Source organism: Cornus florida, unplaced genomic scaffold, assembly GCF_030987335.1.
Source record: "Cornus florida cultivar Cherokee Brave unplaced genomic scaffold, ASM3098733v1 CherokeeBrave_3.0.0_Hap2_Chr07, whole genome shotgun sequence".
Classification (NCBI taxonomy): Eukaryota; Viridiplantae; Streptophyta; class Magnoliopsida; order Cornales; family Cornaceae; genus Cornus; species Cornus florida.
This window is the reverse complement of record NW_026775577.1, coordinates 1,445,061-1,514,290: the sequence shown is the minus strand read 5'-3', so window position 1 is coordinate 1,514,290 and position 69,230 is coordinate 1,445,061. Positions and strand designations below refer to the sequence as shown.

The window sequence follows — 69,230 nt, the reverse complement described above, 5'->3', positions numbered from 1 at the left end:
ACTAATTTCACGTTCCTTCGAAGAGCTCACACCTCACACCGTTCAATCGATTTGCCATATTTTGTTTCAGTTTCTTCGACGCCTCAAAATTACTTTCAAGCTCCTCCAATGAGTTGCAGCCTTCAAATTCTTCTTTTTGCCACCAAAAACCACTCAATTCGTCTTCTGAATGTTTGGCTTTCCTTTTTTTGACTTTTCTCTCTTATTCTTTCACTTTACGAAATTGTGAACTTATTTGTGATGTTGTCTGTGGTGGGCGGAGAATGCATCAATAATAACATCATTTACCAATAAAAATTTGGATTTAATAGGGAGATGACATGATAAAGATTATCAATATTGACATATAATTATACGGAGATGACATGATAATGATTATCAATATTGACATATAATTATTAAAGAATCAGTGGTTGAGCGGTATCAAATTCTTATTTTTTTAAATGAGGTTAGAGAGGTTCGAGTCCCAATTGAGACATAATCATATATTTGCCAACTCAACGCGGTGTCCCATGGTTTTTGCTATAATCGTGCTTGCGTTGCCAACTCAACGCGGAGTCCCATAATCATATATTTGTCAACTCAACGCGGAGTCCCAGGTTTTTGCTATAATCGTGCTTGCTTATTCTGAAAAAAAAAAGTTGAAATATAACACCTAATTTCTTGCATAAATTTATTTATATAGTATTAAACAAATACATATGTCCTCCGTTCTAATTTAAGTATCGTTCATGGGGATAATTAATTTTTAAAGGACATGTGGGACATGCATTGTCTCCTTAAAAAATTACTAACTTACCCTTTTAAGTTTTAAATATTCAACTTTCAAATTTGTAATCTCAAAAAACATATATGAAAAGATGTGATATGTGTATTTGAAAAAAGAAAGTTGACTATTATTTTGGGACAGACAAAAAAGAAAAGCATGGAGTTTATTTTGGAACAGAGAGTATATACAAATTTCTTTTTAGTTTTTTATACCTATTATTTTCTTCTATTTTTATTAAATACCTTTTAAAATTGCCCGCACATAGGCCCTCCTACTTAATTTTCTAGCTCGATCTCTGTCAAAGCCTGTAATAGTTAGATATGATATAATTGTCAAAAAAAAAAAATAATTTTAAAAAATACATAATAATTATATCCAACCGTCCTAGTGTGGATAATTTTTTTACTTATCTATGAGTCGATCATTTGTGTTATATATATATATACATATATATATGATGGTCAATCCTTAAGACTAGAATATTTCGGTCCAAGCTGTGACTAAATTGTACTCTATCCTCCACCAAATTGAGTCGTGTGGTTCATTTATCGAGTAGGGCCTAGAAAAATTGTATAGTAGTATCAAGTTGCGGACATGCATGGCACATTTGGTGAGGTAACAAGGCTAACAAGTTTCAAAAGAAATTGTGCACGCATTACTTTATCCTAAAAAGATATGAAAAGTCAACTTTCCAAAATTTCTAGTCGTAATTTATGACCATGGTGTGGATAAAATTGCACACGTACAGCCCTCAAGTTTGAACTTAATATAAAATAAAAATAATAAAAAAAAAAAATTTCCAGTTGGATTCATTCACAACTTGACAACAAATCAAAAACTGAGTTTGAGTTTTATACTTATTCAACTGGACACTTGTTCTCTAACTCAAAAGATAAAGTTATAACATTTGGGAGGACATAGAATTTGAATTTTGCACTTTAAAATGTAAATACTACGTGCATATATAGAAGCATATGCTTATTGTATTATCTGTGGAATTTTCTTCAGAGATTGCAGATAATAAGCAACCTGTGACACTGAGTTTTAGTTGGTGTTTGCTTCTCTTTTTGAACAAGGTCATTGTCTCAGTTAAAGATTTCGTCAAAACTGTTAGAATATATTCTAATCAATAAAAAAAAGTCACCTTCAATCTCTTTCTCTCTCTCTACAAACACACACATTAAACACACAGTGAAGAGGAGAAAAAAGTTCCCTTTAAATACATGTACAAGTCTCACCATTCCTTTTGGATTAGATTTTGAACTCTAAAACATTTTTCTTGCAGTTGTATCACCTTACTTATCTTAGCTGTTGACTCGAACAACTTCAATACGAACTTAAATACGAACTTAACGTGACAATAAATCAAAGATTGAATTTGAGTTTAATAATACTAAACTGGACACTTATCTTCTAACTCAAAAGATTAAGGTGTGAACAACTACTCAAACGAGAACATTTGGGTAGCACATAGAATTTGAATTTTCTACTTTAAAACGTAAATACTCCGTACAGATAGAAGCATGTGCATATTATAATATCTGTGGACTTTTCTTCAAAGATTGCAGAATATAAGCAACCTGTGACACTGTGTTTTAGTCGTTGTTTGCTTCTCTTTTTGAACAAGGTCATTGTCTCCATTAAAGACTTCATAAAATTAAAAAAACAAAGTCACCTTCAATCTCTTTCTCTATCTACAAACACACACACTAAACACACAGTGAAGAGGAGAAAAAAGTTCCCTTTAAATAGATGAACAAGTCTCATCATTTATTGAGTTCACGTTCTCTCTGCCTATTTGGTCCCCTGTTTTGTTTTCCCCTGTTTCTCTCTCGTACTCTGCTCTGAACAGCCATGAAAAGTCATCAAGCTCCAGCTGATCAGAACCATGCCCCTAACACTGTAAGTCTCTCTCTCTCCACTCACGAGTGCAAAACAGATTTTCTCATGTTATGTTTGGTTCTTGAGAATATAGAGGGAAAAAGAAAATCTTGGGTATACCAGAGAAACTATGCAAGAAATTAAAAACATATTTTAGATTAAGTTTTGACTAGTGTACCCTACAAATACAATCAAGTCCTGTCCTCTTTCAATATAGTATATGGCATCCTCGATTCTAAGATGCAAATGAATACACACACACAAACACAAACTCAAAAACACAGTACATGTTTTTTTTATTCAGACTATATAACGAATTTACGATTTGTTTGATCGGAAATTAATATATGGATTCTTGGTAGGTATGGTAGGTAAACTGTGTGTACTACTCTCATCCAAGTGGTTGAATCTATAATCAGTCTCGTATGTTTTGAAAATAATACCATTCCAATAATACAAAAGCTTATACTTGATTCATTGTCAGTGAAAATTTAGTATCACATATGGAAATGAAATTTGAGTGATGTGTTCTACTTGACAGCTTGTTTCCTTTATATTGAATCATTGATGGTGAAATTGTTTTTAATATACACCTTACATCAATTCCAAACAGTAACCACTTCAATTATCAGAGTAGACATGATTTAATTCCATATCTGATATACTGTTACAAGCAGCCAATTGATTGGTTGACAAATCCCAAATTCTACAAAAAAAAAAAATAATAAGCAAAGCTCTACAAGGTTGCCAAAATCACCCTTTGATTTTCAAGATATTTTAATATGGAAACTTGGTACCAAAATTTTATAAAAATAGAATTTTTATTTTTATTTTTGTAAAAAAAAAAAAATTCTGTGACCATTAAAGTGGACTTGATTGGGAGGTTCAGATGTTCTAGTATTTGGTATGATTCACCATTAATAGAATGTCATGCACCCAATTTTATAATATATGGTCTGGTTTACGACAAAAAAGTTAAACTTCTGGTTTAACTGCAGAAAGAAAATTGTGCAATTTGATTATGTTGTTTTCATATATTTTTTTTCTATAGTTATTTTGTAATGAATTTGATGAAAGAATTGTGTTATGGCCAATCACAGGTTGACCGACGGACAGCAAAGGAGAAGGCAATCGACGATTGGCTTCCCATCACTTCTTCAAGGAATGCAAAATGGTGGTACTCGGCTTTCCACAATGTCACTGCCATGGTTGGAGCTGGGGTCCTAGGCCTGCCTTATGCAATGGCAGAGCTCGGATGGTATGCACAAATCCAAAACAATACATTTTGATTCTACATTATTAGTTTTTTTAGTGGCATTTTTCCATTTTCAGTGGAATATCTATTATAAAGCTATATAATTCAATCACCATTCATATAACTAAGTTCATGGCTGTGTTAGTTTGATTTTTAAAATGCAGTGCTATTTTCACTAACTTTTAGACCCTCCTCCCATTTTCTATTTTATTTCTTTGAAGAATTTCAAGTTGTTCTACACGGTGTTTACATCTTTTTTAATAGATTTGTTCTTCAAATTATATGAAAATCAAACATTTCAGCATAAATTTTTATTTTCCCAATAATTTGATTGACTAATTGTACTCTTGTCCGTGGAGAAAATTTTGATGATGTCAGTTTGACCCAAATAAATTTCTTATATGTTTTTCGAATTTCAGGGGTCCTGGTGTGGCTATAATGGTTGTATCATGGATTGTAACGTTATACACTTTATGGCAAATGGTTGAGATGCATGAAATGGTTCCTGGGAAGCGTTTCGACAGATACCATGAACTGGGACAGCAGGCATTTGGCGAAAAACTCGGTCTCTGGATTGTGGTGCCCCAACAGCTGCTTGTTGAAGTCAGTGTGAACATAATCTATATGGTCACCGGGGGACAGTCACTGAAGAAATTCCACGACATAGTGTGTCCTGAATGCAAAAGTATCAAACAAACTTACTTCATAATGATCTTTGCCTCTGTCCATTTCGTGCTCTCCCATCTTCCCAACTTCAATTCCATCTCTGGTGTGTCTTTGGCCGCGGCAGTCATGTCCTTGAGGTACGGTACCATGCTTCTCCTATACCAAGTCATCGCGTTGTTTGCCATTTTGTTTAAATGAGAAAACAAAGGGAAAATACGGGTGTTAGAAATCTTTGAACTATGATCAGGGGCGGAGCCAGGATTGCAATCGGGCTGTGAACTAATGTACAGTATTAGTACTAAATTTTTTTTTTTTTTTTGGAAGCCCTTCAGTAGCTCCGCCCCTGACTATGATTCACATGGTGTAGACACTACTAGCTGCAGCTATCTAATGGCAACTAATGTTAAAATGCTGCAAGACAAGAGCTTCAGAGGAACGAAAAATAATACATTTTTAGCATTTCAAAGCATGTTAAATTGTTTGAAAAGCATAACGTGTTTGATGTTATTGTTGTCATACAGTTACTCTACTATTGCTTGGAGTGCTTCTGTTCACAAGGGTGTGCAAGAAGATGTGCAGTATGGCTACAAAGCTAAGAGCACATCAGGAACAGTTTTTAACTTCTTCGCTGCCTTGGGTGAAGTAGCATTTGCCTATGCCGGACACAACGTGGTCCTGGAGATTCAAGCAACGATCCCTTCCACACCCGAGAAGCCTTCCAAGGGACCGATGTGGAGAGGAGTCCTCGTAGCATACATAGTTGTGGCATTGTGCTACTTCCCTGTGGCATTTATTGGGTACTGGATGTTTGGGAATTCAGTTGAGGACAATATCCTCATCACATTAGAGAGACCAGTATGGCTAATTGCAACAGCTAACATGTTTGTCGTCATTCATGTGATCGGAAGCTATCAGGTTCAAGTCAAAACTTGTTTTCAAACACATTTATTCCATATTTCTTCTCGTCAGTAGTTTGTAATGTTCTTCATTGTGTTAATGTAGATTTATGCAATGCCGGTATTTGATATGATAGAAACTGTGCTGGTAAAGAAATTGAAATTCACGCCAAGTTTCATGCTTCGATTTATTACACGAAATGTATACGTTGGTAAGTGAATTCAATCCCTCTCCAATCACTTCGGCATTATTTACACCAAATATGTGGTTTAAAGTATACATTTTCTTTGCTTGCAGCATTCACAATGTTTCTTGGCATGACCTTTCCTTTCTTCGGAGCTCTTCTTTCATTCTTTGGAGGATTTGTATTTGCCCCAACAACATACTTTGTAAGTTGCTCATTTGTTTCCTTATACTATTAGTTTTCCTTACTCTGATTTACAGATTAAAAATCCTCTTGCACGAAACAGTAGACTTGTCCCCAACGGTTAGTGATGCATGTTATGAAATATCACAACAACATTTTGGTAACTTGCATCACTAACTGGAGGCATGGTTCGTAGTGTCGGTCACGGTCGTGGTGTAACGGATTTGGACAAAGTCAGTGTAAACTGACTGATACGGATCGCGTATCGAATTTGAAAAAAATTCGCGTATCCGATACATCACATATCGAATGATACGGCAAGGCAAACCATGACGGGAGGGTATAGGACACCGTTTTACAGGAGAAGATATTAGTCCCTAATTCACTGGACTACTACTCGTGCATTTCATACAATTTGCTAATCTATTGTTTTTATGCTTCTTCAGCTCCCTTGCGTGATATGGCTTATCATCCATAAACCGAGGAAGTACAGCTTATCTTGGTTTACTAACTGGGTACGTATGTGCAATTTGGAGGCTCTGTTTGGTTGTCATAAGATATTTACGAAGAAAAAAAAAAATAAAATTTAACAAAATAATTTACTCATTAATTTTTGACAAATTATTTTACATATTCTACCCAATGGACTTGATTTCAATCTCGTCGACCTATACCTTTGTGGAACATCAAAAAATAAAATTAAAGAAAATATTTTACCTGAAAAAGAAAAATATATTTTAAGAAAAATATTTTACGTTGTAACAAACGGGCCGAAATGTCGAATATTTGTTATTGTTTATCATTTGCCTTGAATTTAAAACTCATTTGATTTTCATGACTGTAGACCTGCATTGTGCTGGGGGTTATTTTGATGGTTCTAGCACCTATTGGAGGGCTAAGACGGATCATAATTGAAGCCAATACCTATGAATTCTACTCTTAAGCATCATCCTTCGACACCAAGAGAATGTGGTTTTTTACAACTACTCAAAGAAAAATTGAACAAGTTCAAGATGATACTGATGGCGGCATTTGCAATATAGTTGGATGGTTTTCACCTAGTAATCTGTGAAACCTACCTCAATGGTATTTTTTAGAATATACTGTAGAAATAATGTGGGCTTGGAACTGTGAAACGAAAAGATGAAATGATACGAAATGAAATTCGAGTTACACCGTTTTATTAGAAAATGATTGAATACTCTTTGCATTATTTTGTATGATGAGGTTGTTTCTTTAAGCTCAATCTAATTTTATTCTAACAATGTTAGTGCCCACCATGTGCATGAATTTTGCAATACTACTTGGGAATACTACAAGTGCATATGGAAGCATATGCATACTGTATTATTTGTAGGTTTTTCTTTCGAGATGGAAAATATAAAATCGCGGAGAAAATGAATACGTGAGTATTAGAAAATCTTTTTTCTGCAGTTTCATCCTAAATTACACAATCCTTCTCAACAAATGTTGCTTTTACGTTTTGAGCTCACTCCTACTCCATACACACTTTTGTTCAAATTCTCAATACTTGAGATTTAGTTCTGCCGCTCTCGAATTCGCTCTCGCTTCCGCCTTATGTGACTTAAGTTTTATCTAGTAGATGAAGTTAATTACTATTTTTTATTAATGGTGAATTTCATAATTATAATGGTGTTAAACAAGAGAATTTCACACCATTATGGCAATGAAATTTAGCACGAAGGAGGAATCTCAAAAACAAAAACTCAGACAGGTGAATTTTGAGAGACGCATAGGCAAGAGGAGACTTCAAAGTTACACATTTCTTTTTACCTAATACATTTCTTTTCACCTTTTTCGTCCTCTGATGATACTCTTATGTGTTTCACAACAAATGTCTCGTCTTAAGAACCTAACTTTTTAAGCGTGTAGTTTTTTATTATAATGATAGAGAATGAATGTCCAAGGTAGGTTCATATATTTTAATTGCTTTTATAATTTTAAGGGAAGCGGGGTATAATTAAGAATATAAATAAATAAATTCATTGAATTTTTTTTTTTGGTCTTAGTTGGTACTTACACACACATGTATCTTCTGAGATTTGAATCCCTAACCTCTTCTTGGGAAGTAAGAGGCTGATACTGTTATGTCACTGCCCCGTTGGTTGATTAAAATTTGAAGTGACACAATTATTTTGGGACAAACGAAAAAAAAAAAAAAAAAAAAAAAAAATTGAACATTTTTTTATTCAGATGTAAGAAGATTTAGTTACAATGCCTAATAATTGTAATTTGAAAATACAAATTTCACAAAAATTGGAGTACTAATATTCAAAAGTACTAATTATCTGTAACATTCCACGGTAGAAAATATGGACAAGGATCATTTCTTGCGCTGGATAGGTCCTGCACCAAATCCAACCACTCATCACTAGTGGGCCTCACGGTGAGGCCCACTAGTGATGAGTGGTTGGATTTGGTGCAGGACCTATCCAGCGCAAGAGAGAATCCTTGTCCAGAAAATATATATACCGACTGACATCACATGCAACATAATTTTAGCACCTTATTTCATTTAGACCAACTCAAGTCCATGACCGAAATTAGCTAATAGAAAGGAAAGGATTGAGATCATACAATGTTACACAATGTCTCTTCTCCATCTACCAACAGACCTACATCACATAATGACTCCATTGTCTCATGGTCCTGTTCTTTCTAAGCTTCACATCAGCTCAATCAAGCCCCTGCAGAACCTCTTGTGGTGATATTCCAATCAACTACCCTTTCGGCATTGATGATGGCTGTGGCAGCCTATACTATTGCCACATCTACGTCTGCTCCAACTCGGGAGCTTAGGACCCCTTCCGGGAGATACCCTGTTCGGAGTGTAAGTTACTCAGGTCCTCCACATTCTAGTCAGATCAATCAAGCCCCTGCAGAACCTCTTGCCAGAATGTGCTCCTGCTTTGGGTGGTAGTTCTTCTTACTACTACCCCAACGCAACTGAATCTTTGAGTTATTAAGGTTGATTTTGATACTCCGGTGACCACGTGCTGCCTTCAGTGCCAGGACACCTCAAAGGGAGGTGAGACATATGGATTTGACACACACACACACACACAAATTCTTGTGTCTGTGCAAGGAAATGTTCAAGGCTCTAATTTGTCTCACGTAAACACCTTTTGTTACACCATATTATAATTTCTTCAATTTTTAATCACTAAGTTTCACAACTCTCAGTGTCATGCCTAACTAAATCAAAACTAAATGCCAATCATTTTTTTTTATAAGTAAAAGGTATTAGAAGACGTTCAAAAGGAGAACGCGTCCCAAGCTATACAAAAAACTAAAACTACGATCTCAAGGAACCCAAACAGTCCACAATATCCTCAATGGAGGAAAAATCTCTCCCCCAACCCCAACAAATGCCAATCATGAAATCAGAAAAGGGTATACAAAAGTACCCAAAACTATTTATATTTAATTTACTTGTTTTCTTGTGCAGATCCAAAAATTTCTCGGCATGGTAAAAATATTGGAGTTGTTTCAGGTGGAATATTGCATTAATATATCACAAATTTAGTGAAATCAAGCATCTCTTTAATTGATGCAACTGCCTGCCTGCCATTTAAGTGTGATCAGTACTCACGAGATAGAAGACAAGAAAATAAAATCATATAGATTTCATTAAAATGCATCATGCATGCCATACAAGGAAACAAAACTCTCTCTCTAGACCCCATCAAATCAAACAAAACTACAAGCATTTCTTGATTTGTAGTAGATTTACAAAAACCCTGAACTAAAAATTAAAGATTTGTTAGGGTTTAGTTAAATAGCACGGAGATTTGAATGAAACAGGAGACATTGATCTCTCTTTCAGAGTGGTAAGAAGCAAGAAGAAATAGAGGAGAGTCACAGAAACAGAAGATAAAGTGTACCATGGACGATTCCAGCGATGAGAACGGCTGTTCTTCCTTGTTGGCAGTGCAGTGTTTATGAGGGACGAGTGATCAGAGGAGAAGCGAGTGAGCATTGAACTGATATGATAAAGAGGATAACGGCAGTGTCACCAAAATAGCGCAAGGATGTGCATATTATTGCAACAATTCTGTTATTTTGGTTGAAGTGCACAGTAAAAATAAGATCAACCAAAGTACACAGTAAAAACCTGGAGATTCCATAGCATAGCAGCATCAACAATATATCAACAATTTTTAAAAATAAAAACATCTATCTATCTGGGCAAGAGACATACCTACCACTTTGTATAAATTAAACTTTCATATGAAAGAAACATCGCACAATTGTAAGTACTCAAATCACAAAAACTATTCCACAAGCACTTCGTGAAAATATCAAATTTCTCAGGAGAAACAATTTCATGCATCACAGGCAGATCCAGCAGTCTCTTAACAGAACTTGATATCACCATTTTGCTCCATAACAATAGAGCATTCAAATAGAGCCTTAACTAACTAATTTGCTCACAAAAATATGTTATAAGCAGAGTTGAGGGGGTTAGTAAAACGACACAAAAAAGAGGAGGAGGAGAAGAAGAAGCTCTGAATTCTTCTCCCAATCAATGTTATCCAACCTGTGCCACAATTCATGAGTATCAATAATTCACATGAATTTTTACATTGTAAACCATGCTTCACGAACATAAAAAGAATTAGCCACATGTAGATGAATAGACTGCAAGAAAGAAGAGAAAATAAACTATCAGATTTGATGAATCAACAATAGATAAGATTTGAGGCATCTGGTCTTCTACACCATCGAGGCCAAGGGGTTGGTTCCCAATGCCCTAAAACTCTCTTTCAAAATACAATAAGACTTGGGATTTTCTAAAAGGTTTTCAAAAACTCTATCTCAAACATAAAATTCATTGATAGTACACCAGCATACTACCACCATAAACCAAATACTAACCGTTACAAGAGCCTAGTATGTCATCATACCATCACCAGAAACCAAATATATCCAACTAAAGAAGGTATAACCAGCCAATTAGAGGAACTAAATTTCAACTTTATAAGGGTAAGAAGATAAACATCACGGCCACTATAGAAATTGCTAATAAATGTAAAATGACACAATAGAAGATGTGTGAGAAAGCTTTACCCTCCACATGTTAACAAAATTAGTAGCAAGAAAAATTACACAAGCTAACAAAATTAGTAGTTATATATATATAACTACCATCAAACTTGAAGTCATTATAATGGTTCCACTATCAATTAAAAAGTGTACTGAAGCAAAAAAGATCTAGCAGCTGAGAGTACCATCAAGAAACCCATCATATCAAAGATGTTATTAACTCAAATAACAGGACATAATACATGTCTATGACATACTGAAAGGGAAAAAGAAAACAACAGAAAAATAAAAACTCATATTGCATCGATCAATGAAGATATTTAGCTGATTAATTACTGCTTCTATCAAATGCATTACATTTTTTGGGCTCAAATTAGAAAACTAATTGATTTTTATTTGTGAAAATCAGACGGTTAAATTATATTATCAACAAACTTTTATAAAGCCAATAGAGGATATTAAACAAATCATCACCAATAAAAAAAGAACCTGCCCGGATAAGTTGGCAAACACCAAACAAGCATGGCTACATTCCCCAAGAATTAAAAAATAATAATAATAAAATAAATAAATAAAATAAAATAAAATAATCATCTGTCTCCAAATAGAAGACAACCAACTTAGTTTTTCAAAGAAAACAGAACAAATTCATGGGCTATTTATAAAAGCCAGATTCATTTCTGGTTGACTGGAATTTCCAGTTTTGTTTTGCACTTCTTATTTGAGCTAAATCTCCTCTAAAGTTTTGCCTTCCAAAAGGGTATCAGAGAAATGTAAGAACTAGACAATTAGATAAGGCAAAAGGAAATGGTTGAACGTTAAACAAGGTAATAACTAATAAGTGGCATGAAGGCCATACATCCCCATCGAGTCAAAGGAAGAGCAGAACAATGAGGGGGTGAATAGCACACTGGTCTTGGACTATCATTTAAGTTAATTAATTTACTATAATGCCAGATATGTAGAGGTAAGTCTTTTAACCAAATAGAGGTGCTAATTGTACTATGTCAGGGGCACATGGCCCATAAGTAGGGGTCAAACGAGTGACCAATTCATATCTTAATAAAAGCAAGATTCTATTCCATTAGCCGAGTGAAAGAAGCAATCTCCATGCCTCATCACGTTCCAAGCTCAACTAAACAAGAGCTCTGTCCATTTTAGTTAGCTCAGTACACAAGCATAATTTAATAAACATTTTCAACCTCATTAAGTAAGCGGGCCAAACTTGAATAATCCTTGCTTTACTCATTACTCACGAACATGTTGATAAACAGATAATCATGAGAAGACTCTTTAAGATTAGTGAACATCGCTCATTTATTGAGCTCGAGATTGGCTAGCAAGCAAAACACGCCAGCCTTAACCTTGACAAGAATGATCCAAGCCAAAAGGAAAACTAGCTATGATTTCCTGCAAAATATAATCAGCTAGTGACTTCTAAATGCTTGGTATGACATCCAGCAAGCAACTTGACCTCAAGAAGCTGCTCTTGACAACTTAATTCATATAATATAATATGGCTCAAAAGATAAGCAATAATGGATAACAAATACTTTCGGCAGAACATCTAAAGACATATCAAGCCCAAATGCTCCAAGAGTTCAAAAGCATCATGAGCGTCAGCATACAATTTAGGTACTATAGGCAAAGTAAAAGTAACAAAAAAACAGGGAAAGAGTTCAGTATGCCACTTCCACTCTTTCAAGTGTTCTCCACCTTGTCTGGCTTCCTCATTTTGATTGTCCACCCTCATCACAGACTTGAAAGAATTCCTTCCACATCAGACACAAAAAGATATCAATATCTCGGCCTTGACCTTTTTTCTGCTCTTCTTTTCATTCTTTCTTTTTTCATGCATTTTTTTTTCTTACTTGTTTCTTCAAGCAAAACAGGTGACTCCTTAAAAGCGACTAAAACTAGGCTTTCAATATAATCCTCTGCATAAAATGAGTAACCATATCCTGTAAAAGGAAAATACTCTTCATCCAACTCATGAGAAACAAATTGTTTGACTTTGGGATCATAAGCTGTCAGACTCCAACCTGTTGCAAGTAGAAGTTCACCTTTCCATGTAATCCCAGCTACACTTTTGATCAAGGGTGTATCCATATCAATATTGAACTGTTTTGTCCAAGACTCTGATATGCCATACTCCTTCATCACCCATATGCAACAATTAAAATTGCTACTAGTAGTCTGGACATGAATCAGAGAAAGTGATTCTTGAAACTTAGCAACAAGAGAACTACTACCAGGTGAACCGAATCCGCTGCCATCAGGCACCACGATCTCGCTAAATACCTCATTACCCATGTGGAATGACACGATCACCCACCCTTCAGCAAGCCAATGTACAGCCCCGTTCAGACAAGCCTGGGGAGCCAGATCGGAGATGGTATATTGAAGACCCAAATGGCTGATGTTCCGCCATCTGCCTGTTCTCAGACTGAAAATGTCAACCTGCGGAAGAGTTCGATCACCCGGATACACAATCCTGACAACCTTGTAGTCATCAGTCACTGGGTCGAAGCCGAATCCCATGGTTTGCCTAATTAAACCCTGTAATAATGATGACAAACGTGCTGGCGGAAGACGCATCAACTTCTGAATCGTTGGATTCCATAGATAAACCCCGATGGCAGAGCCACAATCATTATTGCAATGGACGATGCATAGGAGCCCATTGCAGCTACCGATTATCTCAAAACAACTGCCTGAAGCCTTCACTGGAAACTCAAACTCTGCATATTTATCGAACACTTCATTTAGTAGTAAGTAACGTTCTTTAAGATGACAGTAAGAGGAGCCTCCGAGTATTAGTAGAAGGTGGTTGTTGTTTACAAGAGATGATCGATTGAGGTGTGTGGTGATGAAACTAGGGTTTGTGATCAAATAGTACCATGATTTGCAGACACAAGCGCACCGGCCGAGGGTTTTGATCGGTAGTCTAGTGAGGACGTCGATCAACACATCAGGAGATAATAAGTCGAACAACGCATCATTTGGTAAGTAATCTGACATTTTCTTGCAATTCGTCGCTTGAAACAAGCTTTGAACAAACAAAACCCTAGTTTTTTTTTTCTTTTTTTTTTTGGTTTTGGGGGAGAACAACGAGGAAGACGGGTTTAATAAGTTGGGTGGTTCGGTGCAAATAACGATACTGTAATGGTTACTGATTCGACTCAAATGCGAGTTTTGAAAAAATAAAATTTTAAAATTAAAGGTTAAAATCTGTGCCATTGAATTAAAATGGTAAAGGTTAAAAATTTAAAAGGTGAAAGATGCATATCAAGGAAAAAGTCGGTATGTACCTTAGAGAAATATTGTGGTACGAGACTAACGTCTCAATATTTTTTTTAAAGTAAAAAAATAAAAAAGAAATAAATAATGACATGTTAGAAAGAAAAAAGTTGGGATATAAATGCTTCTAAGCAGGGCCAACGTTGTATTCCAAATTGGCAACGTGGCTCAACAAGAGCCAAACAATATTCCCAGACAGGAGGATTGTAGTTGGAAATTGACAATTTTATTTTTATTTTATAAACAAAGTTTTTTATTTATTTATTTATTTTTATATAACTAAAACACTTTTTGTGTAAAATATACCCTGCTTGATGTGTAAATTTTTTTTATCTATCTCCAATCGTCTCTTAAGATATACTGTCACGACAATAATGTGTAAAATTGTTTATGTATTTTACACAATTTTTTTATACAGTCACGTCAACATATTTCATTCTCTTTTCCATTGCATTAAAAATTATGTGGAGTCTAAACATAACACTGATGGGTTGTTATTGGTGAATATATTTTTACACAAAAGGTATAAAACAACCGATAAAACTAAAAATAAATAATTCAAAGTATAAATCTCTTATGATATATCAATTTTACCAATAATAATAATCATAATAAAATATATAGAGATGCTCTTAATTTGAGGGAGAAGAACTTACATTCAGCATTTACATGAGCAAAGATTGCTTACTTAGTTAATTTGCTGTTCAACGAAACAAAAGAAATACTCCGTATATATTTTTGTTTGATACATTAATTATTTCCATGCAGGCTGCTACCTTCTTAGTCAGTTGAATTGGGAAAACTTTTTATTAATTTAATTATTAAAATTTATAAATTACACTAAGACAAATATTACAGTAACTAAACATTTAAAATTTATTACAATGACATCTAATTTTTTATAAGTTTTTTTGTGATGAAATTGATTGTATTTACTGGATGACCAATTGGCTGCCTGCCTAAAGCAATGTCATAACTAGGATGTCTACCATAAAAAATTAAAAAAAAAAAAACTATATAATTCAGCTCCGAAACACCATTCTACATTATAATAAATTATGACTTAAGATGCCCTGTTAGTTTGTTTAGTATCATTTTTCTATTCCATAATAATAAAAGTTTTAGTATTAATTATATATATTAATACAAACGAGGGTAATTCAATAATTTACACTCCTAAATACACCTAAACGGGGCAGCTACCCACTCTCACAAGACAAACTACCATTTCTGAACACCGTGGCCTCCAAAGAAATTCGAACTCCTGACCTTCAAGATGTGAGGTGAGAGTCTTTGCCGTTAAACTTTTCCTTTACGTTCAAATCGAAAATTACTTGGTTGGAAGTTGGTGCGAGACTTCCCTCCACTTTGTGGCAATGGCTATATGTTTCGGTGATTTTCGCCTAGCAATCTATGAAACCTTGGATAGTAGTTTTCAGATTTCATAGATATTGCCAGTTTATGGGAAAGAAATGTGGCCTTGGAATTGTCTAACAAAACACCTTGAAGGCCTCAATTGTTTTTTTTTTTTTTTTTTTTTTTTTCATGATTGTTTGGTTTTATTTTGTTCTTTTATTTTTCGTTTCTAATTGGTGAAATACAAGTGCCTTCTGAATCTTCCAGAAATTACTTGTGTTGAGAAGATCATGTTCGGAAATTATCAAAACAATCAGATGATTCTAAATTTATCAATAGCTGCAATTTTTGAAAAAAATTGTGATGTTACTACACTCTTTTTTCATTTTGCAAAATTTAAATTTTATGATTGATGAGAACAATACAAAACCTAACAAATAATTCATAGCACTACAATTTTAGTAAATCCATATTTACAGCACACCCCTCGTTAAGATTGACTTGTATGATGTTGATATCGATGAATTTTTATAGTACTTAACGGCACCGGTGATGATCATTAGAGCTAAAATTAATAAATCTGATATCAATTAACATTAATGAATTACTTCATATAAATATGACCATTTGGGAAGTGTTATGACATTAATATTTAAGTTTGGACCCATATTATGTTTGGGAAAATTGATATTACTTTGAAATAGTTCATAACATATAGATTTTTTTGGTCAAAAATGGTCAAAACTCATATAACTAAATTGGTGATATTGTGTGCTTTGGTATTGTAACGGAGGAACTAAAGCAAATTTGTGAATTTTTCAAAACAAATTTTTGTTATTAAACATGGCTTCAATTTTTTTACCCAAAACACTTGTGCTACAAAACTGTTCGTAATGTTGTTTTGGCATTGATAAAAAATATAACGCCTAAAACACATTGCATGCCAAACGAACGCTAAGTGTTATATATATGCGTAAGTGTTTTTTATATATATATATATATATATATATATATATATATATATGCATGTATGTCACAATTCTATTATATTGAAACAGCAAAATTCATATAAAATATATATAGTTACATTTGCTGGCTTGCTCACCATTTTGACCTTGTCACCATGTATGATGTTCTCAAGGAAAGAAAGATGAAGACAGCTGCAAATTTACACATTTGTTTCATTTGTTTAATTATTTGCAGATTCCATTCGGCAAAATGGCTAAAAAAAAATATACTTTCTCACTATCTCTCCAAACTGCTCTCTTTGTATATATCTATATGGACACTAACGATACTTCCTAAGTGCAGATTAGATTACTTATTGTGTTTTTAGTTTGCTAAACATTCCTTCACATTATTTGCTTGTGTTTTTAGTTCTCTCTTCTTGTCTGCTACACATTCCTCTGCTTCTTCTGCATACTAACTTTGCTGCGCGTAGCCATGGGAGCTGACGCTCCAACTCACGAGAATGCTCCAACCACCACCGAGGTAAATCTCTCTCTCAAAGAAATGAAATTAGGGTTTTTAGGGCCTGGTCAATTTATAACTCCGAAAAGAGTTCTCACGAACTAAGAAAACAGAGAATTGTTTTAAGAGAACTATAAAAAAAAAAAATAGGTATTATTATAGCTGGGTTTTCATAAAACTGAATCAACTTTTGTACAGATTTCTGATTTTCAGTTCTTTTTTCAGAATGACAAACCAAATGTACCCTTATTTTCTGATTAATATTTCTATGAATTCTCTTGCATGTTAAAATTAAGCTTTTGAATATAACAATTTATCTGTGATGTTCTCTGTTGCAGTCAGAACCCCTCAAGTCATCATTGCAGGTACCAACTAAAACATTATTTGTTGTGCATTAACCACATATGAAGTATAAAAGATAGTCATGTCTTCACAAATAGCATAGGAACACAAATCTCACAAACTACACTAATGACATGTTTATATGCTCGAAAGAATCAAAACTGATGGCAGTAAATACAATTGTTTGTGAGAATAGAGCACAGTTTTTTTTTCCTAATGGTTAAGTTTTGATTAGTAGAACACATGTACTATCTTTGATTGCAGATTGATGAAAAAACAGCAGCAGAGAAGGCTATTGATGATTGGCTTCCGATCACTTCTTCAAGAAACGCGAAATGGTGGTACTCAGCTTTCCACAATGTCACCGCCATGGTTGGAGCCGGAGTCCTTAGCCTTCCCTACGCCATGGCACAACTCGGATGGTATGTATCGAACTCGGAAACAATTCAAAGTGAAAAATGGCACTAACCTATGTGTCAAGACCGTCATTATGTTCATGTCAACAACTCATGTAGAAGATTGATCATTCTACAATAAGTTTTCTGCAAATAGTCATAATGATAGAAACATAGATGTTTGAAGAGCATGCTTTAGTTTGCAACTCTGAACTCAGAAAACTGTTTTCAGAAAGTATGAAAGACGGTATCTCCAATGAAACAACCATCAAAATTACCCAAAAAAAAAAAAAAAACTACAATAATCACTATTTTCTAAACTAGTGAATTTTTTTTTTGTATTTGATTTAGGGGACCTGGTGGAGTTATACTAGTTCTATCATGGCTCATCACTCTATATACACTATGGCAAATGGTTGAGATGCATGAGATGGTCCCTGGGAAGCGATTCGACAGGTACCATGAGCTCGGTCAGCATGCGTTTGGCGAAAAGCTCGGTCTCTATATTGTGGTACCCCAACAGCTAATCTGTGAAGTTGGTGTGAACATAGTGTATATGGTGACTGGAGGGAAGTCTCTGAAGAAATTCCATGAGACTGTGTGTAAGGATTGCGGAGAAATCAAACTTACCTACTTCATAATGATCTTCGCCTCTGTCCATTTCGTTCTGTCTCATCTTCCCAACTTCAATTCCATCTCCGGGGTCTCTTTGGCTGCAGCAGTTATGTCCTTGAGGTATGTATAGTGTTTCGCATATACCATTTCATTACCTTGTTTCTCAACTATTCTCTTATGTAGTAGCATGAAAAGGAATTCTAAGGCAAATGAAAACAATGACATATACATGTGTGTGTGTGAATACAAGTATATATGCAGTGCAACACAACGACAAGTGAAGAAGCCAAGAAGGGTCAGCTTCTAATGCAAAGATTACCAAAGCACAATTGTAAAACTGCTAATTGAAAGTGACAAAAGTTTGAAATAGATAAGAAAAACAGTGCTGGAAAACTTGAATATTCCAACGTACCAATCCTGAACATATATCACAGTCATCTACACGTGAACTGACGTTACCAAGAAAGACCTTTTCGTGGTTCTTCTGGTTAGTGAACTGAGGTTATTGAGAAAAACGCATTTTCCTAGTTATCTGGATTGTTTTGGACAGTGAAATGTCGGATTGCTTGGTTTGTAACTATGAAAACAGTTTTCTATTCTCGGAAAATTGAAAACAGAACCTTTTCATGATTATCCTAGATAGTTCTTTCCATGGTTGTTCTGGATGGATATGGAGAGATTATCCTAGAAAGTTCTTTCCATGGTTGTTCTGGATGGATATGGAGAGAAAAGAACAAGTTGGACAGAGAAACTGAAACACAATACTTCAACCTTGAGTGATTGTTTCTAATAAGTTTGCGAAAACCTATTCTATACCTTGTTTTCTAGTGAAAATTGTGCTAACTTTGTTGTTATTGTTGTGAAGTTATTCTACCATTGCTTGGACAGCTTCTGTCCACAAGGGAGTGCAAAAGGATGTTGAATATGGTTACAAAGCGAAAAGCACATCAGGAACAGTCTTCAACTTCTTTACTGCCCTAGGTGACGTAGCTTTTGCCTATGCAGGCCACAATGTGGTCTTGGAGATCCAAGCAACAATCCCTTCCACACCTGAGAAGCCTTCCAAGGGACCCATGTGGAAAGGAGTGCTTGTTGCCTATATTGTTGTTGCCTTGTGCTATTTCCCGGTCGCTCTAGTTGGATACCGGATGTTCGGAAACAAAGTCGAAGACAACATCCTCATCTCACTAGAGAAACCGGCATGGCTTATCGCCATGGCTAACATGTTTGTTGTTGTCCATGTTATTGGAAGTTATCAGGTTCTTTTCAAACTTGTGTCTGATTCAGCACTCTCTCGTTTATCCTTGTACTGATCATAGTTTGTTTCATTTGTGTAATGTAGATTTATGCAATGCCAGTCTTCGACATGATAGAAACACTGTTGGTGAAGAAATTGAAGTTCAAGCCCTCAATAACCCTACGCTTTATAACCCGAAATCTATACGTGGGTTAGTAAATTTCCACTGTCACTTGGGAGCATATAGATTATACCAGGTTGGGACTGTTTTGTTCTGTATTTGATGTTTCTTGTTTGGCTCCAGGATTCACAATGTTCGTTGCCATTTCCTTCCCTTTCTTTGGTGGACTTCTTGGATTCTTTGGAGGATTTGCTTTTGCCCCAACGACTTACTTTGTAAGCTACTCTCCAACCCTATATATAATGAGCAAAGATCCTTTGCAGCGCAGAGCACCACGTTGTAGGTGCGCTTAACACAATCAAATCTAGTTTCAACAAGAAACTAGATTTAAATTATTTCGAGTTCAACACTACTACTTTCAACTTGAAGTAATGTGTAGAAACACGATTTAATTCTGTTGAGAACCCGCTACAGCAGAGGATGGGACAGTTTGACTACCAAACAATGTAGATTTTAATGTTGTACGTTTCTTCAGCTCCCTTGCATCATGTGGCTAGCCATCTACAAACCGAGGAAGTTCAGCCTATCTTGGTGTGCCAACTGGGTATGTTCAACTCGAAATTTTCAGTATTTTCTTCTTTTAACTTGAAAATATTGTGATCTGTTTGGCTTGATGAACTTCAGGTTTGCATCACACTCGGACTTCTTCTGATGACTTTATCGCCTATCGGAGGACTAAGGAACATCATTCTTCAAGCAAAGAGCTATAAATTCTACAATTAATCATATCCTAGCTCACAAAGAGGAACTGGGTTCCTGTGGAAAATAAAACAAGAATAAGGACTGAGGATTATGATACATGGGACCTCATTAGGTATTTATTACCTGCTTCTTTGTGGAAATGGGGAGTTGCGGCCATAAAACCAACTGTTTTCTTGCTGTGTATAGACACTTCTTGCATACCACTATTTTCTCATGTTTGAATTTCAGATCTTTAATACAAGTATTCATATCTGTATCAGTGAAATAAAATAGGTTCTGCTAAATTTATTTAGCAGTACTTCAATCCTATTCATGTGTTAGGCTAGGGGCTCCTTAATAAACTATGACATCTATAAAATGGTGTCATCTTAGCTATTCCAACTCATAGAAGCTCACCAGAGAAAATACCGCTAGGTAACAAGATTGGCTGGGTATTTATGTACAACGTTACAACGAATTATTTACCTCTATGTTTGGGAGCACCAAATTGGTGTCTTGAATTTGGAATTAAAAAAACATCTGGTTTGTTCAAAGTTTGAACTGAATCTCTTCCGACTCCAAATCCAACGGATTGGTGCTTCCAAACACAACAAAAATGTAATTAACTTCAGGAAAGGTGCTTGCAGCAATTCAAATCCAAAATGTGCTTGCAGCAATTCAGCTTTCCTGATGCCTTACACTGACATTCTTCTCTTTTAATGAATAATTTAATCTTAATCAATCTAGTACAAGCATTCAAAGAGGACACTAACCAGCTCTTTGTTGCCATCCTCCTGTTTCAAGATCCCTTGTGATAACATCTATAGACTATGGCTATGTGCTTATTATTGCCATGAACTAAAAGGCATACCAGGGACACTCCCTTATTCAGGAAAAATCATCACATGAATCACATGACAGCATCAATTTAATCAGCTTATTCTAATTGAATTAATGTTGCAAGCAAAAGAGGTCATTGAACAAAACAAATAAAAAAAGAAACCTAGCTGCTGCTGTCCATGCAATCATATGAAGTCCAATAGTACTCAAATCTGTAGAAAAAAATAAATTATAAATCATTGCATCTAACAAATCATTCAGGATCACATCTTCACTAGTTCCTTTGTCAATTATATCATATCAAAACCACATCTGGGAAGAAAGGAAATCGAAAAACAAGCTAATCAACTTCCTGAATTTCAAGCTTGTTTCTACCTTATTTGATATCCCTTTCTGGTTAGCCTATTCAAACCAGACAAAATAATATATTTCTATTAAGGAAAAAGAATACTACTTTTGTGGTTGAGATCATGAGAAACTATTGTATTCAGATGACCAAAATAGAAGTTAACTATTAACAGCAAACAATACAGTTACAAAGTTTTAAAGGTTTGATGGTAAGTACAGAAACCTAAACTTTGGCATTATTTTTACACAAAGCGGGGTGGTCCGGGTTCACTACCCCCTCGAGGTTCACGTGGTCTCCGCCAATCATGAGATGCTATGCAACCAAATGTGTCAACTTTATTTAACTTTTTGGTTGCATGGCATCTCGTGATTGGCCGGGACCACACGCTCCCGGACCACCTAATAATATATATTTTTTTTCTGAATGACCGCCTAATAATTTCTCTGCTCAAACCGGCATTTTACACCAACCAGCTTGAGCTTTTATCATCATTGCACCAAATGCTTTGAGGGACAGATTGGGTACAGAATTTTAACATTATTTACACAAAGTGGATTAGGTACATACCTAACCTTTGCAAAATTCTCAACATCAAGTTGGTACAGAAGTCAACATCCCTACTATACCAGTATTTTAAACATTACATCCTGGAAAAGTATTATCTTGGCAAAAATATGTTAAATTAAACATACATAATTCACAACAGCTAATAAGCTTTTCAACGCATTCAATACATCCAAAACAAAGCCAATCATACAATGCTACAAAACACCATCCACTATCTAACTCAAAACCTCCACAACTATAATGCAAATTAAAAAGATGTTCATGATTGAATTAATTCATCCAATGAGCATACAATAAATGAAAACAAGAACCCATTATTTCTATCTAGTTTTCTTCTCAATTTTGCCAGTTCTTTCTCTATACAATTCAACCCAAAGATTTGAAATCCACAATATACTAACTGATATCGCCATTAACACTACAACAATCCAAGAAACCAAACCCACCTCAGAATCACATTATCAGCGGCACCACTCATAAAACACACCCACTTCATACAGAAAAAGGGTCCAGCAAAACCTCTAACAACAGAATAAAGAGTATAAAATGGAGGTGACAAAAAGTCATACACTTTGGCTACAATTGCTGAATACAAACGCTATCCACTATCAAAATCAAAACCTCCACATCTATAATGCAAGTAAAAAGATGTTCATGATTGAATTAATTCATCCAATGAGCATACAATAAATGAAAACAAAAACCCATCAGTTCTATATGGTTTTCTATTCAATTTTGCCAGTTCTTTCTCTATACAACTCAACCCAAAGATTTGAAATCCACAATATACTAACTGATATCGCCACTAAAACTACAACAATCTAAGAAACCCAAACCCACCTCGGAATCACATCCTCCGTGGCACCACTCATATAAAACACTCCCATTTGATACATAAAAAAGGGTCCAGCAAGACCTCCAGCAACAGAGTAAAGAGCGTAAAATGGAGGTGACAAAAAGACATAAACTTTGGCTACCATTATGAATACAAACACTATCCACTATTGAATTCAAAACCCCCACAGCTATAGTGCAAGTAAAAAAGATGTTCATCTGCAAGTAAAAAAGATGTTGATGATTGAATTAATCCATCCAACGAACATACAAAAATGAAAACAAAAACCCATTACTTCTATCTAGTTTTCTTCTCAATTTTACCAGTTCTTTCTCTCTACAACTCAACCCAAAGATTCAGTATCCATAATATACTAACTGATATCGCCATAAACCTACAACAATCTAAGAAACCCAAACCTACCTCAGAATCACATTATCCATGGCACCACTAATATAAAACACACCCATTTCATACAGAAAAATGTGTCCAGCAAAATCTCTAACAACAGAGTAAAGAGTATAAAATGGAGGTGACAAAATGTCGTACATTTTGGCTACAATTGCTGAATACAAACACTATCCGCTATCAAATTCAAAACCTCCACAGCTATAATGCAAGTAAAAAAGATGTTCATGATTGAATTAATTCATCCAATGAACATACAATAAATGAATACAAAAAGACATTACTTCTATCTAGTTTTCTTCTCATTTTTGCCAGTTCTTTCTCTATACAACTCAACCCAAAGATTCGAAATCCACAATATACTAACTGAAATAGCCATTAAAACTACAACAATCCAAGAAACCCAAACCCACCTCGGAATCACATCCTCCACGGCACCACTCATATAAAACACACCCATTTGATACAGGAAAACGGGTCCAGCAAAACCTCTAACAACAGAGTAAAGAGTATAAAATGGAGGGGACAAAAAATCATACACTTTGGCTGCAATTGCTAAATCCTCTCTCCGGATACTGGCGAAAGTCCAAGTGTTCTGGCAAAAGCTGGTGACCTCCGCAAGAACAAGAAGCACAAGAATTGCATACGCCCCGTGATGAGCTACGTACCGGCACGTCACGAAGACGAAGAGTGTGGCCAAATGGTGGCCTATGAATAGCAAATCGCTGGGATAGAAGATGAGATAGTGACAAAGGTCCATCAAAAAGTAGGCAATGCTATAATCAAGAACTACGTTTTGGTAGTTTGTGTTGATTGAAGCGAAATTGCGATGTGGATCGGAGAGAATGGCGTGAGAGGCTAAGATCACAGCTGGTGTGCCATGGGCTAAGGAGATTAAGCAGCTTGACGCTTCGGGTCGGAGCTTAGGGTTCCAGTTTCGGAACACGATGAAGTAGGCCATGAGGTACATGATGAGAAATGTTGTGAAGAAGATAAGGATAGGTGGGAGAGAGAAAATTAGGGTTAGGGATTCCATCTGAAACCCCATTGGAGCTGATGATTTATCGAAATTAAACTGAATGTTCCTCGCTGTAGGATTTAGAGAGAGATGACTGAGCAAGAACGTGAAGATATGAATCCAGAGAGAGGAGAGAGAGGTTGTTGAATCGTTTAGGACACTGTGGAATCTGAGATATTTTCAGAGAAAGTGTGTGTGTGTGTGAATACGGATGTCAATTTTTACCGCCCCGTCGGGGCTCCGTCCCGTCCTGCCCCGTTAATAACGGATATAGGAACACTTGTTATACCGTTGGGACGGACATGGATACAAATTTTGTACCCGTCGAAGGTTACGGGACGGGTAAGGATTCAATATACATATCCTAGGGGCCCCGCCCCGCATATAACTATATTTAATATATATATATATATATATATTAATAAGTTATTTTAGCGGCTTACCTAATTACCCATCTCTTATAATCCTAATTTGGGATGTAAACTTGGTATTAAATTTACTTTTATTTTGGTTATGGTGGAAGTTGGAGCTTAGAACTTCTTGTGATTTGGTTGTATTAAACTTTTATTTTTGTTTATTATGTTCTCTAAATTATGTTATGTGCATGTTATTTATTTATTTATTTATTAGAATACATAATTTTATTTATGTTGTGTCATTCCTAGGCTTTGCACATTTAAATAGCAGGAGTTTAAGTTCTAAAAAGTGGGAGAAAAAAATTTGGTAGTGGGGCGGGCACGGGGGCACAGTATTTCCTAACGGGGCGGGGTTGGATATGAAAATCCAACCCGTCGCGGGTCTCGGGGCGGGCATGGACTTGACAAAAATTAAAAGGGGCGGGACGGGATTTAGAGAAACCCGCTCCAAACCCGCCCCGTTGCCATCCCTGTGTGTGAAGGACTTTTTAGGAAACTGTCAAATTCTCTGACGCCAAATTGTACTTCTCGAGGCGTTGTTTGGGAGCTTCAAGAGAACACTGATTTCCTATTCCAAGAAAGCGACTAACTCCGTCCCTTTCCATCTTTGATTTTATAATTTTTTAAAAAGATATATAATTAATGCATTGTTTTTTAAAAAAAAATTATTAAATTATTCTTTTTAATTTAAATATGTATAATTACAAATTTTAATTTTTTTTTAAAAGAACAATGATAAAAATATAAAAAAAAGAAATTTTAATTTTTCAAAGAAGACAACTAATTTAAGAAACGTAAAAAGAGAAAAATAGACAATTAATTAGGGACGGAGGGAGTACTTTTTATAATTCTATTTTTAAATTATTCCTAATAAAAATTTAATTGCTCCGTAAAAAATTAAATAGAGTATGATATTTGAAAATTTCTGATCGTTTAAAATTGAAAGAGTTGTTCGGTTGTCAAATTTAAAAAAATAAAAAGATTATTGTATTCTAATTAGAAGAGGCTTTTTATTTTGCTGGATTCCCCCACTTAATTTTTTTTTTTCCTTCCTTTTTCCTCCATAGTACAGCACTACACAAGCACCAAATAACAGCTAAAATTTGGAAAGCCCAAATTATGGCTTTTTTCTTTTTCCCCTTTATTTAGGTGAAAGTAATTGCAATTTACGGTATGGAGCAACATGCCATCCTATTTTAAATTATAAATTAAAATTCTTGATTGTAAGTAGCAATTAAATAAATAAAAAAGGATGCCTTTTATTGTATTTGTGTTTTAAGAATCATATATCTTTTCAGAAAATAGTACTCCCATTCAAAGGGCAAAAAAAAAAAAAAAAAAATTATCATGACAAATCTCAGGATTTTCAGTTTCCAACTTTCCATCCAATATCAAGCTGCTCCTATCCCTGCTTCATGCTAATCAGGAAATGCTCAATTGACATGAACATTAACAGGGAGATGGCGGAACATCCTTTTCCAGTGTTGGTTTCAGGAGCTCAGATCCTCTGCAATGCTGTACCACATCCACGGCTCCTATCATTTGAACACGATCACACAATCCGTCCGATGCAGTGCAGCCCCCATGCTGAACTACAGAGGTTCCCAACTTTGGTTTTGAATGGCACAATGAGAGATTAAATAACAATAATCCCAATTTTCATGATCTTTTAAGTAACACCAAAACAAATGAACCCTTGAAAGCAAAGTGTATTGCCCACAATTCTCACTTAATGCTTCAACAACCGTAAGAATTGAATACTTGAAAACCATAACTGCTAATTATAAAGGAGATTCTAAGCAATCTGGGAATTTCGCACCAGATCAAAATTCTTACAAGTTTAGAGTTCAGACAAAAGAATAATGTATACATATATGAATCTCTTATTTTTCCCTCTAATCGAAATAGAAACTCTACTGGTCACAATTGCCCAGGAAATGACAAACCAATTTTAACATTGCAGCAAAACATAAATTGTTTTATAAGACAATTATTGCATTTTCAAGTTCTCCCACAGGCATTGGATCAAAAGAGACCATAAGAAACTAGTTGACGACATCAAGGACCAGCTTACGTGACTTGAGAACAGACCACCTCATGCGCCTATAGTAACCAGCTTGAAGTAAAGCCAGTGACAATAAAAATATCCACTTGAATCCCATCTGCATTTGAAATCACATGATGACAGTAATTAATTAGCTTTTAGCACAACATAGTTTGATATAATTAAGCCGACGTACCAGTTTTCTCTCTTCCATTTCCGGTTCTGCAGCCCATGACAAAAATGACACAACATCTTTTCCCATCTGCAACAGTTTATGCATGAGAGTATGGACTTTATAAGAGGCTAAAGAGAACATGAACAACAATATGCAATGTGTAACGAAGAGCCTACGATCAGCACCAGGCACTATGAGTAGGAAATCAAACCTGAGCTTCAGTTGCAGGAGTACCATCTTCATATTCAACAGCACCATCAATAAGCATTTTAGGCATAGCAATGGCTCCCCCTGGAAAGTAGGGATTGTAGTGCAGCCCTTCTCGGATCTAAAATAAATTTGCAGGTTTATTAGACAAAGAAACACCATTATTCCAAACAAAATTCTAACCCTAAAATATAAGCAAGGTTGCGCATTTGCAGGGATTACATCTGACTTCTAATCTTTTACTGGAATATCTAGTTCTTGTTGAGTTTTTATCATCTTATGGTTAAACATCTCACCTTCATGACCAATTAAAATTAGCAAATAAGTGTAAAAACTAGAGCAGCTAAACACAAACAAGAAAAAAGCTAAAACCAAATAACGGCCTAAAAAATCATGAATTACACAGCAATGTATGTGTTCCCTACATGATATGATAAAAACAATTACATAAAAGAAAGAATGCAAAATGTGCCAACTACAAGGTCGTCAAGGAATTTGGGGGGGGGGCGGGGGGGGTGTTGGATACTGCCTAAAGTTGGAAAGTTCCATACAAAACATCCTTTCTTTTTTTCCATTTATTTTTCCCTCATGGCATGCCAGCGTGGTTGATTGGAAAGAGTAGATGTGCAAAATGTACTGGATCTCAAATCAAGAAGCTTCTGCATTGAATCAGCCTATGGACAGTGAAAACTCATCGTAACACATTAGTGCACTGAGTGCAGCTGTGTGGTGAAAATAAGGAAATAATATGATAAGCGCTGAGTTAAACCATGTTGTCTACAGCAAAAAGCAGTCGCAAACAATTATATATGGAACCCATCATCAGTTTGTGTTTGACACTAGAAAGGATTGGCTTTTGGAAACTAGTAATTGGGCTGGTTCATTTGTAATCACATGCTATTTGAACTCAGTATTTGAAAGGTAGAGAGTCAATTTTCGCTATCGCATCGCGACTGGTTTAACATATCATAAAAAAAATTTAAAACTTTCCAGAAGTGGGGGTAAAGGAGGGATACTGTAGGCGCAAGTGATAGAAAGAAACAAAAAAAGAAAGATGACAAATAAGCAATTCTTAATGCGAAACTTAAAGCCAGCACAAATTAATGCAAATTTAAATGTTTCTTTCTGCATTATTGACCAACATAATCATCACATGGTATCCATGCGATTGCAAACCATACTGTTCTCAAGTAAGCATACAAAATCGTATTAGAATTTTTTAGAACAAAGATGCAACCAAACAAAGAAAAACACTACATACTACAAACCAGTAGAAATTAGTGAGGAATTACCGAAACACCAGCAGGAGGATCACGGTAACCAGTTAGCAGGGCAAATACGTAGTTCTGACCATTGTGACGAGCCTGGAATGAAAACAGTAAGAAATTGTCACGGAGATACTTACAATTTCCAAGAAAAGGGAAAATCAAAACCAGAGGCAGGAATAACCTTAGTGATGAGACTAAGATCAGGGGGATAGGCCCCTCCATTAGCAAACCTAGCTGCTTGCTCATTTGGATATGGCTGAGGAAGACGATCGCTAAGTTTACCAGGGCGAGTAAACATCTCGCCCTCATCATTAGGTCCATCAACCACCTCAATCTCAGCTGCCATAGCCTTTGTCTCCTCCTCGGTGTATGCCACACCCACCAAGTCACGATATGAAATTAGGGACATTGAGTGGCAGGAAGCACAGACTTGCTGGTAAACCTCGTGACCACGACGAATTCTGCTCACATATAATTTAACAAGAAATTATTAAAATAAACAGTAGCATGAAACAGACTATCGATTGCAAGCAATTAAATCAATAAACATAGTGGGTTTCCTACAGAAAAATAAAGGTTCGGAATATATATAATAGATATCCAGCACCACAAATATTTTAGACGCAATGCTGAATTTATAAGGATAGATTCAGGTTAACAATGCTGCACAAAAAAGATAGAAACACTATCTATATAGCCCTAAATATGTCAGTTCCCAGGTTAAAAGGTATGATAGGATCAATGTACAAACAACCGAACCAAATTGCATTTCTGATTGGAATGATTTCAAAATAGTCATATAGCTTCCCAAACCATAAGCAAACTGAACAGATGTTAGAGCAAAAATTTCAGAGGTTCAGCAGATACTTACGAAGCATGGTCATATGAACTGAGGATCCCTTTGTGAGGCCAAGGATAGTTAGGACACTCCAAACCATGTTCCGCCTCATCAGCAGATGTAATTGTTGTAAAACTCAAAAGCCCTGTTACACCTGCCCCAAGGAGTGCAAACGTTCTCAACACCTTCATGCGAGCAGATCCATCTTCCACTGGACGGGATGACCAAACTGGAAGAGCCTGAAATTATTGTATAGCGTCCATAACTAAGCAATGACTATAGTATCAATCAATCATTAAATGTTACATTCAAGGGAAATAAGAATTGCCAACTCAGCTCTGAATGTTAAAGAGTCCATATAACAGTCCACGCGTCAAAACAGCATTATTCCAGCCCCTAAAATTTTCTTAATTGGCGGTTTACCTTAACCACTTTTAACTCTTAGTTTTACATGAATGACAAACATCCTACAGGACCAGGCCGTGTAACTTCGTTAAAGTAACGTACCCACTGAGAAACTGAATACTAAATCCCACAAAGAAAGAAAGAAAGAAAGAAAAAAGAAGAAGAAGAATATAAAGAACTGTAGTCGATATAACTTTATAATCATATTATATGTCAGTTGTCACTAGGAATTCAATTCAAAATTTTATACCACTGACAAATAGAAGATACTTGTATACGACATTCAGTCAAATTAAATTTATTAGAATATCACAACACAAATAAGAACTTTTATTGGAGGTGCAAATGTTACTCGTGTATTCAAAAACCATTCAAGTAAAAATCCTTTGAAGCTCAGGTTGCAAAAACATGTGTAATAAGCATGTCATGTATCACAAAAACTTTATAGGAACTCGATATTCAATTTGCAACCCCATCAGGTAAAAGAGATCCTATAGAATGCACAGTAGTCTATACTTGTATTAAATGAATATCTAGGAACATGTTAAGCGTAAAAGGTCTTAAAGAATAATTCATGTGCCTGTTTTTTATAGTATCACTTGCACAATTTATTAGATTATATGAAACCCAAATCCATAGGGGCAACCCATTCAATTAATTTTATGAGCATCCCAAACTCAATTCTTCAAATTAACATAAGTGATCCTGTTTAGAAGGATTGAGCAAAAAGTCCATGGTCCCATGGGCAATCCAGCACAAAATCTGTGCATTTGTAGTGAAATACAAATCAAGTCATCCAACTTCCTTATCAACTACTGCTTCCGGACCACAACTTCACTTGGCCCTATATTTATATTTGAAAACAATGCTCCACTATCCAATTGAAGCACTTGGCACACTTTTTCATTTTCCTCTATTTGCTTCAAACCAGCCAAGTCTCATCGTTTCTTTATGTATAAGAGACTCCTCTAACCAGCACTACATAAGAAATCGAATGCCTAACATTAAGCTTCATCTATCAGAGCAATATTTGAAATATTGTAAATCCAGGAAGTACATCTCCACTTCAGCCCAATAAAATGAATGTACCTCTCTCCACATGATTGATCAAGAAAATATAGAGAAGCAGTGACTAGGACGTGGTTTCCAGCCATCCATTTTAAGTACTGGAAAAACTTGACCACTTTTCGTATCTTCCTCATTTGTGAGGAAATCATAGAAGAAAGAGCTAAATAACTATAAGCTACTCACTTAGACATTGCCAGACTTTGAAGGTCAATTCTCAATCATAGTTTGAGTGTGGTGGGTCTGTGTGTTAAGGATGTGTTTGTTTAAGTGCAACGGCTCCCAAAGTATTTTAGTTTATGGACTTCTTACATCATTGCCCATTTCAATCAAACCAAGTGAAACTAAAAAGTGTTAACATCTCACTTTCTAATAGCTGAAGTGCTGAACAACAAGAGAAAAATGAACAAACAAAGAAGAGGAAAAAGACTATTTTATGTAAACAAGACTCATAAAGAGAACTTTTTTAAGATAAAAAATTTAAAATGTGTTGCGTCTTGAAAAAGTACCTAAAAGGGGACCAGAAAGAAAAAATATTCATTAACCTACTAACCACCTTTCATCTGGTAAAAACAAAACATGAGAAAACAGCATATTTAATGAACTTTGCCTATGTCATTATCAATGTTTTTGGAAAGTTCAGAAAGTAATATTGGAAATGAATCACAGATATGCCCATAGTTTCCAGAGAATCAACGAAATTAACTACAAAATAAAGAGAAGAAGATGCCAAGACCCAAGCAATCTTCAAAAAATACATAAATTATTTTGTCTGAACAACATCATAAATCATAATATTGCCATGTTTGCAAAGTTGAATTAATGCTACTTAATTCGAAATAAACCTTATCTAATTAAGAGAATTTTTTTTTTTCATACACAAATTGATGTTTAAGAAACTGCTTCTAGAAGGCTTATGAAGACTACACATAGTAGAGTTGTCACTGTAACTTCTCTTAAAAATCCAATTAGAGTCCCACAGGCAATTAAGACTGCAGTAGACAAATGTGAAGCAAAAAAGGAAAAAGATTCTTCCAAGAGATTTAAATGGGTGAAAATAATTGCTGTTACCAATGGAACTTGAGGTTTGATAATCAGATATTAAGAAGCATTTGAAACTTGAACAAATTAAAATTGTTCTCCAAGGATTTCCTAGAAGAAGAAAATCCAAATACAGACAGACTGCTAATACCTATATTAAACAGTGCAAAGGAGGAAAAGGATTCTTACAGTAGTTTGAGATTGAAGTTTCCCACGCAGCAATTGGTGGATTGCTCTTCCTCCAGCCATTTCAGTCAAAATTCCTGTCAATTAAGAAGAAGCAAAACAAGAAATACAAAATTATATTCAATAAAAGATAGACAACAGTCATAGATTTGGAAAAGCTCAAAACTGAATTATCAATACATCAAGAGGACAGTGAGAAAGATGGGAGGTGATTCATCAAGAAAATATGAGGTCCTGAACAAATTTTTACCCTCAAATGAAACAACAAAATAGAACATGAAGGACTTGCAAGAATAAAATGCCACGTTTGGAGAAAAGGGTATCAAAGGCAGTTTTGCAATGCATATAAAGATGGAAGGCGGCTTATTCCAGAGATCCAAAGCACCAGGCATAAACTATCTTCTATGAAAATAGTTCCTCCCTGATGCTAACAGGAGCTTACTGTCTAGGAATTTGCCAAACTCTATTTGTAATTAGCGCCCCCCCCCCCCCCCCCCCCCCCCCCCCAAAAAAAAAAAAAAAAGATGCCATCAGTATATTAGATAAGTAAAAAGATTAAATCGGCAATTTTTAATCCAAGGAGTTGAGCAGGATATTAATTTTTTGACACCAAACATCTATGACAGCCAGGAGATGTATCAGTTTTTACAAGGCTGTGAAAGTTATATATAGAGCTTGATTTGCAATTTGAACACGGTTTGAAAGATTGAACACTAAGGGGTTGCAAAGAAGAAATTAGAGAGAGTTGATGGATGAGGAAATCACATCAAGAATTCTTAGCAAACACCTAAGAGGTGATGGAATCACACAATCAGGAAAACAATCAGCTTCAGATATTTTTTCATTCACTGCTTCACATTTTATCTATACATCACTCATACGCAATACTCACTGCAGTCTCAAAGCTTGAAACCAGGTAAATTAAAAATAAAAAACAACTTGAGCTTAGTGCTGTACCAAACCAATTAGGCCATAAAGGAAATGCCCACTTCTTTGTCATCAGCAAATATAGTGACTAGCTGATTTTTCCCAACCAGCTTAGGAATTTGTTTGATGAGTAAATGAGGGGTCCTATGCAACCATCTGTGTTTAATGGTGCAATATTTACTATTTAGTTTTGATGTATAATTTCCAAGATTTAGTCCACAATGAATCCTCAATGCAAGCAACTTATTTCCCTATTTTGAAGCAATGAATTAAAGAAAATGTCTCAGCGAATTTTTTTTTGTCATCATAAGCCATACACGATACCCTTGTGGTGAGACTACACGAAAGCCTCAATCAAGATGTCCAACTCTTTTGTTGAAGAAAGGTGAGTCAGCCCAAGCTGCGCAACCTTTTTCTTTCTTCTATTCTTTCCCTTTTTATTGGTTATCATATCACAGGTCCATACTCTAAAATTACACTAAAAATAATACATACAAATCATTCTTATGATCCTATCCCAATCCTAAATTAATGAACTTTCATTAGATACAAGACAAACTTAATACTTGTACACAAGAGATATCCTTTATCATGTTGCATATTCTCCTCCTCAAAAATAAAAATTAAGCTACGTGAGTTAAGCTTTTGCAAGCACCCTTGATTAAAAGGAACATTGTTGGCTAGAAGCCTTTTGCCATATTCAACTAAGCTTTGTCACGACAATCTAAGTTAGCAGTACGGATCTTTTTTGGCCTTCCCATTATATATAGAAGGCCATTTAATTCAAGACTCCACCAAGACTCACACACAGTCCCAGATAGATGCACAAACAACATTTGAATTCATATTATGTACCGTAAAATGACAAGTAACTTTTACGACAAATAGATTAAAAATAACAAGAAATGAAAAATAGATATTTTGGAAATTGAAAATTAAAAATGAAACGAAATTCCCTATACAATCAAAGTGTTTTTTCTTCTATATTGGTTTTGCATATATGCATTTCAAACATGTGCCTGCTCGTCATATGTCGGCATCCCCAACTGCATGCATACACGAACAAGTGCATGACGAAAATTAATACCGGAAAAAAAGTTTAGTTGAAAGGGGAAAGAATGGTGTCTCACAAAATGCATATGTTCCCCTAATATGAATACCACGAAAGTTGAATGGTACCATTTAATATTAGATAAAATGTTCATCATTGTAAATGGGATGACCATAGAAATTAACAGGAATTATACAAGTGTTGATGAATCTTTAAAAGAATGGTGACTCACAAAATTCTAAAGTTGTCCTGTGCCATCAATAGGATGATGGCTCAAATTATCTTTTTCCTCTTTTTTGAAACCAAAAAAGTCCCCAAACTATTTGAGTAGAGAGGAATCAAAATGAATGCACATAAGCACCAGCATACAGCATGACAAGGCTTTTGTTTCCTAACCTAAGACTTTTGTTTCCTAACCCATTATCCAAAACCCATGCAGGTTAGCTCTATTTAGCTTTAATCCAGTCCACCCGTTCTATATGACAGAATCTTACCTTCAAAACCACGTAAAACGCAAGTGGGGTTACCTAGTTCCCATAATCCACCCAAAATGCACCCAAGTAGAGTAATTCCGCACCAATCTCAACACAAATCTCACTAAATTACACACAGATCTTGAATCAAACAGCTTACAGTCTGAGGCAATGTGGCATTACTCTAAAATTCAAATTTAGTAACAAACACTTCCACCTAATTCATCATCCCAATAAGTGAAATGAGCAATGAGAAAGCATTTTTGTGCACTCAAATATCATATACATTCCTCCCCAAATATCCATACTGAGCAGGAAAGCAGATTCTATCTATATATATTATGTATAATTCCGGAAATGAGAGGTTGATATATATCACATATCATCGAAAACCTAAGACACATCATCCTAGGGCAGGCGCATCTGTTACAATGAAATTAACAAATTTTACATATGACTTGTTGAAGATTCAGAGCGAGCATCAGATCCTACAGGCCACAAAATGATTGTACATGAACACACGAACACGTATATATATATATATATGCACACACACATATTTGGTTGTACATGAACACACGAAAATGTATATATATACAAATAAATACAAACACACAAATATAGATTAAAAACCCTAAAACGATGCACTACTACAGATCGCTAAAACATTGAGAAGAGTTAGAGAAGAAATGATAACGCACAGGTTAGAGTGGAGCTGAACGGGTCCGACAGCAGACAAAGCCGGGGCTGAGATATCCAGTGAAGAAGATATGAGAGGGTAGAGAGAGAGAAATGTTCTGGAGGAGGTTTTTTACACGGGCTCGAAAGCTGATACGATGACGAAATTGATCATACGGCTCTGAGAGAGCCACGTTTTAAGAATCATTTTGATATAAATTCATTCCTTGTTTTCAGCCGTCGATTTCACCTCAAGCTCCACTTTGTGAAGCCAAAAAAACACCACTGACCAGGTGAAGTTTTTTTATTATTAGCATTTTCTTTAATTACCAAAATTTATAGTTTTGAGCACTACCTATTTGGGTTATGATTTGAACCTTATAATAGTTTTTTATATAAATCCATTTGTATCATCCTCTCAAAAATAAATTCAAATTCTTCCAAGTTATAATAAGAATTTGTACTACATTACAAATCTAAATTAGTATGTATAGAAACTATTAATTTAATTTTAAATTGAACACTTTGAGAAGTTAATACGCTTTTGTTTTGTTAACTCACAAGGGTAGCTCCGTGAATAGGTGATCCTTAGAGTGAACACATGTCCAAAGTGTGCAAATAATCTGAGTCAAAAACAATATATAAATAAATTGAAGAAAATGGGCTTCATTTGCCCAAGCTTTGTGACAATATTTGACACGACAAAAGAAAAAAAGGTTTGGGTTTGAGCTAATCGTATTCGTGTCGTTAACATAGATTGACCCGCTAACTAAATGTGTCGTTCTTCGTGTTTGACTCTATAAACACGATTAATCGATTAACTAAACATGTCAGATAAAGGTGTCGTGTTCGTGCAAAAAAATGATCCATTTAGCTAAATGTGTCATGTTTGTGTCAAAAATGACTTAAACGTGTCTTTTTGTGTAGTGTCAGGTTTTATTCCATTTATTAAACAGGTTATGCATGTCGTGTCGTGTTACATGTATAATAATCTTGTCGTATTCGTATTATAATTGTGTTGACACAAACACGACATGTCAACACGAATTGCCACCCTTAGTTTTTTTCATCACCCGCAAGTTATTAACTTATGGTTCATTTTGAGAAACTGAATGTTACAAACAAGCATGAAAATCATAAAGGAAAATGATTTTTGTATTGAGTAGTTGTAGTGAATTTTTGATCTATTGTTTTAATTGGTCATTTATGCAACAAATAAATGAATGAAATACTCTCCTTACTTGTATTTAGTGTAAATAATCAATCAATATCACTGCAATTATTCAGTGTGAGTTTCACTGCTCAAATCCCAAATGCACAAATTACAAATTTATGTGTTTTGGTAAGGTCAAATTGTATGTTCGTATCCACTGCAAACTTACTTCCATATGCTCCATGTTTACCAATGGTGGAACATTCTCAGAAAAATATTGGGAAAATGGACAACAATTCAATCAGTTATATGCTATTTTCTCCTCCAATAGAACACGGAATGAACCAAGTTCCATTACTCGTGCGCGCACTTTTTCTGAATCATAAATCTCAATGCCCTGAGACCAGTTCTTACAAATTGCAATTGCAATCTTAATGTTGGTTCAAATAAAGTTTGTCAAGACGCAACTTATATAAATAAGGGTAAATTGCAAGAAACCTCCCTGAATTATTGAGGTTTTGCAACTAACCTTCTTGAACTACAAGAAACACCCCTAACTATAATTTTGTTGCAATTTATCCCACCATCACAAATTTCGGCATCGAAAAAAGTAAAAGACCTTGTTACCCTTATTATAAAAAAGATAGAGTTTAAACTGTATACACTTACGTTGCTGACTTGAAATGTAAAATATCAAGATCCAATAAAATAGGAACAAGTGAACACGCCACTAGATAAGATTGTGTATTTCATTATCTCAAGCAGCGTTGATCCATTTTAGAGAAAGAAAGAGGAGTGAGAGAGTGTACAAGGTAGGAGTGAAGAAGATAAAGAACAATGTTGACCCGTATTGGGAACATAAACTCCAACCCACTCAACGGTCGATTGTTGTTGAGGGTTAAATCTCTTATTTATCACACACAGCGGAAGCATCATCACATCATATCAATATAAGCATATATGAAGATAACAATCACACACATTTATGCACAACACAATATTTTACATGGTTCGTCTAACTCTTAGGTTCTGTCCATGGGAGAGAGAGATTTCACTATTATCAATCAAGGAGAGAATATACAACCACATGTTAAAACCCCAAGCACTCATTCATCATCTCTTTCGAGGCTACATGTATACATTCGGGAATTACATATATTATCCTATCCCCTCACAACATTCTTAAACCCCTTATATCTTTTTTCTGTTCTCTCTCTCACTCTAAACCTATCATACCCATCTCTATTTATAAAGTCTTCAAAACCAATTCCTTATTGGACAAGAATTCCATAAATTGCATGTAAGGAGTTACCATATCAATCTCAGCTTTTAAAATAGAAACTTAATGAGACATGATTTCCTTCACAAATTTCAACATGCCAAAATGAAAAAGGAAACTAATTTTATACACACGAATTTTGAGCTAAAAACCTAACAACCCGTTTTTGAGAAAGAAAGAGGAGCAAGAGATGGTACATGGTAATAGGGAAGAAGACGAAGAAGCGCAAGAGATGGTACAGGGTAACATGGAGGAAGATGAAGAAGAAAGGAACATATTTTAGAAAGAGAACCGGAGAGGTTGATTGAGAAGAAAAAATTCAAAGTTGATTTCTTTTGCATTGGGTACAAGTTGATGATTTTGCTTCCATTTGCAAGTTTGGTGGTAGTGGTAGTGTGAATTAGATCACCAGTTTCACAGCCTTTGTTCGACCAATCACCAACCGATTTCACCATTGCCAATTTGAGAAGAACCCGCCCAAGAATCAACATCTTTGGTGACAACTTCTTCGAGCGGAGATCATTCTGATTTTTATTCCATTCTTGATATTTCCGACAGAAGCTTGGATTTTCTAGTGTCTAATGACGCAGATGAATCGATCAAACTATGTGGGTTATTCAATCGCGACTGGGTTGTTGTAAAATGTTCTGCTACAACTGATGGCGCTGGCGCCGACACTGCTAACTGTGTGTGTTGATGATAAATAGTGTGTATTGACATAAGCTTTGTATCCTCGTGCATCAACTTTTCCAATGCTCACTAAAATTGTTGGCCTCAATTGTTTACCCCAAAAAAAAAAAAAAAAAAACTCTGTAATGATAAGCGATGGGTTAAATTCCTAGGGTGGTGAGTATAAAAAACAAAAGGGGGTTTGTCACTGGCAGGATAATCCATTTGACGCAAAGAATATGAACAGTGTTTTTATCTCTCTCTCTCTATATATATATATATATGTATATAGACATTACGGATAAGGGCAAGAGACAGATATGTATATAGATGATATATATATACACAGATAATATATAGATGATGTATTTATATGTATGTATATATACACCGATAAAGACGATATAGATCATCTAATGTAGATATATATATATATATATATATATATATATATATATATAGAGAGAGAGAGAGAGAGAGAGAGAGAGAGAGAGAGAGAGAAGTGTTTTAGGAATTTTTGAAAAATTAGATTAGGTTGTGTTTGGGTCTGTCTCAATAATCTTATTTGGTAGTTGGAACCATGTGTTGGGTTTCGCTAGAATTAAGTAGTTAATGTTATTTTATTTTCGATTTTCTTTCAAACTTTCAGTGAGGTTTCGCAATTTTTCATTTTTGAGGATTTTTCGATTTTTCAATTTTTTTTTTTTCTTTTTTTTTTTTTCACGTCTCGTTTTGCATGTCATGAGGGTTCTAAGAGTGGTTTAGAGCATTTTTTAGAGTTTAAAACTCTAAGAAATGTATTTTGCCTCATTTTGTTGTTTTTCAGATTTTCGGATTGGGTGGTCCCGTGTGTGTCCCACGCCAGAATTTGGGTGTCCAGAAATTACTTCATAGACTTATTTAAATGTTCTAAATGTTATTTGATGTAGATGTAAGGGTGTATGTGGAAATTTACATGCTTAGGGCAATTGTGGGATTCATTTGCAAATGATGGGCATAATGATCATTTGAGTGGTCAAAGGTGGACCACCTTTTGACCAACTCACATGTGGGGGGACAAGGACCTCACATTTTAGCTGAATCCCCCTCTCTCCATTGATTCACATGTGATGTTCGCAATTTTTCAATTTTTCAGGCATTTTTTAATTTTTTAAAATTTATTTATTATCACCTCGTTTTACGTGCCGGACACCGTGGGATGTGCCGTGTGAGTTCCGAGAATTGTTTGGGGTATTTCTACGAGTTCAGGACTCTTAGAAGCATTACCCGCACAGGGATTTTTCGCGCACGAGATTATTTTTCGGCGTTATTGCACCTTATATATTGTTAATTAGTGTATATTTGTGGGGCTATGTGCATGGATGTGTAGTTGTAGCATGTGTATATATATATATGAGGGGACAAATGTGATTTTTTATAGCAAATAGGTCCCACAAGGACCAAAGGTCATTATAATGACCATTTATATCACAAAACATCAGATGGTAGCATCATTCTCCTCCTCCAAAATCGTAGTTCTATTTTCTCACTCTACAAAACCCCTTGTCTTTCTGAAGCTTCATGTTTTCAAGCCTAGATTTATTCCTTTCTAGTAGGATTTAATCTTTACCATTAAAGTCAAAGTTGTAGAGCTCAATGAGAGTTACAAGGTGATCGGAGTAGATTTCCATTTAGAGGATTCTGGCATTTTCGAATTTGGGACTTTTGGGAGCTTTGGCTTGGTTTATTTGAGGTAGGGGTTTCTAAACCATGTTTCATTTGATTTTTGTGAGTTATGCCCTTCCTATGTGTTATATCTTGTATAAGTTGTGATAGTATGGCATGATTTCTATGTTTTATGTGGTGATAAGTGTTGAATTATGTGTGTAAGTGGTTTGTGGTGAAATTAAATGTTTAAAGGATATAGTGTCATGATTTGTTGTTCAAAATGCCATGGTTGAAGAATTAATAATATGGTAATTATTGTGTTAATTGTCTTCCTATGCATGAGATTATGATTGTGTTTTAAATGGATGGATTTTTATTACATTGAAATGTATATAACATTCATGCATTGGCACGGGTAAGGAAAATGGGAATTTGATTTATTGGAAAAGAAAGGAAAGGAAATAGTTTCGGAAAAAGGGTTTTGGTAATGGGGAGCGACATCTCATCTCATGGGCTTGTATAGCATTGTATTTGTTTTGTATGAATTGTATGTGAAGGTGTATGATGGTATATTTCTCCCTAAAATGAGTATGACCCCTCTTTTATGAGCTATTCTTTGTTTGGATTCATGGGGTCGTTAAGGGGTGCGTTTTAGGCACTTCCTATTGAGTCGTTGTGCTCACTCCATTCTTATCATTTTTTAGAAGCCGCAAGGGAGGTAGTGGGCGATTCACATTTTTGTCAATGCTAACGTTGTGGATATTTTTCGTTGATTAGATCCTTAGCTTATTTAGAAATTGAAATTTTGATGTAATCATTTATATTGTAAAGGACCATGTATTCATTGAGACTTCTTGAGTATTTGGGTTCATGGAAGGCTTAAAGGCCATTTTGCAATGTATTTGGACTTATTTGATTTCCATTGATGTATTTTTTTTTCCTAGTTGGTACTCACACACACACGCCTCCACTAGGCCACTGACCCGTTGAGGTATTAAACTCACATATACTTCAATCAATGCATAGAAGTTTAATTATAATGGATGTCATCAAATCCATGTTTGGGACTATTTTGATCATATTAAAGGTTTTCTGTGTGACCCATATGATATTAAGTTGTTTGGGCACTCCAACAGTGACAAAAAATACGTTTCTGGGTTATTTTTGTCACTCCCAAGCCCTGTCAGTCAACTGACAAGGTCTACCGTCGACTAAGGGCCAAAATAGAGAGTTACCAACTCTGAAACCTTGTTTTGGCTGGCTGACGCCTTCAGTGCATCAAGATTTTTGACTCGAATTCAAATGACCATATCTCCTTCATTTTAATTCCAAATTGGGTTAAATTTGAGTCCATTTTCAAGGTTTTTGAGTCAGCCTTCCAATGGAGCAAACCTCACTAAAAAATTTCAATTATAGAGGAGGTTATGACTGTTTTAGTGAGGATTACTCCGAGAATCTTCTAAACCAAGAAGGGGCATTTTTGTGAAAATGTTATACTTGCATCTAGAACCTTACGAAATGTGTTTATAACACCATAAGGACTTACATAGACTTACTTTGACTCATTTAAAGTCAACTCACCTTTCTCTCTTACCTTGAAATGACCATTTTACCCTTGGTATCTCCGGGTCAGGCTAGGACCCGATTAGCGATCCGTACCTTCGGGTTTGGGTCATTACACCACACTTTTTCTTCTTCCTCCATCCATAACCTCCATTGTTACACACTTTAAAGCTTGATTTTGAGCCATTTCTAGAGTGATTTTGACAAAGTGGTAGAAGAAAAGTTAAACCTACATATCATGAGCTTTTTATTGAAGCCATCATGTTCACCATTTGAGCCACTTAAAAATTTGGGTTTCCTTGGAGATGGGATTTAGAAGAGAAGTTAGTTGGGAAGGTTGTTAAGCATGCTTTGTAATGTCCCGAATTTTTTTCGATTTTTTTGGTATTTATTTTTTCGTACGTCGTTTTACATGCTGTGTGGGTCCCAGTATTATTTTCCATTGCATGTATTTATTATTTTATGTGATGATATGTTATGTATGTATATACATGTATATATATATATGTATATATATATGGTTAGTGAGTAGAGGAAGATACATTATGGCATGGCAAGTAATTAAGTGAACTTTAGAAGGCATTTTTGGTATTTTAGTGTTGGGTGGACTTTTGACCAAATGAGAGCCACTCATTTGAAAAAGCTAGGGCCAAAGCTTGGATAACAAAACCTCATTCCCTCCTCCCCCATTTTCGACTCTTTCTTCCTCTCTTCATCATTTTTTTTTCTCTCTATAAATATATCTCTACATTCTCTCTAAGATTTGATCCACTTAAAGTGAGGTCTAGGAAAATAGCAAGAAGGGAGGTCGGTTACACTTTCCAAGAGCTGCGTTTTAGTACCAGTCTTGTACACATTGGGTGGATTTCAAGTTTGGGAGCTAAGGGTTTGGGTTTCATCATTTGAGGTAGGGGTGTTTAATGCATTATGTTTTGCCTCTATTTAAGTTTTCCCTATTTGATTCTATACTATATTTGCCTTAAATGATGATTATTAGAAGTTGAAGTGATGTATATGTTCTTGATAAAAGTGCTACGTTTATGTTTGATATCCTTCGATTCCGGAACACGGGTTGATCAGGTCTACACATGACATTAATGGATAATCAAACAATTTAGGTAATAAACAAACACGGATTACAAAAGATAAAAAAATAATAAATAATAAGGATGAAAATAAACTAATATGAAATTCTCCAAAACAATATCTCAATAAAATAATCCTCCAAATACTCTGATACCAATAATCTTCTAGATTATAACTCGGGAATCTATTATGTGGACCCCTGATAAAATCCCAACTAAAACAATAACCGAAAGAAATAATAATGGGTCAGGCCCACGAACAAGTTCTACTCTATTATATCCCAAACAGAGACCCAATACAAATATACATCCTAATCGACTCATACGATAATTACATAGTCCGTATATATATAGATACACACTAAAACTCTCACTAGACTATAGGGTGGCCTCAACCGGATTAGTAGGCAACATACAAAACGCACACATAGTGGGCATGAGTACCATGATCTATCAGGGCATATTACTATCCATTATACTCAGTTATGCATCCCAGGCAATTTATGTCCCCTAACCACTGATCCTGAGAACTCAAGCTCATATTGTGGCACATATTCACACACATATATATACATATATATCAATCCGTATCCTATCCAAAACATAAAATTAATTATCCGCCATAGTCTTTCAATGGCATGTCATCCACATGGTTCCGTGACCTGACACGAAGAGATGAGACTAAGCTTATTAACCAGTCCATCCATGATATGCCCCCATATCCTGACAATGGTGCATTAATCCATAACCATATTCTAGTGATGCTTTCAAATCCAAATAAAAGATGCAAGCATGAATATACATCAAATAAATCTAAAATAAACATTATAATAATCATACAGATATCCGTTGCATTTAATTAAGCAATATAACCAATTCTAAGTAGCATACAGTTAACTTACATCACAAGTAATTAACCTTCATCTCAAATAAATTGTATATACCTCCATAACATGATTAAAATCAATTAAATCCAAATTATTGTTTAAAACAGTTTAATACAACATAATCATCCATTAATTAACGTTTAAGTTAATTAAATTATATACTTAGCATATTAATGTATGTTATGCATTCCAGTCCTTTATCAAATCAATTAAAATTCTTTACAATCATTAAAATAGACCCGAATCAATCCTAGGCACGAAATCCTATGATCAACACTGCACTGAACCAAACCAGTCAACATCCTTCTAAACCGGTTGATGTGTTACCTGCAGATGTGTTACCTATAATAGTTCTTAAATGCTTATATAATAGATAGATTTACTTTTTTATATTTGATATTAACTTTTAGAATATTACTATGACTTGTGAGATATGAATGCTATTATTGTAATTTAAAATTTCAATTGTGTGTCTCACTTTCCTCAGGCGTGCGCCTAGTTTAAAATTTCATCTTTCTTTGGTACCAATAAAGCTCGTATAAAACATGAACTACTTTCATGCACATAACCCATCTCCAATAAATCTGAAACCTGCCTATTAAGCTCATCATGCTCTTTAGGACTCATTCAATAATGTGGCTTATTAGGGAAAGTACCTCTGGACACTAGATCAATGTGGTGTTGGATGTCCCTCGTTGGAGGTACTCTATGGGATAAATTTTGTGGCATAACATCAGTAAACTCCTTTAAAAGTGGATAAACAGTGGCTCGACAATTTGTTCTTGTAAGCTTCTCCTTAGCAATTAAAAATATACCACGCCACTCTCCTCCAATTCCTCCTCAAAATTAGCCATACTGAGTAAATTAACACCCTCCCCCAGTTTAGGTTTAGGTGTAACTTCTTCCTTTTTAGATGGAACCAATATTATCTTTTTCTCATCTTTATAAAAAGTATAAATATTTTTGCTTCAATCATGTTGCACTTACCACAACTTGCCAAGGTCGGCCAAACAAGAGAGGCATGCATCCATTGCCACAATACTGCACCATACTTTATCAAAGTACCTACTTCCAATAGATAAATTAAATAAGCATCGTTTAGTGACGGATACCTCATTACCTTTCTTAAACCAGGAAAGTTTGTAAGGTTGAGGATGTGCTTCCACCGATAGCTTTAACTTCGTTACCGCTTCTTGAGAAATGATGTTTTCACAGCTTCCACTATCTATACTCAGCTTGCAAACACGACCCCCAATGGTACAAGTAGTTTGGAAAATATTATGCCGCAGCCAATCCTCAGGATCTTTATGTCGTGGTGCTATAAAGGCCTTTCGCATCACAAGAGAAAGCCCCTTGTCTCCTCTAATAACAACATCCTTCTCCTCATCATAAATAGGTTCTTCTTCTTGTTTTTGTGGTTCTTCTTCTCCACATTCTTCCATAAGAAATTGCTTTCCTTCACGATCATTTGCTTTTCGACATTCAGCCAACTTGTGTTTAGGTGCTCCATATTAAAAACATTCAATTCGTGCTCCATCAAGCTGCAATTTAGTAAGAGTTACTACATTACCTAGCTGTGATTGAAGGGCTGCATTGCTGCCACTTTGAGATTGTCCCCCAAAAGTTGTAGCTCAATTAGAATATTATTTGGTGCTCTGTGTGTCCCTCTTGCTTGCTGAATTTCTGCGACTTTGGCACCTTGATATGCTTGAGAAACATTCCAAATATCTTGCTGACTTAGTATATCTTGAATATTAACTCGTAAGTCCCCTATATACCGTGGAATCGATCGATTGGTAGAGAGCTGAGATTTTGGGTTGTTTCACACTTTGGGTTATACGATCGATTGCAAGTTGGGACGCGATCGATTGGCAGAGAGCTGAGATTTTGGGTTGTTTCACACTTTGGTTATGCGATCGATTATAAGTTGGGACGCAATCTAAGTGTTGGGTTGCAATCGATCGTGAGTCAGGCTACGATCGATCACGTTGTATTATTATTATTATTATTATTATTTATTTATTTATCACATAATTATTTATTTATTTTGTTCTTAACTTGGGTAATTTATTCAATTGACCTATAAAAAACATGTATTAAATTTTACATTTGGCCCAAGACATCACAATAATTATCTGGTAACCATTGTAAATGACCAAACTACCATGTCATGACAATTAACCAACGCTATAATATTAAATGACCATATTACCCTTGTGTTCCTGAGTTAAGGTTAAGACCCCGTTAACGTTTCGAATCCTCGGATTTGGGTCGTTACAGTTCAGTTCTTATCTTAGAGATGACTTTGAGGGTCTTTATGGTTTTATTCTTCATCGGAGTCCGCTTCGTTCCGTTGATTCAGTTGTCAATGAACTATTGGTAGAATAAGTTTGTCTTAAGGCTGCTCCAAGCAAAGGAGTCCTTGCCCTACCTAGTTAGATTATTTTGGCAGTCCCATCTAAGCCTCATTTTAATACACACAGTAGGCAATAACAAATTAGAGTTGGCTTTAACAAATGCAATTTTTGGTTACACTTGCTTTGTTTTTGTTTCTAAAGTTGCTCGCACAAAATTATCTGTTATTCTGCTCGTTCTGCTGTGTGTTTTTTCCTTGGTTATGGTGAAGGTCAAAAGGGATATCGTTGTTATGATCTTTTTGCTTAAAAATTATATTTGTCTCGTCATGTAGCATTCCTTGAATGCATTCCTTTCTTCTCTATTCCTGCTAATTCAACCGCTTTGAGTAAACCCGATCTTCTTTAAAATGATCCAATGGTAGTCCTAGTACTGTTTTAGATTTTCCATCTTCTCCTATCTACTCTTGATGTCCTTCTCCTATCATTCACACTTACACTCGCATAAATAAAACTATCAACATCTCCATTTCTTCCGGCTGACTCTCTATTGGGATCATATACGTCCTTGTTATCCTTAAGAGTACGCAAGTGTCCTGATTGTTTTGGTTTTTCCAATTCTTATTGTTCTTTATATTTTTGTTCCTTTTTTTGGCAATTATTGATTCTTATTGTGAACCTATTTCCTGTAATGAGGTTCTTCTTGATTCTCATTGGCAATATGTAACGACCCGAACCCATGGGTCCGAACCGTTAACCAGGTCTTTACCCGAACCCGAGGTCACCTAAGTCAAACTCCATCATGTCTAGGGTCAACACATCGTCATTAAGTCTTAAATAAGCTTCAAGAACGATTTAAATCAACTTTCTAAGGATTGAGGTTAAAATGAACCAAGGAAGGAGCAAAGAGACTAAAACAGCTCCATTTCGGTCGGCCGAAATGGCCTCTGAGATGTCCCTTGAATAGGTAAACCGAAATCCCCTTTTCGATCAGCCGAAATGCAAAGTCTTGAGGCTATGAAAAGAACCGGTTAACCGAAGTAGCTCTGCGAGCTATGGACCTGCTATTGGATTTTTGAAATGATGAAGCTACTTTCCATTCACTTGAAATAAAAGGTTTATATACACAATATATGATCAAAAGAAATGATTTACAGGTGTAAAACTATCATTATAACAAGTTTACAAATTTTGAAGCAAAATCAAGGTTTTACAAAGGTTCAAAATATACAACTTTGGCAAATGATGCCTAAACTTTATAAATGGAGCTTTGTTCCTAATTACATGCAAAAGGCAATAAACAAAAGTCCCAAATCCTTCTTAGAGCTGTGGTGGATTGTCATCCGCCATACCTTTTCCCGAACCTGAAAAATGTTAAATAATGGGGTAAGCTAAAAGCTCAATAAAAGGTGCCTAAGGCATACCTCTTGAGTCCCCGTGAATCCAAACAATGAAGAAAACAAAGTAATTGGGGTCATGCTCTGTAGGGGATAAAATAGCCACAATAACAATATTAACAACCCAAGTCAAGAATGAATGTGCAATGAAATGGGATGCAATGTTATGCAATGTCACTCCCCATTTCCAAAACCATTTCTCAGAATCCCCATTTCATTTCTTTCAAAGCCAATTTCCTTTTTTCTTCCCAATGAGTGCATAAATATTTTATACATTTAAATGTCATGCCAACAAGAAATCTGATTCCGTTCAAATCAACTATCCACAATATACATGCTTTATATAAATCTTTAAAATTCTACCTCATGCTTCTAAGTCACAAATTTCAGCTCATATAACACAACTGACATGAAATATAAACATTTTAGTATGCTTTCTCACACAATATAAACTAATACACATAATCATAAGCTTCACATACAATAATTTAGTCACTTTAAAGGATATCAACACAATCAAAGCATGCTTGGCAACAATTTATACAAAATAACTTACAAAAATCCAAGAAATTGTTAATTAAACACTCCTACCTCACAAAGATGCAAAAAGTCCCAAATCCAAGCCCTAGGTTCGAAATTCCTAGGGTGCACCAAATGATTAATAGCTTACTTCAATGCGTAGATCTCGTCAAGCTCTCCGATTTGCCGCAAACGGCACCACAAATACGGTTTGAGATTAATTAAAGATTGAAGGCTTGAGAAAAAGAAAAGAAAAAAAGAATGAAAAAAAAAAAAAAAAAAAAAAAAAAAAAAAAGGAAAATGGAAAGGAGAAGTGAGAGCTGCCGGGAATTAGAGAGATTTAAGGCCTAAATGGCCTTATGGCCATTAAAATGGGAAAAATATCTTTTACTTTTCTTTTCTTTTCTTTTTCCACCACACACACATATATGCATATAAATTATAAAATTACCACATGAAACACACTAAATAAAAATGATTGATATGCAAATGGACCCAAACAAATCCCTTGTAAGCGACAATTCCGGTAGCGGGTCCCACCCGGGACCGTCTAGCCCAAAAAATGAAAAAATGCCGAAAGGGCAGCTGATGCATTTTACAAGAGTCCTGAACTCAATGGAATGTCCCAACTAACTCTTGGACACACCCGGCACACCTCACGGTGTCCGGCATGCAAAACTAGAAAAGACAAAAATGCCCTCGCAAAATCGAAAAATTCTAAAAAATAAAAAATGGTGAAAAATAGAAATATTACAAGGCAATGGATAAAGAGCTCTATACCCTTCATAACAATAGTACGTGGGACTTGGTGCCCTTACCTCTAGATAAACATGCAGTTAGTTGCAAGTGAGTCTATAAAATAAAAATGAGCCTGATGGTTTTATTAAGAGGTACAAGGCATGTCTGGTTGTAAAGGGATTCATTCAGGTATACGGTATTGACTAAGAAGAAAAATTTACTCCTGTTACTAAAATGACAACGGTTCGCACATTAATTGCAATAGCAGCGGTTCGTAAGTGGGATATTTCACAGGTGGATGTCAAAAATGTTTTCTTAAATGGGGATTTAGATAAGGAAGTTTATATTGTTCATCTCCTTGGTCTTTCTTATAATCCTGGGGAGGTGTGTAAACTTAAGAAAGCATTATGTGGTCTCAAGCAAGTTCCTAGAGCTTGGTTTGAGTAATTTTTTACGGATTGGGCTTTCGTTCCAGTAATGATGATTCAGCTCTTTTTCTTTGTTCTACTTCTGCTGGAAATATTATTCTACTATTATACATTGATGACATGATTTTGACTGATAATGGCATTGATGGCATTAACCTTTTAAAGTCACAGTTGCAACAACAATTTTAGATGAAGGATCTTAGTCTTCTTCGTTATTTCCTTGGTATTGAAGTAGCCTAGTCTCCCAAAAGCTTTCTTCTTTCATAGTCCAGGTATGCAGTGGACATTATACGCAAAGCTTGTTTCATGGATTCCCGTACAGTTGAGACACCCCTGGATCTCAATATTCGTTATATTTCCTCAGATGGTGTTCCATTGAGTAATCCTACTTTGTATCGCGTTCTAGTTAGCAATTTTGTATATCTATCCATTACATCAACTGACATTACGTATGAAGTACAAATTGTAAGTCAATTTGTGTCTTCTTTTACCACTGTTCACTAGGATGCTGTTCTTGGCATTTTACGCTATGTGCAAAGTACATTACATAAAAGTTTGTTATTTCCGCCTACCTCTATTTTGGAACTTTGAGCTTTCTCTGATGCAAACTGGGCTGGTGACCCAACTGATCGTAAGTCAACTACAAGCTTCTGTATTTTTCTGAGTGATTATCTCATCTCCTTAAAAAACAAGAAGCAAACAGTTGTTGCTCGTTCTTCTGCTGAGGCTGAGTATCGGGCCATGGCCAATACTACAACAGAGTTAACTAGGTGCAGATGGTTGCTTACTCATATGGGTGTGCCTCTTTCTATTCCTACTCTTTGTACTTTTGATAACAAGAGTGTCATTCAAATTGCTTAAACTCTGTCATCTATAAACGTACCAAACATATTGAGTTTGCTTGTCATTTGGTGTGCCAACATTTTCAGCTTAGCACTATTTCTCTACTATACGTCTCCTTTATTATGCAGTTGGGTGACTTTTTCACAAACTCTCACAAGCTATTGATGCTTCTCACTGTCATATAATGAGTTTACAGGGGAGTGTTAGAGAATATTTATGTTACTGTATTATCTTTTCTCTTTTCCTTTTTACATGGGTAGTTTAGTCTTTTACCCCTTTTGTTAGGGCATATAAATACATTGAACTGCTGTAACTTGTTTAAGATTTTCATACGATTGAATATAACAACAACTTCTTCATGTTCGCAGGGGTATGGGGGATACATTACACTTTTTGGAGCTGTTGTATTGTCAGGAAATAGCGGGGGAAGATTCTGATTTGTGCATTTCGGTTCCATCCGCACATGGACGTTTTGATGTTTAGTCATTTTATTGTTATCTTGTTGATGCTTCTGGACTATCCTTCCCATGGGGGGCAATTTGGCGTGCAAGGGCTCCTTGTGCTTTATGTGCAAAAATGACGAGAAAACGGTTGATCATCTTCTTACTTATCAAAAAAAAAAAGAATGGCTTTTACGTTTTTTTTATATAAAAATGATTCATTGGGTTAAATATGGCCACCATTTTTTGACCCGGTTCAAACCCACCCATTGCCCAGCCTGATTATAAACAATTTAACTATAACAAAACTAAAGAACATTAAAGAAAAGGGAAAAAAGAACTCTTAAAGAAATATAAATTTCAACTGAAATGCACATAGTACATAGACTGTGGATGGCCGTACACTGCTTGCAGCACCTGTTGAGTAACAGAAACATCAAACCCCTTTTTGGGGAGCCTAGACACATCTTCAGATACCTGGAAGAATCAATTGAAATTAAGTATTTAGTGTACCTTATCTTAAAGATGTAATACCTTATAAAAAAAGAAAGAATTTATTCCTAAGAACATACCTTTAGACTAAAGTACCGCATTTGTACTTTGTCTTCAGTCGCACCTTTAAACAACCCTGTTTTCAGTACCTATATCATGAAATTTAAGCATTCAAGCTCATAACAAAAAAATAAACAAAAGGAAGACATCTATACCAAACAATGTGTATTGAGAATAAACGATAAGCAAACAAGTTTCAACAACAATGTATGTATTAAACCTACTTTTGTAAGTAGCTCCTTCAACGGTGGCACAAGTTACCAATCGGTACATTATTACATCCTTCTTTTGACCAATTCAGTATGATCAACACTTTGGTCATCAAAACTGCAAGCAATAAAAAAATAAGATAAAAACACTTGTGACAGAGTCAAACTGTAACCTTTCTTGGAAATGCAATAAGCTATGAAGGACGGACACGAACACGGATACGGTAACACGGTAAATTTTTAAAAAATAGGATACGGACACAGCACGCCTATAAAATTATATATATATATAAAATCATATATTTAAAATATAATTACTAGAACTTTGCATATTTATTTTCCTAATAACAAACTGGTATATATAAATACAAAATTGCAAATAAAACAACAACAAATAACAAGACCATAATAATTTCATCTCTGTTATAAGAAAAACATAGACAAGACAAAATAGAAAATAAATGAAAAATAAAGTTGATCCAAATTCCAAACGAAGACGTGCAGAAGAGACATAGGTATAATGGGCTAAATATGTACATGAATAAACATATACTTTCAGTCTTTCACAAAGTCTTGTTCATTTAACTTCAAAATAAAAAATGTCTTGTTCATGTACAGAGATAATTGAAGAAGATGAGAGACTGAGAGAGGAAGTGAGAGAAAATAAACTTATTGTGTAGTACTCTTTTGTCTGTAGTTGTTTTTTTATTTTTTCAAAATTTTACTTTTAATCTAAAATTAATAAATTATATTAGGTACCCCATTTATCTTTAAAAAAAATTACAAAATATACCCCGCAGTGTCCCCCGCGTGTCCGAGCCATGTCCACCCCGTGTCCGAGCCGTGTCCAATAAAAAATCATTTTTTGACACTTCACAGAAGTATCGGACATGTGCCCGAGCCTCGGACACGCGTGTCTGTGTCCGAAAAGTGTTCGACACTGGTACGTGACCCTTGGGAGGAGTGTCCATGCTTCATAGGCAATAAGAAAAGAACAGATGAACCTTTATTATTATTATTATTATTATTTATAAGATTGATTTCATCTAATATCATGCCCAGAATCTAGAGGACCCAATGCATGAAGGAAAGATAGGTGAACCGGACTCTAAAACCAAGTCCTTAAATATGTGCCATGTCATGCCTTAAAAACCCCAAGAAACTCTTAACAAAACCCTAATAGTTGTTTCATTGGGTTTTTTTTTTTTTTTTTTTAACCCTCTTTCTATCATTCTTTCTTTTTCCAACAAAACACATTTTTTTTTTTTTTCATTATGAGGTGGTAAAAACTAATATTACTCTTAACTTCTTGAAGTATAATATCATATACATCTAAAATAAATTTATTATTTATCGTGTCCCCGCCATGTCTGTATCCTAATTTTTTTAAATTTACCGTGTCGTGTCCCGTATCTGTTTCTGTGCTTCTTAGACTATAACATTGTTATGTATAAACACTATCTAGGACACACTAAAAAAATCATGTAAACGCATTAAATTCAAAGGCACGCAAGATTCCATACAGAAAATTAATCACATAAAGGCTTTGATTGGATTATTGGGGGGTGTTCTAAAATTGCATCTCCTACCGATAAAGTTTTAAAAAGTTTGTGTGTGTGGGGGGTGGGGGGGGGGGGGGGGGGGACAGGGAGGTAATTGATGCTGGAGGGATTATGGTCGTCTGGGATAAAAGGTGGGTATCTAAGGTTGACATGTGGAAGGGGAGATCATCTATTTCTATTTTATTCTCTCTGGAGGAAGATGGGATCGCAGTGGTTATTCTCTGGAGTTTATGAGCCAGTAAGGGATGTGGATAGAAGGGTGTTATGGAAGGAGTTGTTGTTTGCTAGAAGGAAATGTACAGCTCCGTGCTGTGTGGGAGGGGATTTTAATGTTGCCAAGAAGCCTAATGAAAGATCCACAAAGGAAGATCGACGCATGCGATGAAGGAGTTTTCAGATTTCATTGACGCTCAACATCTTTTTGATCTTCCAATGGAGGGAGGGCAGTTTACATGGTCTAGTGGACGGGAGTCCCCTACGTTGTCTCGGCTGGACAGATTTTTTATTTCGATAGAATTGGAAAAGAAATTCCCAGATGTGTCGGAAGTTGCTTTAGCAAGAGTGGTTTCAGACCATATTACTATTCTACTCGATTGTGGAGGGGTAAGGAGAAGGCGAACACCGTTCTGTTTTGAGAATATGTGGCTTAGACTAGGGGACTTCAAGGAGAGGGTTCATTACTGGTGGACATGGGATGAAGTTAGGGGAAACACAAGTTTTCCACTTGCATCCAAAATTATGTTGCTTAAGGGGAATTTACAGAAGCGGAATAAGAAGTGTTTGGTAATCTGATATGGCGTAAAAACAGAATTATTCAAGAAATTGCTGACATTGATAAAAAGGAAGGTAAAGGATTTCTTAGCGCTACGGACTCAAATAGGAGGGCAAAATGAAAGGTTAAGTTTGGAGAGATTGTGATAATGGAAGAGATCTATTGGAGGCAGAGATCTAGAGCTCTTTGGCTAACAGAAGGTGATCAGAATACGAGTTTTTTCCACCGCTTGGCTAATGCCCGTAGAAGAGGAAACCACATCAGTAGAATATGTTTTGACTGTAATATGGATACAAGGGATGAGGACGTACGAGCTGGTTTTGTGGTATTTTTTCAGAACCTATTCATGGAAACTGCTTCATGGAGACCTATAGGCTATACTGGATGGTCTGGAGTTTGACTAAATATCGAGTGAAGATAAAAAGTGGCTTGAGAGGCCTTTCAGGGAGGAGGAGGTATTGGAAGCCTTGAGGAGTTGTGAGGGTGACAAAGCCCCAAGGCCGGATGGGTTTACGTTAGCTTTCTTCCAACACAATTGGGAGGTGGTTAAGCCCGACGTGATGGGAGCTCTTTCTTCTCATATGGTGTTTTTGAGAAAAACCTTGATGCCTCTTTTATCGATCTTATCCCGAAGAAAAGTGGTGTTTTCGATGCAAAGGACTTCAGATCGATCAGCTTGATGGGTACCATTTATAAGATTTTCTCTACATATTAGCCATCCGTTTGAGGACGGTTTTAGATGAGGTGATTTCGGATTCTTAGAATGCTTTTGTTAGTGGTCCTCAGATTATGGATTCAATATTGGTTGCTAGTGAGTGTGTGGAGGCCAAAATTAGAAGTGGTGTTCTGGGGATTGTGTGCAAACTGGACATTGAAAAGGCATAAGTGCTTTCAAACAATAGACTTAATTTGAGTGCATCACATATACAACAGAAGTCATTAACATCCTCATCAACACATCATCAGTCGTCATCACTAGAACATTAACATCCTCATCTAGAATCACGTAATCCTGTTGCATACATATACATTTGATTAAGATAAACTGAAAAGAGACTTCCTATCATAATTGGTCATTTTAAAACCAACATCACTGCTACAATGGTAAAGGGATTTATATAATTCAACTAAAAGTGGATGGCCGTGCACTGCTTGCAGCACGTAACAGAAACACCAAACCCCTTTTTGGGAGCCTAAACACATCTTCAGATTCCTGAAAGAATCAATTGAAATCAAGTATTTTGTGTGTACTTATCTTCAAGATGTAGTACCTTATAAAAAAAGAAAGAATTTATTTCTAAGAACATACCTTTAGACTAAAATACCATACTTTATCTTCAGTCACACATTTAAACAGCCTAGTCCAGTTTTCATTACCTATATCATGAAATTTAAGTAACAAAAAAAAAAAAAAACAAAAGGAAGACATCTATACCAAACAGTGTGTAGACAAGTACAACAATGTATGTATTAAACTTGTTTTTTTGTAAATAGCTTCTTCAACAGTGGCATAAGTCACCAATTGGTACACTATTACATCCTTCTTCTGAACAATTCGATACGATCGACACTCTGGTCATCAACAACGCTGCAAGTAATAAAAAAATAAGATAACCTTTCTTGGAAGTGCAATAAGAAAAAAACAGATGAACCTTATTATTATTATTATAAGATTGATTTCATCTAATATCATGTCCTAAATCTAGAGGACCCAATGCATGAAGGAAAGATAGGTCAACCGGACTCCAAAACCGAGTCCTTAAATATGTGCCATGCCATGCCTTAAAAACCCCAAGAAAGCCACTTGAAAAAAACCTAAAGGCCTAATTCTTACTCTTAACAAAACCCTAATCCTCTTTTTTTTTTTTTTTTTTTTTTTAATGAAAAAACTAAGGCCTAAGAATTGTTGGTTAATTTAGGTTGTCTAATACAACATTTTTTCTACACACTTAGCATAAGAAATACCACACTGTTGATATATATATATATATATATATATATATATATATATATATATTTTATTGTGATTTCAGGTACCAAATGCAGTCGGAATAGCTTTAGGCGCATACCAGGTGATCATCTATATCATCTACAAGAACAAGTCACCAGTACCAGCAAAATCAATGGAGTACACAATGGAAGAACGATCAGCTCACATAACTAAAGAAGGCATCAAATTGCAAGATTTTGGCAAAGACAACGATGAAGCCAAGGGAAAAACTCAGAGCCACAAGGCCCTCAACATTAACAATGTCACAAGCTTTTCCATGAACACAAACAGTAATTAATTAGTATTATTATCAAAAACAAAACGTAGAAAAATCAAAGTGATCAACAAGAGAATTCAATTGAGTAACCTAGAATGAATGAGAACCTATAAACAAAAAGTATAAATCTTACTCACAAAAGAAGAGAGATGTGTATAGAATAAGAACAGAGTAGTAGTAGTGTGGATTGAATGAAGAAAGTGTGGTGTGTGAATTTATAAAGAAGAAGGGAGAAAAACTCTCACACAATAATGGTAAATTAGATCATTAACAATTAAAAATGGACGTTACCTTTTTCATTTAACCTAATATTGTTCTGAACAGTGAAAATCCTATTGTATTGACAGTGTTAAGCCTTAGATAGATTTAGAACACGAGTGAGAGGAATGTATAAAAACCCCCTAATGCATGTGCACAGATAATGAAAACAATAAATCTTATACCACTAACTTGTATAGATCGAATCACAAAACAAATGAAGAGATGTTCAAGGAATGTACCAATATTTTTCCGATACCACTCACTTCACTTCGGTTGAGCTTTCTTCCCAACAAGTATACCTATAATCACAGGATTAATGATGAGAAAACTTAAATTTGTTACTGAAGTTCTATACATTTTGGAAGTTCAATTACTTTGAACTCAATAACTTGTGTTAATTTTTTGGGCATATAAAATCCGTAGATAAAAAACCTAAACGAAGTAGTAGTAGAAGTCGTCATGTTACTTACCAGAGGACTGACGAGGCATGATCCTTGGGCAGGGTATAGACTAGAGAGAGGACTGATATTTGCAACAGAGACAAAAAAAAATAGAGACGAAAGAGAAAATGAAGCAACACAGAGTCGAGAGGTATATATGTGTATTATTATATAGACGGAGGAGATGCAGAAATGGATTATATAAAAAAGATCATATAAAAAAGATCATAAAAAAGATTATAAAAAAATTTGTTACTTCATATAGTAAAAAAAAAAAATTATATAAAAAAGATCATAAAAAATTTCACCAAATAGGATTTAATTTTGCAAAACAAGAATTACAGAGCTTGATTAGTTGAATTAGAAAGAAAAAAAAAATTAAAACAAAACCCATACATACAAGTTAGCAGTTGCAGAGAGGGGGGGAAGCTTGAGAGTTGAGAGACAGCGGCTAAAGCTTGCGAACGGCGAACCCGAACTGGAACAGCGGGTGATGGAAACTGAAAGATATGGGTTTTGATTTTTTGAAGAATCTGAAATGATATGCGGATATGGGATTTGAACTTTTGATTCTTGCAGACAGAGAGATAAACTGAAAATATGGGTCTTGAACTTCTGATTCTTGTAGATTTTGTAGTTTGCATTTGAAGAGAGAGAGAGAGAAAAAGAGGGGGGGGGGGGGGGGGGAAGTTCTGAGTTGAGAACGAGAATAGAGATGGAGGCGACTGGGGATGCAGAAATGATTTGCCCTAAAAAGCAGGTTTGGTTAAACCTACTCGTCAAAAAGAAGGATTGGTCAAATTTACTGGTCCAAAAAGAAGGATTAGTACTGAAATTGCAGGATTTGGCTGATTTGATTCGGATGTAGAGATAATGGCATTCCGGTTTGGAGTTTTGATCATTTGACTGGTTGGCTGAAATAATTTGGCCTAAAAATATTTTGATTCTTTCATACAGACAGATAAACTGAAATATATGGGTTTTGGACTTCTGATTCTTGTAGATTTTGCAGTTTGCAGTTTGCAGTTGCATAGGGAAAGAGGGCTAGTCAAGATTGGAGAACATATCCATATTAAAAAGCCTCATCCTTGTAGTTAGATCCAGAACTACAATAATGCATCACGAATACTAATTACAATTATTTTATTCTTTGTTCTCTTTCTTTCATCGAAAACTATCTACTACTATTACTTGTTATTCGACAACTAACCAATTCCTTAAAATGAAAAAAAAGATTCCAACCAAAAAACCGCTTCGACAACTACGAAAGGGAGATGGAGACGATTGGGGAGGCTGAAATGATTTGCCCTAAAAATATATATTTTTTATTTCCTGGAGGCTGATCATCCATGGGCCTTATAAATTTTAAGGCACTGGGGACTGCCTTTGTCAGCCTGGGCTTTAGTATGGTGGCTGAGTTAACTTAGGTTTGATTGGGTGGGCTAATTTTGGGATGAGCTAATGCTATTAATAATTTTTTTTTTTATGGGCTAGGCCAAAATAAGTATAGTAAATTTTTCTTGTGGGCTCAAGCCCACCAGAGCTCATCCCTACATCTACCCTTAATTTTGCTAATACTTGATGCATAATTTCATACATATCAAGGTTCGATTAGCGTTGGTCTGGAACTCCGTAAACTCAGCCCTCAAAAGAGCTACTCCATCACGATCTCCATCGTTGGAGCTTAGAGGGGTTGCATCTATCTCATGAACCGACCATCGAAAACAAAAGCGAATCTTGGATTCGGAACCTTGCTCTGATACCAACTAACGTAACGGTAACTATCACAAAGAACACACTCATAAGAGAAACTGAATTTTTTTTTATAATAATGATGTTTGTACACTTACATTTCTTGCCTTTATATAGCATGTAAAAGAAGGTTTCTCCATAAGGTGGGTTGCCGGGTTGGTCCAATTGAAGGCTGCAGCCAGTCCACCAGTGTCTGAATTAGAGTCACCAAAGTTAAAAATGGCTAGAATATCACAACTTTGCACAATAGAAACAGACTTATACATCCTTCATAAAAATGTCACCTCCAAGACAAGATTTGATTTATTTTTTGGGAAAGATGGACTTCTCAATTACGATTAGAAGAAATTATGTGGTTTATCCAACCATGGCTTTATTTCAAGCACAAACTTAATATGATCTTTGATTTGATAAATTTGATAACTAAATTTCAAAAAATTGTTAGGGGAACCTTTTTAGTTCTCATACAATATCTGATAATTGAACTTTTAAGACTTATTGATTAGTACAGGGGTCAAATTAACTAGTTCCAAGAAATGCAGGATTCATGTTTGACTATAAACATTGTTCAAGTGCAATTATAATTGAAACAAAATATATATATATATTTTTTCAAAATGTGGATTGCACATTCATCATGTAAAAAGTAAAGCCTGTAGAGGTGCTTATTGATATTGAATTCTAATGCAACTACAGCTATGTACGCAGGGATCCAGCTTCTTAAAAATCGGCTTCAAGATGTCGAAGGCAAAGTTGCCAAGTTATATATATGTATGTATGTATGTATGTATCCGTGAGAAATCCACCACTCTAACTCCTGGAAGAAAGCGAGAGAGTAGAGGAGAGACGGGGCTTTAATCTGAATCACATGATTATTGAGAAGCTTGTCCTGGTTGTGAATGTGATAATAATCTGTTAGGTAACAAAGAATGATTGATTTCTTGTAGTGCAATTGTTGCCCAAGTTTAGACTCTAGAGGGGGGGTGAATAGAGTCTATGCAAATTATGGTCAATTATCGATCTTAAAGTATTAATTAAATACAAGCTCAATTTCTTTGACAGATAATGAATAATGCAATCTGAATTTTAAGCTCCAATAGTCAGCATTAATGAAGAGGCATATCAAGACATACATAAAGCAATAAGTATAGAGATAGAGATAAAAGTTGCAAACATGTACTCAGTGATTTTTAGCGAGGTTCAGAAACTCCTACTCCTCGGCTCAAGACTCCTCTTGAGACTTCCCAATTCACTATGGCTTCTCCTTGTGGGTGGAGAGTAAACCTCTTACAAGAAGCTCTTCCTAGCTTCTAGGTGCTAAGAGAAACACCTTCTCTTAGTCTTCCTTGGGCCACACTAGCCCTTACAAGTTTTGAAATATATTGCTGGAATACAAGATGATCTCTCTCTCAGATCTGAAGTACAAGATTTAACTCACTCTAAAGTATGTATGAATAACTTGAAGCTCAATACTCTTTTGATGAAATGAAGTATGTGTGTATGATAAAAGCTTTATGATTGCAAGACTCACTTTCTCAATGTATGCAACAACCTTTAAATGAAGTTCTGAAGAATTTTTATAGACTTTTAAACATGTCTGATAATAATATAGCTGTTGGACACACATCCCAAGAATAAAATGCCCGTTTGAATTTTGAAACACGCAGTTTCGGTAGACTGAAATGAAATACCCTTGTGTTTCGGTAGACCGAAATGGTTTGAGGTTGGACACATACTCTCAGTACTCTTGTTTCGGTAGACTGAAGTAAAGTCTCGTTTTGTTTCGGTCGACCGAAATGATTCAAGCTTGAATATCATATTCTCAGTACTCTTGTTTTGGTAGACCGAAGTAAAGCCTCATTTTGTTTCGGTCGACCGAAATGATTCAAGCTTGAATATCATACTCTCAGTACTCTAGGTTCGGTAAACCGAAGTGATCTCTCAGTTATTTCAGTCGACCGAAATAACTATTAGTTGGATCCGTATATTCATTTCGGTAGATCGAAATGAGACAATGATTTATTTCGGTAGACCGAAATAACTTGAAGCTTTGATCCTAACTCTTGGTTCATTTTCAGATAAGGATATACTTAAGTCCTTTGTTCCTTAGTCATGGTGAATGAGATGATATGCATAGTGATGAAGAGTTTAAGCTTCAAGATGTTCATATACACTTTAACAAAGCTTCCTAAGAAACTCACCAACCTAGCTAACCCTATTTTGATGTCTTGTGATGACTTGACTTTGACTTTTGTTTGCTTAGTCCTTTGCTCATTCCTTGGTGTTGCTTCTTCAGTTTTGTCCTTGTGTTGTAGTGCTTGTTTTGATGAATGCTTTGCTCTGTAATTTCACTCAAGAAGACATTAATAATCATAGAATGTCATTAATGAATTATGATCATCAAAAGACTTTGATTCAAGGTCAATAATCTCCCCCTTTTTGATGATGACAATTCATTGATGTGTTCGTCAAATAAGAATAAGTATGTGAATGATTCTTGTAATCCCCTAATTTTAAAAGGATATTTTTGGTATTTTATTTTTGATTTAATTGTTTTTTTATTGGATTAATTGTTTTTATTATTGTGTTGATTATTGTTTTATTATTGTGTTGATTAAATTGCATTTATTTTTATTTATTTGTTTATTTGTTTTTTTTTATTTTATTAACTGGCCTTTTGTTTCTATTTGTATTAATTATTGACGTGCCTATTGTTTTTATATTAGGGTTTTATTTACACGGATGTAGCCGACTTAGGGTTGGTTTTGTATTAGAATTAGGGTTGTGTTGAAGCCTATAAATACAGTATTATACGTTGGCTTAGGGTTATAAAACAATACCCTATTCACTGATACTTATACCGTGAGATATAGAGATACAGAGAGTGGAAACTAAGACGTTATCGGAGAGGTTCAAGGATACACTGGACGGAGTGCTTCTGGGTTGAACCAAGAGCACCTGAGGTGTAGAACAGAAGTCTCAGACGTGGACAGAAGTTTCAAAGACAGTGGTTTAGAGTTTCAAAACTAAAACTCAAGGCAAGTCACTATTCTTCTCTTTCCCTTTAATTCGTGTTCTGTGCATGCCTATTTAGACTCCAGGGATGAATTAAGCATTAAAACAGATTAAATTGAAGTTAATATCAATCTTGGAAGCATGGTTGAATCGACTGTTAAATCGTTGTATGAATCTATTTTGTGTGTAGGAAGTTGCTCTGTTAAGAATCTGTTTGCATGGGCTTTTAAACTTGTTAGCCTTATGTGTCTTGGAATGAATGCATGATTTTAATTAATTCTAGGACATCAATTGAACTCTAGAATAAGTTATAAAAATTGTACAGAGCCTCTGAACCCCACCGGAGGTGAAGAAGATGATCAAACTACGCGCAAACGGGTCACAGGGGGGTCACAAGGGAGTAGAGCCGGCTCACCACAAGGGTGGAGCCGCCTCTACAAGGGGTAGAGCCGGCTCCACTTGTGGTGGAGGCGGCTCCACCAAGGGGGGAGGCGGCTCCACTCTTTATGGAGGCGGCTCCTCTTTTGTTTTTTGATTTTTCCACGTTCTGCCTTCAGTTTAGACTGTAGGGAGGTTTCTAGGTTGGTTCCGGGGATGTAGATGATCTGTATAATTTTTCCAGAGATGTATAAATTGTTGGGAAGCTTGTTAATGATATTATGTGGAAGCATGATATATTCTAAGTTAAATAGAAAATCTGTATAAGGAGGGTTAATTAATTAATTAACTTAAAACTGTTTTTTGTTTTGAGGAATTTTGGATGTTTTGCATGTCTTAACAATTATTAATCATGTCTTCCTTATGTTGTAATCATATAATTATTTATTTGGGAAAAATGATGAATAGGTATGTTTAAATGGAAATTAATTGATATTTAATTATACTACTTATTGCATTAAGTTATGGTACTGTTTTAAAGGAGTTAGTTGCTGTATTTTACTCTAACAGTTTAAATAACTAGAATGTGACTTCTAGATCATATACGGGATATATAATTTGAATCATACACAGATTAGATTGGTTGTATGTTGGTTCTGGAGTATAGTTAATAAATGTATATGGTGCTATTTTTGTTAACTGTGTTGGATGGAGGATTGTATGCACCGGTATAGGACGGTGGCGTACTGGGTATGGACTGTTTCAAACACTGTGTTCTAGCAACTAATTTGAATTAGCTTTTACATCATCTGGATGTAAAGAATGCTTTCCTTCGTGGTGATTTTAAGGAAGAGGTGTATATGACTATACCACCAGGGTTTACGCTTGTCAATGCTCAGAATTTAATGTGCAAGCTAAATAAAACCTTGTAGGGGTTAAAGCATTCCTTGTGTACTTGGTTTTAGAGGTTCAGCACTGTTGTGAAAAGAGTAGAGTACGCACAGAGTCATGTTCTCTACTGCCTCAAGAGTTCACCAGGTTGGCCCGTCATGGCCACTTAAGTGTTGAAGCTTATACAGATGTTGATTGGGCAGACACATTTGTTGGAGGTAATCTTGTCTATACAGTCTAGTGCATATGTAGAGTTTATAAGTTGTTATGGCTACAAGTTTTGTTGGATGAGTTCAGTTATCTTGCTCGTAAGTCAATGAAATTGTATTGTGACAACAAGGTTGCTATGATAATTGCCCACAATCCAGTTTAACATAATAGGACAAAGCACATTGAAGTTTATTGACAATTCATGATGTTTTGACCAAGGGTGTGAGCAAGATTAGCTTGCAAAATATGTTAATCAAGCATGATAAATATCTTTGCACCAACTTGATGGGGAATTTTTTCAAGGGCTTATTTGTGATTATTTATATAATGTTGGGTGCTTATGTGTAATTTCGAGCACTTGTTAGTAAAAATAGAATGTAGTGGAAGGATGAAAGCATTATTTCATTAGAATGTTGGGTGCTTATGTGTAATTTCTTAAACTTGTTAGTAAAAATAGAATGTGGTGGAAGGATGAAAGCATTATTTCATTCTCTCTCTTTTCCATCTCTCACACAGTCTCCCTTTTTCTCTTTCTCTGTCCATATAGTATAGTAGGAATCTTTGGAGGATGAATTGTTAACGCTTACTTCTTTTCACGACAATGAACAGGATACACCAGAACTCACACATTTAAATTTGTTTTGTTTTGTATAATTGTGTTACTTATATATATAGTTTCTATTCAATACATATGAAAATCATGTTTTTTTATTAATACTAAATAAGAGCAATTGTAAATAGGGGTGCATGTGGTTCGGTTCGGTACGGTTCCGACAAGAACCGGAACCAGTCACAATGGTTCCTTTAAAATGGAACCAGAACTGGAACCGTGTGTGTATGGAACGAACCAAACCCTGAATATGGTTCAGTTCCACGGTTCCCCACCTATGAACTTTTTTCCTGTTGTTCCCTTGTGAGTCTTGATTGCAATGGAGTTTGCTATTTCGGGTCATGGCTAATGGAGCTCATCATCTCACCCCACAAAGTGTTCATCCCCACTACTGTGACAATGTGATACCCCCGAATTTCCGGATGCGGGTTGGCCAGGCCCACGCCCGATTACCCGAGGATATCAAAACAATTAGCAATTTAATGAACACAGAATACAATATAGAAAACAAGAATAAATAAAATTTTGCTGAAAAGAACCTAGAATGATAATCCATTAATTGAAAACCTCAGAATAACTAATTTCATTGATAATTAAAACTATTTTTGATACAACTGATCCACCAAGAATGGAAATCGTTCTCCAATGTATACAACTCGGGAATCCATCTAGTGGACCCCTAAAAACCAATGGTACTCAAAAGACTGGAACAAAACCCAAGTCTTAACATGAAATAAAATCCTACGCCATCAGTAGAGTGAATAACTGTATCTGCTCAGCACGATCACGCTCTACAGCTCAGAACTGACGAACACCTGAAAAAATAATAAAAGGGTGGGTCAGGCCCACTAGCAAGTTCTAATCTAACTGCAATCCATACAGTGACCCGATACGCAGATACACCATAGATACCTCACAATATCTATCTAGTCCATACATATATATATCCACACTATGGGACATTCACTGAACTACAGTAGGGATCTCAACCTGAATAGAAGGTAACATGCGAATACGCACCCAAAGGTGGGCATGAGTACCTAGACCTAACAGGGTACACCCAACCTACTATAACCAGCTACACGTCCACTGCATATACGCACCCTAACCAACAAGTTCGAGACTCAAGCTCAACTCGTGGTACCATAAACATATATATCTAAACTCCGTTCCTAACCATTCACAAGAAATCCGATAAGTCATTCGGCGTATTCAACCGTACCGACTTATATATATATAAGGAGGATTTATTTAACAACCCGTTCCCTTATTCCAAAACAGGTAGGACTGAGTATTTTAAATCAGTCTGTCCCTAGTATGCCACCGTCCCATACCGGTGCATACAATCCACAAAGTCCATATAATTGATAGAACCAGTCATACTGTTCACCAATTAAAATCCATAAGGTAGGAATTAGCATTTTGAGCTAAACCATACCTAGTATGCCACCGTCCCATACCCGTGCATACCATCCTCCATATCCATGCAAATTACAACATTCAAATGATAAGCAAGTAATTTACAATGCAAAACCAAACCCAGATAATTGACAGAATTTTAATGTGAGAATTCAGCAATTAAAATCCAATACATAATTCCAAATAATTGGTCAAATTTAATATAAGAATTCTGCAATTATAATCCAATATATGATTCCAAATAATTGACCAAATTAAGTATAAGAATTCAGCAATTATGTTCCAATACATAATTCCAGGTAAATTACAAGGCATAAATAATAAGCAGGTAATTTATAGTCCAAAACCAACCATCCACATCGTTGTAGAATAGTATGTAGTATTTCAACAACTTAAAACCAAAACCATGTAAATTACAGACTACGAATGATAGTACAGCAACTTAAAATCCAAAACCAATATCCAATTAATTACCGAAGATTTTTAAATGTTTCAGCAATATAAATCCAACCAACTAACCATATAGTTGCAGGGGATGAATTAATAAATCAACAACTAACTTCCAGAGCCTGCATAGATTACATCTAACACATCAATGACCCTATAATATATTTAAGACCATTTTATAAATATATTACATCCCACTCGAATGCCTAAAAATAAGCTTAAGCATTTAATACTTCATCTATCCACCAACCGTATGCAATTGTACATAACTGTTATACAGTTTGATCCGTTAATTTAGCATTAATCTTAAATCAATTTAGGGTCTTAATAACACCCAAAATTAACTATTTAATCCCCCCGTGAAGTCTCATTAAATTTCTAAAATTTAATCAAGCCATTTAGTTCCTTTCTCTGTTAGTAGCATACACCCTTGTATATTTTTACACTGCTTCATCCTTTGTCTTAAAGGCTTAAACCATGCAACATTAATTTTAATAACACTTAAAATTAACTACTTAGATCCTCTGTTAAGTCCCTACAATTCATTAGAATCACTCAGAAGCCCAAACAGTGCTGAAAACACCAAACAGAGCCCTAAAACCACTTTCTGGACGTAACAACAAATTGGAGCCGGCTCTTGGAATGGAGGAGCCGGCTCTTCCCCTATTGGAGCCGGCTCCAATCCCCTAGGAGCCGGCTCTTGCTGAAGGGGAGCCGGCTCTTGACTTCCCAGAGCCGGCTCTCTCCCTCTTGAGAGCCTCCAGTTCAGTCTCTGCTCCGTTTCCGTCAATCTGCTCCTTCTCCGATCAATTCCTACCCCTCTGCTTGTTTCTTAAACTGATCTAAAGGATCTAATACCCTCCTGATAGCATCCCCAAGGTTTGATTATAGCAATTTAAATCAATTAACAGAAGTAAACTTGTGCAAAACTGAAACCTCATGCATAGATTACAACGAAGCTAAAAGCAACAGAGATCTAAAATATTAATAGCAACCCTCCTATGAGATTTACATAACTCCCGTAGTCTTTCCATACGTAGTTTACAGTAGTTGCAATAAAAACAGAGACAAAACTACGACCAGAACCCTCATGCTTAAAGGACATAAAACTGAACCAACTTGCATGCACTGTAACAGATATTGCAGAAATCATCACAGAAATAATTCAAAGCATACATATGATTAATTTGATGTATAACATACATGAATGATTTAGTTATTAATTTCCTTAAAACCCTAGAGCATATCTAGGTGCACAGAACACGGCTCAAAGGGAAAGAGGAAGATAGAACTTGCCTGAATAGGTTTGCAAACAAACCCTTGTTGCCGTTGGTCTCAGTTTTTCCGACATCCACTGAAACTTGTCTAACCTCCTAGAACCTCTGCTCCTTCCTTCTCCTTGGTTAAACCTTGGAACCCCAGTCGAAATTCTCACAAACTGCTCTGTTCTCACCAAAACTCCCTCTGTAACTCTCTCTATTTGGTAGACTTTTCTGTGTAAAAGTTACGACAATATGTAATCCTAGGTTTAACATATACTGAGTTATTTATAATTGCAAGATTAAAACCCTAATCCACAGAGCCCTAACTTCGTCGGCCCACAAAGTAACCCAGTTTAGATACATATCAGATGCTTACGAGACGGCTCCAAAAACCCTAACTAAAACGTATCTAAAACCCTAGTTAATGGGAATGACATAATTACCCTGTTCAAAAATTAAATACTTAATAAACAATTAATTTAAACCCATTAATTAAATCAAATAAGGAAGCAACGAATCACTTAAAACACATAAAATAAATAAAACAAGTAATTAAAATAAACCAACAAATAAAGAATTACACCCTTAATTAAAATAAACAATAATAAATCAATTAAATCGAATAATCCAATTAAGTCAATTAATGCACACAAATAAACATTTATTCATAAAATTAATAAATAAAATAAAAATGCACATAAAATAACATTTAAATTCCAATTTTATCCCTTTTTAAAGTAGGGGTATTACATTCTTCCCCCCTAACAAAAGGAATTCCGTCCTCGGAATTCACGAAACTCTGAATTAGTTTTACTCCATTCCGTTGTGGATTCTGCCTCCGTGTAAGGGCTCCACTGATTTCCAAATCCGTAAAGAAAAATATATATGTCCGATATACATGACACACAAAAATTATCCAACATGTAAGTTGTATTTAACAACTACTCATCCGTACCCAAATTTTGATATAGGGTATAGGGCCATATTCCTACAAGTTCCATAACATAGATATGTAAAACTTCTATGCATCCCATCCCAATGTTTGAAAACACAAATCGATAGGTTACCGCTTAAACGGAGAAACACCATCCATAACAAATCAATCTAATTAAGACATAAAAACGGATCTTCCTTAATCGCGCTCCTTGCTTCCGATATGGAAGACAACCCAATCAACTGTTCCTTAATAGGAAAATCGTTAGTGTATGAATGGAATTAGTTACCATATCCTATTACCGCTTCCAAACTGCGCGTAATCCACTACAAAGAAGAGTATATCTCTCTAACGTATCCTTAAATGAAGTTAGGGTCTAATTGTATAACCCCTCGCTTCCATGTCAAACCAACAGGTAAGAAGTCTGCACCGTATAATATACAAAACCTTTTACGTTATCATACTATCCTCCCTGTGCCAACAATATGAGAAGTGAAAAAAACACTTACAACTTCCCATAAAAACCTAGGATACCTATCCCAAGTATCTCCTCCATTGTAAGTGCCATGTAGAACTAATGCGAAATCCAAAAGTGAACACATACTTGTGTCCCCGACCAATCCATACTCCTAATCCGGATTAATTAACAAAAACGAACACGTAATATCAAAAGCGAAACACATAACAATCAAAATGACACATATAATAACAGAAATGAAACACGTAGATACACACAACACATAAAACAACCAAAATATAATCCTTTTTTTTTTAAGATATCCTCCATTCCAAAGAAGAAACCTTCTTTGAACTCAAGTTCACAAAAGTCTGTTCCATAGTTTCGTTGGCAATTATCCAACCCTGAAACTGATCCATTAACCGTAGCTTAACTGCACAATCGTTTGCTTAAGCAAATATCCAATGGCTTAACCCTCATCCACCTAATACGCAAACCGACTATCGTGGCTTTATTAAAGCAACTTAGCACATTACATCCTAATTCCTGTACGCTCCAGAATGTGATATAAAATCACGTCTTTGTTCTGACAAGAACTCCATCCGATTCCCAAACTCCCAAAGAGTACGTTTCAATTAACTCCTTAAGACATGATACGAAAATTCATCCATATGTAGATTGGTTCACACTAACTCTACCAGAGTATCACTTACTATACTACTGGTGAATGAAAACTCACTTGTGCGATTCGTCATCCTCAAATTTCAATATCCTCTTTTTTTTTTTTTTTTTTTTTGATACGCCGAAATCTTCTTCCTCAGGATCCTCTTCAGAATCCCATTCTTCGCTTCTCTCCTCTTTGAACACAACTGAAATTGTGTTGGTCCCGATAAACAGTGACCTACCACCTACACCTTAATCCTTCCTTCGCGTATACTTTCTAAGCAATGCTAATCTTGGAACTAAACCTTCAATCCTAAGTTCTGTTTTCCTGCAAAGAACTCGACAACATACTCCTTTACTCCGTTAGGTCCGTATTGCTTCCGTCCTGGACCCCATCCTCCTCATAGTGCCAACCATTCCATAACTATGGAATATAATTGACATCCGTTCCTCCTAACGAACCGTAAGTAGAGTACAACCAATCCTAATATGGCTCTAAGTTTTAAGAGACGCAACGCGGAAGTCCTATAATGAAAACACTCCTAAGGACACTAGAACCTGGAGTGCTCTGATACCAACTGTGATACCCCCGAATTTCCGGATGCGGGTTGGCCAGGCCCACGCCCGATTACCCGAGGATATCAAAACAATTAGCAATTTAATGAACACAGAATACAATATAGAAAACAAGAATAAATAAAATTTTGCTGAAAAGAACCTAGAATGATAATCCATTAATTGAAAACCTCAGAATAACTAATTTCATTGATAATTAAAACTATTTTTGATACAACTGATCCACCAAGAATGGAAATCGTTCTCCAATGTATACAACTCGGGAATCCATCTAGTGGAC

General features: G+C 35.5%; 5 protein-coding genes and 2 long non-coding RNA genes across 8 annotated transcripts; 3 read left to right on the top strand and 4 right to left on the bottom strand.

Annotated features, from left to right (window-relative positions):
• Nucleotides 1-2,516: 2,516 nt before the first annotated feature.
• Nucleotides 2,517-7,026, top strand: LOC132315681 (lysine histidine transporter 1-like). The gene is made up of 8 exons (XM_059814024.1): nt 2,517-2,671; nt 3,751-3,908; nt 4,325-4,708; nt 5,093-5,486; nt 5,574-5,679; nt 5,766-5,857; nt 6,282-6,350; nt 6,680-7,026. Exons 1-8 carry the CDS (start codon nt 2,624-2,626, stop codon nt 6,776-6,778), a joined length of 1,350 nt encoding a protein of 449 aa, XP_059670007.1. The 5' UTR covers nt 2,517-2,623; the 3' UTR covers nt 6,779-7,026.
• A 5,407-nt stretch (nt 7,027-12,433) lies between these two features.
• LOC132315680 (F-box/kelch-repeat protein At3g23880-like) lies at nt 12,434-14,237 on the bottom strand. The gene has a single exon (XM_059814023.1). It carries the CDS (start codon nt 14,140-14,142, stop codon nt 12,700-12,702), a length of 1,443 nt encoding a protein of 480 aa, XP_059670006.1. The 5' UTR covers nt 14,143-14,237; the 3' UTR covers nt 12,434-12,699.
• Nucleotides 14,238-17,665: 3,428 nt separating this feature from the next.
• LOC132267399 (lysine histidine transporter 1) lies at nt 17,666-20,690 on the top strand. Its single transcript, XM_059768563.1, has 7 exons — nt 17,666-17,792; nt 18,117-18,500; nt 19,246-19,639; nt 19,723-19,828; nt 19,922-20,013; nt 20,274-20,342; nt 20,423-20,690. Exons 1-7 carry the CDS (start codon nt 17,740-17,742, stop codon nt 20,519-20,521), a joined length of 1,197 nt encoding a protein of 398 aa, XP_059624546.1. The 5' UTR covers nt 17,666-17,739; the 3' UTR covers nt 20,522-20,690.
• A 2,866-nt stretch (nt 20,691-23,556) lies between these two features.
• On the bottom strand, nt 23,557-24,689 carry LOC132315679 (TLC domain-containing protein At5g14285-like). The gene has a single exon (XM_059814022.1). The coding sequence runs from the start codon at nt 24,524-24,526 to the stop codon at nt 23,765-23,767; it is 762 nt and encodes a 253-aa protein (XP_059670005.1). The 5' UTR covers nt 24,527-24,689; the 3' UTR covers nt 23,557-23,764.
• A 1,981-nt stretch (nt 24,690-26,670) lies between these two features.
• Nucleotides 26,671-35,441, bottom strand: LOC132315678 (cytochrome c1-2, heme protein, mitochondrial). Its single transcript, XM_059814021.1, has 8 exons — nt 35,294-35,441; nt 32,145-32,218; nt 29,478-29,683; nt 28,788-29,067; nt 28,631-28,702; nt 27,343-27,459; nt 27,153-27,218; nt 26,671-27,074 (listed from the first exon to the last, which is right to left on the bottom strand). Exons 2-8 carry the CDS (start codon nt 32,202-32,204, stop codon nt 26,958-26,960), a joined length of 918 nt encoding a protein of 305 aa, XP_059670004.1. The 5' UTR covers nt 32,205-32,218; nt 35,294-35,441; the 3' UTR covers nt 26,671-26,957.
• Nucleotides 35,442-39,865: 4,424 nt separating this feature from the next.
• Nucleotides 39,866-50,421, top strand: LOC132315677 (uncharacterized). Its single transcript, XR_009483761.1, has 2 exons — nt 39,866-40,103; nt 50,202-50,421. It is a non-coding gene; the product is annotated as an uncharacterized LOC132315677 (long non-coding RNA).
• Nucleotides 50,422-52,700: 2,279 nt separating this feature from the next.
• Nucleotides 52,701-57,000, bottom strand: LOC132315676 (uncharacterized). Of its 2 annotated transcripts, XR_009483759.1 has the most exons (4): nt 56,367-57,000; nt 56,136-56,195; nt 54,678-54,956; nt 52,701-54,581 (listed from the first exon to the last, which is right to left on the bottom strand). It is a non-coding gene; the product is annotated as an uncharacterized LOC132315676 (long non-coding RNA). The 2 variants fall into 2 exon arrangements; XR_009483760.1 differs by lacking the exon at nt 52,701-54,581 and having other exon boundaries at nt 54,641-54,956.
• Between the last annotated feature and the right edge of the window lie 12,230 nt (nt 57,001-69,230).

Excerpts from the sequence above, each read along its gene's own strand:
- LOC132315681 (XM_059814024.1), top strand. The coding sequence starts at position 2,624 with ATGAAAAGTCATCAAGCTCCAGCTGATCAGAACCATGCCCCTAACACT. Across the intron at positions 3,909-4,324 it reads GCAATGGCAGAGCTCGGATG|GGGTCCTGGTGTGGCTATAA; the intron begins GTATGCACAAAT and ends TTCGAATTTCAG. Across the intron at positions 5,487-5,573 it reads ATGTGATCGGAAGCTATCAG|ATTTATGCAATGCCGGTATT; the intron begins GTTCAAGTCAAA and ends GTGTTAATGTAG.
- LOC132315678 (XM_059814021.1), bottom strand. The coding sequence starts at position 32,204 with ATGGCTGGAGGAAGAGCAATCCACCAATTGCTGCGTGGGAAACTTCAA. Across the intron at positions 28,703-28,787 it reads ATCTTAGTCTCATCACTAAG|GCTCGTCACAATGGTCAGAA; the intron begins GTTATTCCTGCC and ends TTTTCATTCCAG. Across the intron at positions 27,075-27,152 it reads AAATGGAAGAGAGAAAACTG|ATGGGATTCAAGTGGATATT; the intron begins GTACGTCGGCTT and ends TTTCAAATGCAG.
- LOC132315680 (XM_059814023.1), bottom strand. The coding sequence starts at position 14,142 with ATGGCACAGATTTTAACCTTTAATTTTAAAATTTTATTTTTTCAAAAC.
- LOC132267399 (XM_059768563.1), top strand. The coding sequence starts at position 17,740 with ATGGTTGGAGCCGGAGTCCTTAGCCTTCCCTACGCCATGGCACAACTC. Across the intron at positions 17,793-18,116 it reads GCCATGGCACAACTCGGATG|GGGACCTGGTGGAGTTATAC; the intron begins GTATGTATCGAA and ends TATTTGATTTAG. Across the intron at positions 19,640-19,722 it reads ATGTTATTGGAAGTTATCAG|ATTTATGCAATGCCAGTCTT; the intron begins GTTCTTTTCAAA and ends TGTGTAATGTAG.
- LOC132315679 (XM_059814022.1), bottom strand. The coding sequence starts at position 24,526 with ATGGGGTTTCAGATGGAATCCCTAACCCTAATTTTCTCTCTCCCACCT.